The sequence below is a fragment of the Lutjanus erythropterus genome, chromosome 5 (genome assembly GCF_056507025.1).
Source record: "Lutjanus erythropterus isolate fLutEry1 chromosome 5, fLutEry1.hap2, whole genome shotgun sequence".
In the NCBI taxonomy this organism is placed as follows: domain Eukaryota; kingdom Metazoa; phylum Chordata; class Actinopteri; order Lutjaniformes; family Lutjanidae; genus Lutjanus; species Lutjanus erythropterus.
In genome coordinates this window covers 19,431,110-19,503,198 of record NC_139321.1, presented here as the reverse complement: position 1 = coordinate 19,503,198, position 72,089 = coordinate 19,431,110, and positions in this window count along the sequence as shown.

The window sequence follows — 72,089 nt, the reverse complement described above, 5'->3', positions numbered from 1 at the left end:
TGTCCCAAATTACCCTCTAGTAAAGTCTAATATTTAGACAGGTAGAAATATGTTTTTATTAGACCCTTATTAGGCTTAATTAGAGGGCAATTTCTGGCAAATTAGAACAGAACTGTACTGTAAACTTTAAGTGTATTGTTTCCACTGTTAGACCCTTATTAGAGGCTGATTGGGAGCATGTAACACAGAGCTATACTATAAACTAAGTGAAATCACATACCTGCTACTTCCCCATTTAAAGTTACAATATGCAAACCAGATCTACCGGCCAAAACTATGTTTTAGTGTTGTATCATAATGCAGTGATTTGTGCTTTATGCACTTTTGCACAACAATAGGAAACATCACACTTTAGTTTACAGTACAGTTCTGTTGTAATGTATCCCAAGTTACCATCTAATAAACTCCAACAAGGGTCTAACAGTGGGGAAACTATGCATTTTAGTTTACAGTGGGTACAGTTCTGTTCTGTTGTTTTTCATATTACCCTGTAATAAAGTCTAATAAGGGTCTAATACTGTCTAATAAACACATATTATTTATATTATTTCTAGTTTTTGTCTAATTCGATACAGCTTCTTTTATTCTCTTTTCTTATTAGTGTACTGACAGATTTATATTGTCTGATCAGGGCATAATTACTGTCTAACAAAGAACATATTATTTCTAGTTTTTGTCTAATTTGAGAAAATATGGCTTGTTATGTCTTATTAGAGTACCGTAAAGGTCCAACTAATAATATGATGTGGGTGATGACTCAGTAGCACTTTTATGATAATCTCGCTGCAAGGGGCTGATTTTAATTCATTTGTCCATTTAATAGTTTATAGATTTTTTTTTTTCTTTTGTCTCTGTCCTTCTTGAAGGTTGAGTAATTACAAGTGTGGAGCTATTAAACAACATAAACATCCAACAAGGAATATGCATGTTTCAATGCATTTCAATGAGTCCTCAGTCTCTAGGGGAGAGGCATGACACGACTGGGCCCTTTGATCAACACCAACACCATCAGGTTCATGTCTCCAAGATATCCAGTCTTGAAAGGGACACACTGGGTTTATACACTATGTACATTAGCAATTTAGATCCAACATGAAGAATATTGTTTGAGCATTTGCATCTCAAAGGCACAATTTTAATTTTTGAAGTTGGTCTGGAGCTGAGGTGGGTTGAATTTTTTTTCTTTCCCTTTTGTACCTTCTATTACTTTAATGTTACGGGGAACTGAGAGACCACATATTTTTACAATTGGAAATTAAATAAAGGAAAAAGTTGAAAATACAGTGATGTATCACCGAATGTGCTGCACCTTTTGGTATAATTTATTAAAAAGGTTACGCTGACATTCCTATTGATGTAAAACAAAAGGATGGTAATGCAATTTTCATTTCATTGATGCTGCTGCCATTTGAATATAAATATATTGTCTATTGTTTGTGGAGCATATGAATAACTAAATAATACAACTTTATGGCAAACACAAAGGGAGTTCGACTTTGTCATCTCAGTGCGTATGCATGCGATGTCCTTCATCCACAGTAATATGTATGTAAATCCAGGTAATGCACGCTTGATTAAGAAGCATGACAAGTCTATGTGAGGATCACATTCCCTCCAAAAGCCCACAAATCACAATGATCTTTACAGCATTTGTTAATGAATGACACCTCAGGCATCAGGCAAGTTTCTCTATCAGCTGGAAAATGTCTCTCGTAAAATGTGCAACTTATATTGATTGTTCTAAATGTTAATGTCTTTTGAGCTTGGACATCTGATATTTCACCATTAAAGCAACGATAAAGCATGTAATATTGTAATGATATTTACCAACAGCTGTTCCTCGGCTGCTCCCAGGGGGTTAGGGAGGAGGTTTAATGCTGCCCGGGTAGTTTTCTTTATTGATCTATGGAGGGAAAAAAAACAACAACAACCGAAATGTCAAAAGATATTGTCCTTAGCAATATTTCTGCACCTTTAAAGGCTACAGCAATTCTACAAATTGTCACTAGCTGCGAAAGTTGTGACTAACAGAAGATACAATCTATAACAATAAAATGTGTGTATTCCTATTTTTTATACCTGTCTAAAAATGTCTAAATGAAGGCATTCCAGAAAAAAAAGTCTCTGCCTCTCAATTTCAGAAAAGCTGAGATTAGTGGTAAATATCGGTATTATTTATGAAACATTCATTATTAACTTACTTTATTCTGTAAGAAATTGAGAATTAGGCCATATTCAAATGATGCAAGGTCTCGGGAGCCAAAACAAACCTTTGATTAAAGAAATACTCTGGATTTTCTGTCATTGCTTAAGACATGAAAAGCTTGATAACTTGCACCAAAAGTAGTGGATTCATCAAGGAAGGAGCTAGTGGGGAATGGAAGCTGTGGTGCAATGTAGTAGAAGCTGTTCCCATAATTGCTTCGTTAAAAACCAGTTGCTTTGTGTGTCCTAGAGTAATTAAGCAGTTGGAATTTTACATTACACTAGTGAAAATTAACAAAGAGCACATCTGGGTGTCCCATAGGTTTAGTCATTAAAAAGCCCATTATTTTTCAAATTACTTTTTCAATCTTTCAGCCCCCCTAATCCGGAGGTATTTCCCAATAGACAAGTTCCCGTTCTTGTTTTGAATGACTCCTTTAGGAAAGTTAAACATTTAGCGGATGGTGTGGCCTGCAATGGCTGCTCCTTGCTGCTGAACTCTATTTCCAAGGCAAGCGTGGTTGGGGAGCAGGAAGACACCGCAAAGATACTGGAGCCTAATCTGTTTAAGCCATGTAGCCCAGTCTTTAACGACATCAGACTGAGAAAAAAAGAAAAGAAAAGAAGAATAGAAAAAAAAAATGGTGTCAAAAAAAAAACATGACAATGATGCACAAATGTATTGAATCACTGGATATTTTTTGACTGTATGTAGTTTCTAAATCCTCCCTTATTGACTGCAGTCTCCAGTGAAAAGCACTGCAATTATTGAAAAGCAATACAGTGCAGCACTATTCTTAATCATAATTGAAAATGGTCTTGTGGGGAAAGCTGACATCAAAAAGTGTCACTGACACCATCATATAATCATTAAGAAATGTGATGTTTTGATTTTCTCCGTGGAAAATTTTGTCTATTCCCCTAAGAATATTTATTTTACTTAAAGTGAAAAGAGTGGAAGGCTGAGGAATACTACAAATCCTGCACCCCTGTCACCTAGAAATTATGTTTTTATATTACTAAAGTGTTTTCAAAATTATATTGTGTTCATAGATGTTTTTTGAAACATTACTTTATGTAATGTGGAGGTGGTTGAGGTGGACTTTAACATCATAGTCCAGGGATCTTTGGTTGAGGCAAGGCAATATCATGATTTTGATAAGGTTTAGGCAATAAAAACTCTTAAGGTTAGGGTTTGGCAAGTTAGGGCTAGGGAAATATTGGCTAGGTTAAAGTATCATTTCAGTTATATATTAATTTAAAAAATCTCATGTATCAAGTCACTGCTTGCCTTTGAATAATGCTGTAATCAGTGACTGAATACTGCATTGCAAGATTGGCAGAAAAAAACGCAATACATCGGCAGTCAACATTTTTGCAACTTGCCAGGTATGTTAACAACATTTCCTCATGTGACCACAAATGTATTTGAGTTGCTATTATATTTGCCATTAAATTAGTTTCATGTAAACATAATTTCAAGGAGATGAGGTGAATGTATTTTGGCCTAGCAAAAGCATTTGGACACCTTTATCTACTTATCCCATAGGAAGGATGTAAATATGTTTGAGGAATGGGTACATTAGCAAGTCATTTTCAGCATACTGTAAAATGACAGTTCATATATAGTATTGAGATGACATAGATGGTCCTTGTATGAAGGGCACTAAACGTAGCCTTAGCCTAATCGTTGTAGCTCAGTTGCACCACTGCCCTCCATTACCGTGTGGTGAAAAATATGTGTAAATGGGGATGGTTGTTCCTGGTCAAGCTCATAAATAATTTCAACATGTGGTCTAACCTAAACCATGTGCACAGGAAGTATCTCAGTGCCTGAGAGGATTTGACCTTAGCAGAAAAAATCTACACCCTGACCTTAACTGTTACCACCAATTTGTTGATTTGAAACACTTAGCCTTTTAAGGTTTCCTCTTTTCAACCTTTGAAAACCTCAAACTGAGGGAAACCTTCACTTATAATTGAAGAAAAACACTTCTTACTCAGGGTTTGTTGTTGGAATTCAAGTCAATAGAGGAAACACAAAGAAGAAAATTACTGTATAAATCAAAGAAAATATATATACATGTACATGCTCCTGGGCTGAGTATATTAGTTTTACATCAAATCGTCCTGGATATACCAGCCTGCCTGGTTTATTCTTCCTGTGCTTGAAATTATAGCAAACCTGATGATTGCTGTTAGCATTTCTCTCCAAAGCAGCTTTCACAAAATTCTAGAGTACACATGACCGTCCATGAAAAGGCTTCATACTGAGGAAAAAAAAAAAAAAAAACAGAAATCCATGGCTGGCATATCAACAATGTTTTTCTCTTCAGGGGCCACTGGTGTTCCAACATCACAGGATTCCTTTGGTAGAGACAAATACATATACATGACCTGCTGTATACATTTAAAGTTTGTTTGCAGCACCGCCGTGTTACTGGCATAGATGTCCTGCTATTAAATTAAATTGAACTGTCATATACAATTCTATAGGTCATGAAAAAAATCTGATCATAATGAATCTTACAGCATTTATCTCAGAAAACTCAAAATATGATCTGCAATAACTTTTGATAATTAGTAAAAGAATTTAATTAATTTATGTTCCTTTCCCATGATTTTCTTTTTCACGTTATGGCGCTAAATATGTATGTCACATATTCAAATTCTGCATTCACACACTGGAATAGAGTTAAATAATGCAGTCTCAATTTGAGGATCCTCAATATCACTAGCAGAACGTTTGTATCATAGCAAGGGCTTCCATTTAAATATGTATAGCTGATATAAATAAAGCACTGCAGACTGTAGTGAATAAAAACAGTATCTCTTTCAATATGGTCCTCATTTCTTCTCAAGCTGTGGCTACCTTTATATGTGCCACCCTTTTTTTTTCTTTTAGTCAGAGTCTCCCAGTGTAGGGAGCTTGGCATAATGTACTTGCACCTCCTCAAAAATTCTCAAAGGGTACAAAATATAGGGGATGAATTATTTACCGACGTCAGAATATTTCTGGAGGTTTGCAACACTGGTGGAGAGTGGCCAAGTCTTTCATCCATGTGAGACTCTTGACAGTGGTTGCGGCTGTAAAAGGCAGAGCCCGAGATAAGAGAACGCTTTGACCAGCCTTGCCTCCCCATGATAAATCTTTATCATTTTAGGTGATGGCCTGACCTCTAAGACGGGTGCCGGCCAAGGGGGTCCTCATTAATACAACTTGAAATCCTCTTGGCTCATTCCGTCTATTTTCTTGATGCCTGTGACCTTTCCAGGATTGCCGCTATCAAACGAAACCCTTTTTGAGGCCAAAGAATTGGAGAGGAGTTTGAAGAGCAGATTGCATGATTCTGTTTGGTCATAGAAGGGAAAAAACAGCGAAAAAGGAAGAAAGCAAAATGTATCCTTGTGTATTCTTGAGTGCCTGGGACTGAACTGTTGTTTGGGAATGTCTTGTGCCACAATGAGCTTGAATTCATTACCTGTATTTGTCTGTTCTTTCAGTCAGTGTGTGAAATGATACGACTACAGCAGACCAGAGCACAGACCGTATGCTAGCTGCAACTTTCAGTAGTTCTCTACAAAAAAAGCTTCTTATCACGACTTCAGAATCACAGAGCAGGTGGTGGAAGGAAGTGGGTTAAGTTATGCATGGAAACAAAAAAAAAAAAGGTTTTGTGGTGCTGTTATAAATAATTGCTAAATACACTGATATAACAACATGAAATACATGCTTTCATTTGAAAATTTGGGTTGTTGACTTTCTCTTTCCTGCACCATTTGAAAGTCCACCTATTATACTGTTGAAAACCTCCTATACCTACAGGGCCATTTTTCCCATTCATGCTCCTTTTCTTCTGGTAGCTTTTGTCCTTCAGAGACTCACACAAGGGAAGAAATTAGATCAGGGCACATTCTGTATCCAGGCAACCAATGCAGTGCAACAAACTACATACAGTATGTTATGCATACAGAGCCATATATGCATAAATTAGTATTAAAAGGATGAAAATGACCAGTGTCTCGCACCCCTTCCAGTTTTAAAGAGAACATTTTCACTTTTTCCTGCTATAAACTGACAGTGCTGTTATTAATTCCTTTAGGAAATAGAGGTTTTGTGTCACAATTAAGCCATTGACTCTAATTATAGTATGATTAATGGTATGGTAATTGCGACCCCTTCGCGAAACACATTAACTCGGTCAAAATAAATCATATTGAATAAAAACTCTCAAATCCCGATGATAGACCCACCCATTGTCAAGGGTTATAGAACAAATGACGACTGAAAGCTACCATTCATATACTCTGGTCTGTGTATGAACGGTCAGACAGGTTTAAAAACAAGATTACACACATAGAATAAAGGTGCAAACCAGAACCAAAAATGGTTCTTTGGAGTGATGCAATAGAAGAACCATTTTTTGTTCTGTAAAGAACCTTTCACCAAGAGGTCCTTTAAAGATAAACTGTCAGATGATTGTTCTTTGAGAGACAATAAATGATGCCCAAAAGACCTTAAGCAAAAACAAGGAACCATTTTTATGGAAGTTCTTTGTGGACTTTAACTTTGGAACCTTTGGAAATGGTTCTTTTGATTTTTTTCTAAAAAAAAACAGTCTTTAAATGAAATTATGGGTAGGTTGACAGACACATACATAAACGTAGCTGTTGCCTATTTACTGAAATTCCTTTTTAAAAGTAAATGTCAACTTTATTGTGATGTATGCAATTAGACAGACTACAATTATACAGTTAATTTCAGTCTTTGTATTTAAAATTTATAAAGAAGCACGCACATCCAAAGATGATGATGCATGGTACAGTTTCATTTCACTGTAAAGCTGTTAAAGAATATATAGTGATGTTATCCTTTCATTTTCTTAATACAGTATCCTTAAACATAACATGTTTAAATAAATGAAAGTTTGTCAGTGATGCTGTTCTCTTTATGGCTCATGTGTGTATAAGACATTCGGGAGGCCCTGATGAAATACGTTGTAAAAATAAAATTAAACAACACATTTTTACAGTCTGGCGTCTGTATGTTTAAAAGATATTGGCAAACTGAGTTTTTAGAAGAGCCTTAGAAGCTGGAATGCTTTGCTTTAATTCATGCACACATTTTTAGTTGGTCTGAGGGGGGAAGAGCCAAGACAAATTGATCTTAAAAGACACAAACTAGTGTAGACTGCCCCTAAGACATTTGTTTAGTTGTAGTGTTTATCCCATCACACAGCACCTGTAATTTCTCCCATATGGTGCATAACTGATATGGATTAAACAATTAAGACTATTTTCTCTGCATGACTTCTGGCTCCTCTCTCTGCCTTGAAGAACTGCGTTTCAAATTAAATTGCCCCAAAAGATGAGTCTGCTTTACTTCCCCCAAACAATTAAATATGGCAGGTCCTATTATGTATAATTCAAGAAAAAGGGAGTGGTGTGGTGACTCGAACTTTAATTCAGACTTTTGTTTTTTACTGAAAAGATAGCTTTTCTTTTTGTCTGGTTTTGTTTGGTTTTGTGTATTTGCCGTGCTCCCTCATGAATCTTGCGACCCTCACTTGCAAATGAATTGTTGAAAACATGCAGGTCAGAGTAAAGGATGCTTAACTGTCTGTCTCATCGTGAAATTATTTCATTATTACATTTCAGAGATGGAGTAGGGGTTTCTGGCACAGTCTACTTCCAACGGTTATGGTTAGAGCTAAAAAGGTCAAAACCCCAGCAATACTTGTGGTATATAGAACAGCTTTATTATTAGACCAAAACATTTTGGTTTGTGGCTGTCATCAGGGTTATGGTTAGTGGTATAACTTAATTGGATAATTGGAACTAATATAATTGGATGCAATTATTAATATCCTTGCCAGGTATAAACCTGTAGGGGATCATGCAATTGCGTCTGTGTGTGTGTATGTGTGTGAGTGAGCAAGGGAGTGTGTGCATGCCTCATCAGTGGACCTGTATCTTGTCTGCAGCTAGTCTCGAATGCTCCTGGACATTCATGGCCGTATGCTGTAGCACCTCTGTGATTCAGAAGTTTTGAACAAACTTAAAACGACATATTTTATTTTTCTACACCCACAACAGCTGTTGCCACAGGCATTATGTTTTCAGGTCATCCCATTCTTGTGAACGCAATTTCTTAAAAAGGACTTGAGGGAAATTCTTCAAACTTGATATAAATGTCCACTTGGACTCGAGGGTGAACTGATTAGATTTTGGTGGTCAAAGGTCAAAGTCACATTTTTGGCTGTAACTCAAAAATTTATATGCTAATTGTGACAAAATTACGCACACATATCTAATTGGATAAAATGATGAGGTGATAACATTTTATATCAAAAGGTCAAAGATCATCTGTGATGTTATAATGTTCAGCTCTCAATCAGTCCTCTGTAAAAAATGAGTTACTGGAATCACACATATATACTGAGAACTTCCATTTTGCTAAAAAAAACAAAACAAAAAACACTTTAATTCCTTCAAAGTTACACGTCAATATAGTGGTAAGTTCCATATTAAATTCCATCAAAGTGTTCACTATATACATTATTTGAGTCTGGAGAGTCATGGATACAAACTTGTTGGCGGAGTCATACAACTGCGAGGCAGTAATTCTATTTTTTGACTGCTCTGTTTTATATACGACCATCGACGGCTGACTTCTCACTATTCTGAGCTGACCGCTAGGGGCCACAAGTTATCAGCAACTGCTGCAATTTGTTTCAGCTAGCGACAACATGTGTGGAGGGCATGTTAATGTTGGCAGAACTTTGCAATCTGCGCTGTTTGCATTTGTCAGTTGTGGTGCGATCGCAGTAGGTGTTTCATCATCTCTTGTTTGGTGGGAATCTGCAACTCTTCTTGTTATACATAAAGTAATTGCATTTTCACTGCTAAGGGTATACAGTGTAAAACTTACTCCATAAATATGCACAGCAGAATAAAAAAAGCAATCTCAAACATAGATCATAGCACTGTGACACGTGTTGCTGCTACACATGAACAGTCACATTTGATATGTGCGTTGCTGTTACCCGTGAACAGTCACATCTGATAACTGTGCGAGATAAAGCAACAGAACATAGTCTTATTGTATGCCACCAACAACACTGACAAAGTGGTTTAATTGAAAATGACTACAAAGGCAAATTAAACAGAAAATCTCACATGACAAATTTGAATCAACAACACTGATCATCAGCCGTCTTATTTTAATTGTCAGATTAATGCATTTCACATCACAATCCCCTCTCCCTTGTTATCACATATATGTTAACACGTGCATTTTCACAGCATCTCTGTGGGAACATAGAAGTGGGAAAAAGCAGGCTTTTGATTGAAGAAGAGCTCAACCCAATTAAGCTTTATAAAGACAGTGAGGACAGGTGTACTAGTTCTGTGGTGACTTAAAGATTTGTGACAATACCCCAAAGCAAAGGCTTCAACTGCAGAAAGGACACCCAAGTGTGTTAGGGTTAATTGGATGACCCAATCCATCTCAATTAAAGATTTTAAGGCACACATCCCCCTGTGTGTGTGTGGAAATTGAAATCAGCTACAGATGGCTCTTCCTGTGGGGTTGCTCCAAATAATTGCTGGCAGATACCACCGGTGGTGGCGGTGGTGGTGGTGGTGGGGGGGGTGTTGGTGGATGGGTGCGTTTGTTCATAGAGTCATAAAATACTTTTAAGTATTTGGGTCAATTCAGTGTTGACTAGCACCATGTGCGTATGATAGTGCTAGTAGAACTGTAACTTAGCCTTTCACAAACACCATGGTGAAGCATGTGCTGCTACAAGCAAGACTTAATGAGGCAATTTTTCAAAAAAGAACTTCACGGGGCAAAAGTCCACGGGTGGGTGGGAGTTGGGGTGGTTATAAGTGTCTGTTTATTTCTTTCCTAATCACAACATAGGGCTGGTACTCAAGCTGAAGGAAGAGTAAAATGAGTAGAGGATAGAGTGATCGGACATATCAAACACTGGCAAAAGAGTACAGAGTTCCACATAACGATGAAGTTTTTGATTAAGCCAGGCTCAGACTACATGAGTTTTGGGATGATTTACCTCATATTCATCTCTCCCGATAGTCAGAGGAGAAATCTGGTCTGGGACTTTGGTCAGTACTGATGTTCAGCCAGTAATATGAGGGGTTTACAGATCCTATCTATATACTCCCAAGGGCTTTAAATGCAGGCAATGCAGGCAGTACAGTTGCACCGGGGCCACAGAGAGAGTGGGCCCTCCAACAATGTGTTGGGCAGAAAGCGGGAACCTTGCAAGTGAGCCCTTGAAGCTAAACTCTAGCTAGCATACTACTGTTGACAGATGACAAAAATGACAGTCTCTCTCCAGTTTTTGCTGGAAAATGGACAAACCATGCTGACCACATCCATCTCCCCAGACTTTCTCATCCAAATTTTGTTTATTCATCTGCTTTTGTTTGTTCTCACTGCAAAGCATTACCACAGCAAGGTGTAGTTGTCAGTCTTCATTTTATTTATATCTGCTCCCTCATGAGATCACATTTTCCCTGAGATCACATGAGATTGTGCTCCCTCTGGCACTTAATAATATCCTGTAGAGTGTGAAGCACCATTATTTTAAAATCTTGTAGTGTTGCATGTTTTAGATTACAACAACATGTATGATGGTTTTCTTCATGACTTATGCAATCTTGTTTCAAAACTGGAAAAGAATTTTAAAACCTCTGTAGTGTGAGCCGAGTTTTAGACGGAGCATACTTATATGCACAGCACCTGCAAGTGCAAGACTAATGCACTGATGTAACTTAATTAATTAACATACTCTTGTGCCAAATAAAGTGTAAAAATAAAAGCTCTTGTGGAACAAACCCATTGTCCAAAACAACTGTGCATTCATGCATTCTGAGTGTACAGAACAGTCATTTCGCCTGCATTTTTTTTACTCTTTTTTGAAGGATTTTGTCAAATTTCATCCTGGATTCATCTTTCACAGATACGTTTCACACTGTTAGAATAGAATTTCTGAGAAACATACTTACATTGTACTTCTACACTGATGCACTGATTTACAAACATCTTCTCAGACTGAAAGGACACTACTGATTGCTGCTAAAAAAAAATAAGTCTTAGGTCACAAAGACATCATCTCATTGTTAAAAGGGCCTAAGAAAATTTGCTTGGCACTGTATTTATTAAAGTGGTCATGTTATGCTGATTTTCAACCTCATACTTTTATATTGTGTATCTGTTAGAATAGGTTTACATGCTTTGATGTTCAAAAAACATTATTTTCTTGTGGTGGCCATAGCTGCAGCGCCTCTATTCATGTTCTGTCTGAAACAATTTACTTTTGTCTCTTTAAGGCCTCCAAACCAATCCAAATTCCATTTAAGGCTAGCGGCATATTAAGGCCCAGTCACGCATATGTGAATTAAGCAGAGTGCCATATATTTGTCTTCTGTCATTGCATCATGTTCAACTTTGGTGAACTTTGAAAGGGGGAAGTCACAGCCGAAACCAATAGTAAAGACATCCACTCCCCTCATATGCACATGTGTCCTTATGCAAATGTTACATAGTGATGTCACCACGTAACAGAGCAAATGCTGGAATATAAACAAGCTGTTTCAGACAGTTGTTGTTTCCTGTGGAAGTGAGTGACTCACTTTGACATGAACTTCGTCTTTGTAACTTCTGTCTTTGTGTTACATGCACTAAAAGATAAAACACACTAAAGAAAAGGGGGAATCTCAAAAAGCATAATATAGCTGCTTTACCAAACAGCAGTAAATAGTTGGGGGCTGCTTTAAGAGGCAGATCAGGTGAACTACAGAGTATTTATTATATTGGATCAACTCAAAATCAACCACAGTGCCCATGTTCATGGCAATGACTTTGTGCAACCAAGAGCAGCAATGTGGCTCATTGATGCATTTCTAGTTTTGGGACAAGAATGGTAGATGGGACTGAGGAGTTGATGACAATAAGAAAAATATGAAATATCACTTGACTGATCGTTTAAAATCTTCATTATGCAAGGTTTCTGCTCCAATTACCTGCTTATATCATGTTAACTATCGAGACAAATTTCATTACACTTATTATGGATGCATTTCATTAAAAAAGCAGATATTAATATCTCAGCACTTCACGATATTTCAGGTTTATTTGAACCTATTCATGTGCCCAAAGATGTCTACCATAAGGACTCAATGGGAAGCCATCAAAAGCCATTGAAATGCGATTAGTATAGACTGAGGTATTCAATTAATTCATCCAAATGAACACTTTCTCTTGCTGGAAGAGATTACAGCTGTAGGAACATCTGCCATCGATGTCTTAGTTGTATTTTTGAGTGTGTTTTGTGCTTTTCATCGAAGCGGTTCATGAAATTATGATTCATTGCTTCAATTCATTTATGCTACTTTGGTTAATTATCATCATTATCACAGTGAGAAGATAAAAAGCCATTCTTTACTTTGAGATGTGTAATCAATGGAAGCAAGACACCCATCCACGAGCAAATACATGTGTCAAATGTGACTGATATCGAAGGTCTTATGGATAAAGACATTTTTACATCATTAGGTCCAAATGTGCAGATTGTAGGCTACTGATTAAACACATTACCCACATTTAGTAATAATTACAGTTCAAAGACAGAGCACATGCCAAGCCAAGTTGGTCACATTTCAGTTTTCCTGTGGTTATGTGCTGAAACTCTAGTCTTTCCTGCGCTCACATTTTACTCAGTTCTGTATATTTAGATTTCATTAAAACTATATTTAATGTAAAATAATAATATCCTCAAGTATAACTTAAGTATTAAATGTACTCATACTCTCAGAAAATATGCGTACTTAAAGCTGCTACATGCAGCTCTGGAGAAAGATAGCAGACAGTTTAATTTTATGACCACAGAGCTGTTTAAATATCATGGTACCCATCAATGAATAGAACTTAGCACTGAACTATTTTGGTATTGAAATCCAAAATACACAAAAGCATAATGTTAATTTTCTATTGTATATGTACATTTGTGAGTGTTTAAGTTTCTTAGTACACATTTTGAAATGATATGTATTTGGTTCAGTTTATTTATTTATTTTCTGTCAGTCTAGAAACATGCAGCCATACTTTTCCTTCAAATAGTTTAAATTTGATTTTATTTTATACAACTATGTTAAACAATTAAAAAGTCACTCCTACTCACTTCTGTTTAGAGCTGGTGTTAAGGATAAATCTGACCCCATGGCAGAATTAAATACCCTAAAGCTTGTCTTTTAAAAATGTTCATGTAAACCAGAATAATTCAGCCTCACAATGAACTACTGTGAAAGTTATTTGATGCTTTGTGTGAGGCGTCTGAAGTGTGCATTTATTTAAAGCTACAGTAGGCGGTTTTATTTCATTATAATTTTGGTTGAAATAAAAAGTTTTGACCTTTGCATGTCACTACATATATTTTATTGAAGGGTTCCATTAGAAATATTTCTGTGAGCATCAGCACCTTTTGTATTTAGTTTCTTTGGTAACACTTTATTAGAAAATTGATAAGACCGTCATAACACTGTCATGACACCTGTCATGAACATGGAGTCTTGACGAAGGTTTATGAAAGTTAACATTTTTTTGAGATGTCTTTGTTGTTTTTTAGCTGTGGAACTAGCTGCCTAATTACCTGACTGAGCCAGGAGTATTCACTGATGTCAGACCGTCAGTCTCTGCGCTGTGTTCAGTCCCAGTCTTCAGTTCAGCCAGACCCAGCTAGCTGCTGAATATGTTAAAATGTGTTCATGACAGGTCTAATGATATGGTTATGACAGTGTAATGACAGTCTTGTGCAACATCCCTTCAAATTAAGTGTTACCGTTCTTTACCTGGACCTGGTCTGAAACAAACAACCAATCAGGGTTAGCTGGCACATACAAAACGAGCCAGTCACAGTAACTGTGTACAGACAATGGTCGTCCAGACTCTTTGTGTTCCTGTTGATTCCAACCTCTGAATCAGACATAACTAGCTGAGTAGCAGAGACATGTGTTTGCTAGTTCAAACAAGGGTTGGCAACCTTGACTTTACCACTGGAACCCAGCAATAGGCAGCAAAATGGGGTTTAGTGAAGTGATACGAAGCAGCAAAGAGAGAAGCAGGATGTTTTGCATCGTGTCTATTCAAACAGCCATACTGCAGCTTTAATCTGACAGATTTCCACCGATCATTCCACACAAATACCCCAGTTATTCACATGCATGGTTGGTAAAAAATTATGAATACAGAAACATGCAAAGAAACACATGTTAAAAATCCAGATAGCACACATGCACGCACACGTAGCCATTTCCACCCAGGCCCTCTCCCACCTCACAATGGCCATCTCAATTGTCTGTGTTGACACCTATGGAATTGATTTCCCATGGCAGCACGGTCCATCTACTGCCACAAACATTGGGCTGCAGTCACATCATGTTGACACAGAGCACAATCACTTCTGCTTGTCTGCATTGTTGCCGTGGCACAACAAAAAAAAGACAAGGACTCCAAGATGTCCGGTGGGATGCAACGCGTCTTCTCTGAGATTCAGTGTTAACCTCATTTTGTCATTAGTACTGAGACGCTTTCGTCTGCACAACAGATGGGGTAAAAAGCAGTTCTGTAATCAAACGCTTTTGCTCCCCCTAATTCACATCTATAAATATACACCTATATCGACACACTCTGGCATCTATAAGATAAAGACTGAAGAAGAGTTGGGGGTACATCTCAATTCCAGTGGGGAAGCTTTAAAGACTTAAGTTGTGGTTGTTGTTAAACCTATGACAAAACCCAAACAGCACCACGTGAGTGACATATAGTGCACAACAACTGACAAACTAAGCTCACCCACTCCTATTTCAATATTATCATTTAATTTATTACCACAATCTATTATTAGCCGGTGACAAGGTGAAACATATTTACATCCAAAACAGTAGGCGACAAGACAAATGCCTCATCGATGATGCTGTGACACGAAATCAATTGAACTCACTGGTAGGTGAGAAATTAATTCCGAAGAGGGAAATGTATTAATGATGGTCAAGCTTGTCCAAATCTAATGGTCTGTCTGTGCAAATATAGGATGCATACATGCATTTAGTGACCCTTTAACACCTGAACACCCGTGTTGATTTTGTAATTACAAGACATTCAATCAGATTTTAATCACTGCCCACACAGGCGTGTTTACACACTTCTTTGTCTTTGCTTCAACACTGCTCATATTTGTACAGACGTCATTGCTTTGCTTTGGAGGAATTTGAAGGATCTTGGCATTTTTAGTTCTTGGAGAAACATGTCGGCTTTTTGTCTTGAGCAAAGCATAGCTGCTGTGTCAAATTGTGAGAAAATAAATATTGCCAGCATGAAACATTCAGCAGAAACCTTTCCATTTTTTTTTTTTCATCTAGCTGTGTACGCCGTGGCCATGATCTTCAATAGCACCATAATCCTTTGTCTGTCCAGCATTGATATTTGCCAACCAATTGAATTTCACAGTCTAGACTTATTCTGTGCATTATCATTCAGGTTACCACATGGCAATGCCACTGAACAATTTGTCATCCCAATTGTGTACAGTACAGTTAAGTTGGGTGAAAGAGTTGAATTGATTCTGTTAAATTTATGTGTGTATCTGTGTGTGCATGCGTTGTTTCTTAATTCTGTGTGGAGTGATTTAATTGTTTTTTCCAAATTCAGTTAAGGCGTGAACTATTGATATTTTGTTACAACAAAAGATGCAGCAATTATTAATGAAGACATGTCCCGCAGGTAATTACAACACTAATTTGGTTATGGTAGACTGGTCAAGTATCTGATTTTTCCATTGAACCGATTTGTTTGACCAAACGTAGGCCTAATTACCCCTATGGATAGGGAGTGACTCTGCTAACAGTTTCAGATCATGAGGTCCCTACCACACGCTCTGTAATCAGTGCACTGGCATGAGCATTAAACATTGTCTGGTGAAAAGGTTTGACTGTGGGGCTGGATGCAAGGTTTCCATGGATGTGTAGATTGATTCAGTGGTTAATGACAGTAGTCAGAGATGAAATGTGTATCCTGTGCGCTGTATGTTTCAGGTAAACGTGCAGTAATAAACAGAGATGTTTGGAAAAACTGCATGAGCTGTGGGCAAAATGAGCTACAGCCATTTACTCGTCTGCTGCTCATGTTAATTTGGATAAATGACAAAGCAACTTAGTTTTCCTGCACACAATTGTCTGGGAGTCATAAGGCTAATCAACTATTGTCTGCCAAAGCCAGACAAGACTGTAATTGCCTTTGAGTTTTTATCCCATTTCCAGCATCAGGCTACATATCTAGTGAAACCAGTTTTGCATTCACATTTCACTTACACTTCTTTATGCACTGAATCAATATTCTCTTATTGATTATGTTGTTTATTTAATCCAGTGCTTAGAGCAGCATAATACATTGTTCTTAATTTAAATTCAGTGTTATAAGAAGCACAAATTCAGAAATGAAAATTAACTTGAATGTAATATTAAATGTCTTTTGTGCCGTGAGATTCTTCTTTTGTATACAGATAAATCTGTGAGCCGGGACGTGCGCACACATTTAAAGGGGCAGTTCCAGTCGCTGTGCGGTACCAACATGTGACAGTCTGCTACTCAACTTTTGCAATAAGGCGGTCAATTAAAGCTGTCAGCGCCTTGCTCACCTTTTTGCTTCATGCAAGCTCTAACCACCACAATATTCAATGGTAATATTTATAGCGTGTTTATCAGCTGAAACTTGAGGCCTACATGCTGTGCACACAGGAAATTATGTCTAACAGATGTGAGTGAGATTCAGGTCATTTTCATTTTGTATGCCTGGCGTCACTACCATAAACAATTTGTTTTGTTTGTTTATTTGTTCTTTTTTTCTTTCCAGGAGAATAAACAGACAAGCAAAAGATGAACTAAACATGGTTGTAATTTTGGAGAATTCTATAATATCCATTAAATTAAAATGACAAAAATATCACAAAGAATGTGTCCACTGTGGTGCGGGTTCACCTGTGACACTCCCCCGACGGCGCCGCCTCTCCACCACAGCACTCAGCGAGACACTGAAATACATGTACAGGGAAGGAAAATAGAGCTGTCAATCTTCATCTGTAGCTGCTATGAGATCAGATTTTCACTACACGATTATTGTGGCCAAAAGAATTCGTGATAACAATATTATGATATCTATCATGGTATCTACAGATTTATAGAAACCTCCGTACTCCAACATTGTCTACTCTGACACACAGTATTGTCACTGAAGATTCATCATATTGTGTCAAAGGGACAATAACCTGAAGAAGCTGTGGAGGATATGAAATGTGCCCTTAAATTGGCACGATCACATTAGCTATGACCTTTACGGGCCTTCATTAGCAGCTTGTAGGATTTGCAATAATAGTGGAACTTGTCTACAGGAAACCCCCTCCCCAGTCTCTCATAACACTGACCTTAACTATAAAATTATATTTTTTACAATAAAGGCAAGCTAGCTAATTAGATTTGAGATGCCAGAAAGTTGTGTAATGCAGAAGTTATAATAGTAGAATAATTGTAAAACTGTATCGTCTTCTTTTTCTTTGTTTTGGGCATAAAATATCCTCTGATGCCAGCCACCAGGTCACCCCAACAACTTCAATTGCTGAGCAGTTGGAAAGACGAGTGGATAGGGGGAAGATTGAAACTGAGATGAAATTTTATAGTATTGGGAGCCAAGTTTTTGTTCCAAAACATCATAGAGGCAACACTTTCCAGAGCCTGAAATACCACCTTATAGTGATATAATCATTAGGTCTGTGGCACCGATCAACAACCTGGTGAACCCCTGCAGACGTGCGGCGGTCACAGGGCAGGAAAAATTTTACTTATCACACTTGGCCAGTGGTTAGCCAAGGTGAAGCCTGTCCTGACGGTTTTGACAGCAAGATAACACTCTGGAACGTTTGAGTAATAAGCCTCACCAGTTTAGGCGGAGGACAGCGCTGTTCTGTCTTTCTTCCCTGCTCAGACACACACACACACACACACGCACACACACACACAAACTTCAACATGCCAGTTTCTCTATGCCTACCACCTAATTAAGGCCAGTCCTTGCAGTTTCAGCTCCAGAGAGAACTGCATTCCCCGTCTCCTTCAAGGCAGTCCAATACGTTAGTTGTATTTTCAAGGCACGCTGTTAGCTGCGGTGCCATATTTTTAGGGGTGAACACCTGCGTGTTTGACATCTTGTACTGTTTGATACCACTTCTCTAAAATGGCTGAAGAAGTCTGGTAGTTTATAAAAAAAGATGTAACATGGCACCAAATCAAACCCAGTGCAGAATGCTGTTCAAACAGTTTGTAGTTACAGATGCCTCCTACATACATGCTTATTATTTTAAAACTGTAGCCTAGTTTTATGGTCAGCCACCAATCAGACTGCATAATTGTAATAACCAGGGTGGAAGTAACTAATTACAGCTGCTCAAATTAATGTGAGTAAGTCATTTTTTCAATTCTGTAATTTTACTTGTATTTAAGAATGAATTAAGCTGTAATCTCTAGTACTTTAAAATAATAATTTAGCACTGTGAGGTCCTACAATTTGAATTAATATCATCATCTGCATTTCTGTAGCCAATAAGGCTAAATGGATCAATGAAAACTGTGACATATGGAGAAGGAAGATTTGGAGAAAGGAAAAAAAAAACACTTTATTTTACAGCACACTAATTAGACAACAACCTGTATCACCGTAAACAAAAACTTTAAATAATATGTCCGTTATTAGACAGTATTCAACCCTTACAAAAGATAACAGTAGCACAAACTCAGAAGCACTATTGTCCACAATTCAACCCTTAGACTTTATAAGGGTGTATATATATATATATATGTATATATATATATATGTATATATATATATGTATATATATATATATATATATGTATATATATATATATATATATATATATATATATATATATATATATATATATATATATATATATATATATACATATATATATATATATATATATATATATACATATATATATATACATATATATATATATATATATATATATATATAGGATAGTATAGAAGTATAATCACATATCCACTACTTCCTCATTTAAAAACAATACGCGAACCAATAAAGGCTAAAGTTGTAGAGTTACTGTAGATGATGCTGACTCATTTCATGAAAACTGGTCCAACCTTCTAAGATGAGTTTGCAAAATTAGGACTTTGATAAACTTTAGAAATAGTCGCAAAAGTTGACATGTCTAAAACAGAAGACTAATTGAAAAGGATGAATTAATAGAATGAAATGATGAAAGAATTTTGAGTCTCTCTTTTTCAAAATAATCGCAAAAATATAAACTTGTTTGTTATAGCACCACCTTGAGGTTATTGAGTGTGATTTTTCTTGAGTAGTGGGGGGAATTTGCAACCCACCTGCCAATTTTGGTAAAAATTTGTCTCAGTTTTTGCTGCATGAACACTTTAAGGGGAGAAACATTGGAAAGAAAGAAAGAAAGAAAGGAAGGAAGCACGCGATGCTGCTTGGACCCCTAATGATAACTTAATTTTACTCATAGCCGAGTAATATTTCAGTCATTTCATGTACAGTACTTCTACTTGAGTACACATTTTCAGTACTCCTTCCTCTACAGGTAATAAACTTATAAAAACACACATTCTTGCTTAGCTGACACAGATCACATAATGTCGATTATTTTCCACTGGACCATGAACATTTGATATGCACATCTTCTTCAATGCAAGTACTCTGGCTCCACTGATCGGCCTAATTAACATATTAATTGTTTACTTGTGTCCTCACTCTGGTTTCCAGGGTGTTGCCTAAGATATGAAGCATGTTTCGGAGCACACATACACGGCTTTGCGTGTTTGTGTGTGTGAGCGCACATAATGCTTATGCACTCTGTTGTTGCTGTCAGCACTCGCCGGTACATGTGCATGTGCATGAGGGTGTGTAATCAGAGCCGCTTTGGAACTTTACAAGAAGTCATTAACAGTCAAGACTATTGTGCAGACACCATGATTTCAAAGGTGCTCCACAACAGCTTGTGCGGCAAGGGCTGATTGAACCAGAGCACTTGAAAGGGGGAGAGAGACGTCAGGTTCGCAGCATCCTGTCGCGGCCCATCTGCCTCTCTCTCTGCTCCTGCCGTCAGTCTCCTTTGTGAGGAGGAAGGGGTTTGAACATCAAAGAGCAGCCATGCTACCTTGGAGACAGAAACAATTAGTAAGGGATCTCGTGAAAGGTGGCATAGAGGAGAACCCCGTTCCATGATATTCAAAAAATACATCCCGGCATTGCTGGGAAGTCAGGGCAGCACTGTATTCCAAAGACTGTATTCCACAGAGAGGTGTTGTACATGAATTAGACATTTTACACAGCCAAAATATTTTAAGCTACACTCTTAGAAATAATGGTTCAAAAAGGGTTCTTTATGAAAGGGCGACACTCTTACCCAGAACCACTTGCTGTAGAAGAACCTTCTTTTAAATTTAAGGTTAGTTCCTTGTAAGACTAGGGGTTCAGCACGTTGTTAATGTATGTATATGAAAGTAGCTGTTTTGATTTTCCTTCTTTTGATTATTTTTCCATATCTCCTTTATTTACTTTTTTATTTATCATACTGCTTATGTTTGTTGTTGCTGGTTGTTGTTTTTTCATCCAAAGAACCCTTTTTGGAAAAAAAAAAAAAAAAAAAAAGAGTTCTTTAAGGATTGTTTAAATCCTTGAAGAATGTTTTTGTCAAGACTTCTTTGTACCATAATATAAAAGGGCTTTGTTGGTGTCTAGATGATTCCCTTGAACATAAAAAATGTTCTCAGTAGAACTCCCTGAGTGGGTTCTTGTCAACACCAGTAGAAGTTGGACAGAGTCCGTATAGAACCCTCAGAGAGGGTTCATTCCTGCATAGAAAGGTTCTCCATTAGAACCTCTCATAAGGAGTCTTGGGTGAAACCTGTCACAGATGGCAAAAAGGATCCTTCTTTGAGGAAAGCTGAATAACCCTTAAAGAAGCGATTCACCACAAAATCAAAAATATATATTTTGAACCTGGTCTATATGCTTTTTATCCTTCTGGATTGTTTTGATGTGAGCTGCAGAGTTTTTGAGATATCGGCCATAGACATGTCTGCCATCTCTCCAGTATAACAGAACCAAACAGCACTCAGCTTGTGGTGCTCAAAGTGCCAAAACAAAGAAATACAATTGAATAATTCAGCACAGGTGTCTCTTTACAGAATTCATGACCAGGTTGCTCAAGATAATTGGACCAACCTTCTTTCTACTAGAAAGAAATGTATTCTGATTTTGGGTGAACTGCCCCTTTAATGGTTCCAGTTACCGCCTTTGTTTCTAAGAGTGTACGAACAGTAACCGGCACTAAATGCTCCTCTATTATTGTGTGACGTAACTTTTTAATGTGCATCTTCATCTCACACTACATTACAATACAAACTGCTGCATATAGAACAAGCCCAGATGAGACAACGACAGATAACACCTCTGGCTGTGATAAGTATATTCTCATTAACACTCGTATCCCGCAATATCTCTCCAGCAGCCCGGCTTGAGTCCAGAGCAAATCTCAGGGGGACGGTGCCTCATATAGAATACCCTTGAGCTGTTTCACAGCTATCTAAAATCTCCTAGATGTCTTTGCTGGCTCGCTAAGCAACTCCACCTACTTTCACCCCGGCTTGCATTTCATTATGAACATGTGAGTTTGAGTTGGCTAAGTTGCTGTTTAATAATGCATTTGTCATCCGTGACCAGGCCAGCTGAAGGGGTTAGACCAAACAAACAAAAAATGAGGTCAATATCACCTGGTCCTCTATATCGAGGCCGAGCACTAACACATGAAAAGAAGAGTTAAAGAGAACACTTGGTGGTGTGTGCCGTGAGTACAAATTACATTTTCACCTTTCACTAACAAGTACAATTGACAGCACTTATATACAATATAGCAGAGTAGACAGTTAACACATCTGAAGGTGTTTTATTCTTGTCATTTATATGTACAGTAGGTTTGACATTTGACATTTGCATTGCATGTCTAAGCACTTATATGTATTTTACACTAAACATGTTTAAAAAAGAGATGCACTTAAATGAGTGAGTCTACAATGCCGATAGATATGGGCATGCTAAAAGAAGACAAGAGAAGATTGGTATACATAATCAATTTGCCAGGAAATGAGGAAAACATATTAAAAAGACAGACCCTGAATAATTAAATTCAATTATCAGCCAAGGCACAAAAAAAGAAAGAAAAGTAATAATAGACCGGAGAGCAATAATTGCAGTGTTCTTCATGTTCTTCATTGTGCATTTTCTTCACATGATAATTTATTGTCGCATATTTTTTTAACAGTTCCAGCCACTGTTTGACAGAGACGAGCTCCATGTGTGTACCCAAAGATTTAAGTGTGACAGTATAAATAGAGGCATTAGATGTGATTGGATATATCAGTCGTGCAGCTGACTGCCACTTAATCTCCAGAGTCGAGGACAGTGTGCCACATGACGGACTGGTGCTGAGTGTAGGGGAAACCAGGGAGTGTTGTCACGCCAGGTTAGTTGGAACACCGTTAGTTTGACCAATCAGAAAAGTGCTATGGTTACGTCTTTGATGTTGAACACTTTCTTTTAGAACTCAGAAGTGGCACATCTCTAAAAAAAAAATAAAAAATAAGATTTTCAAGCAAAAAAGTAAAATTTGGTATCATGATTATTTTATTACCTAAATGTTCACTGTGCTGTAGATAAAATGGTTTGATTTACATGATATAAAGTAGCAGTTTCACCAGATCATTTGATGCTTTGCATTAATGCTTAAACAGTTAGATAAGTAATGGCTGCTTGGAGCGGGGATAGCTGTAACAGTTCATATAAATTAGGGGTGCCACAGTTTCAGTATTAAATCAACAATTGGATGATATGAGCAAAATTAAATTAAAAAATCAAAGGCAGAATCACAATTGTCACTGTATTTTTTTCTCTCCACCTGTGCCTATTTTTTCATCCCATGCGCACAACACCACACAAGAAAGAAGAATTTGAAAATTTAAATGTCAGTTGTCATGGCATAAAACTGATTATCTGTTGATTTTATGAATCAGTACTCGATAGTTTAATAACAACATAGGCGTCAGTGCTAAAAAATGTTTAAATCAAAAAATTGAATTGCATCATGACCTTAAAATTGGAAGTTAAATTGAATCATGGATGTGGACAATTGTGACACTCACACACACTTTGCAAGGCAAACAATAAGTGGGAGTCAAGTGTGTACGTTGCCAATTCTGGGCCCATAAAACCGGCACCCCAGGGGCCGCCATTTGTCACAACTGTGCAAGTGATTGAACGTTTATGTGACACATGCACATTTCAGAATACAGTCCACACATACACAGAGTTTTTTGTCATTTTAAATTGGTCAGTTTACTCAAAACTGTTTATTCTTTATTCTTCAAAAAGTTCTTCCATAAATTGGATAGTGTGAATCTTAATTCAGCAAATTACCTCTCCTTGTTACGTCCATTCCCAGTTAACTCAAATAATCTGTTATTATTTAGTAGATGTCCAAGTGAGTTTTATTTGTAGTAGACACATTTGGGCACAATGTGTCAAAGTTTGAGAGACATGAAGAACCACTGAGTTCCTGATTCTCACACAAAAATTTATCTCCCCTATGCATGACGCACAGATGAACACACACTTAACTGTAGCTCAAGTGACAACCAGTTCTTGAGAAAACATTTTTTCACTTTCTATCTGTCGTATTTATAACGTGCCCTCATCTTACCCGAAAGTGATTTAACAAACTTAATTTCTTTTCTACAGTCGATGTGATTCATTTGCAGGATGTATAATCTCATCATTTCACTTCTCTTCATGAAGTGAAAATGAGCGCTTTTATCTGCGGGGATGTGGGTGGACAGCAGCTGGACGTTTTCTCGTGACATTTTGTGGAGTTTGAGGAGTTCTTTCCCTCTAGTTCTAGCTTAAGCATAGTATGAAGTGTGGAAGCTCTTTTTTTTTTCAAGGTTATTGCAGTTATAATTCCACCCATTTTCAGCGCTGGAGAGAAGACAGACAGACAATCAGACAGACACCAGCTGACCGCCGAGCTCTGAAGACCTGTAGGCATGTGAACAGCAGAGGCGGTATCAATCCCTGGAATGAGGCCGATGACCGATTCCAATTCAGGGCCACATCAAAGAGTGTGAATGCAGCAGCACTAACAGGGATGCTGGGGGTCAGGGACACTGGCTGAGGGATTTAGTCATTTCAGGGCTTATGTGAAGCACCATGGAGAGCAGCCATAAAAGCACAATGTCACTTTGTGACCTGCAGTTGGAGGGATACAAACCTGGAGCGATGTGAGCTGGATGGGAGGGTTGCACTGTTTTGACACACTCAAACATGCACAGGGTTACTGAATTGCGCACAAACCCACACACACACACAAAAGGTCGAGCCTCAAAGAAAGAGAATACTCTGTTTCTCGTGTTGCTTCTCTCTCATTTAACTTCCATCCTTTTTCTTCTCATCCCTCTCTCACATCTCTTCTTTTTTTTCCTCTCTCACAGACACAGACACATGCAGACCAACACATATATCTGTCTGTGGGCATAAATCTAGAGCAGCCATTTCTAAGGATGATGATAGTAAATGACAATGGTAATTTTTGACAGTCAATTTGCCACTGATGTCCAGTAAATTCGCAGCGGTTTTTGCTTTAATGCAGCGCTGCATGACAGCCATATATCGTCTACTTGTGTGACATTTACTGGGTGCAACGACACTCTTAGGAGACATTTAGATCCGTCTCATCCGCATGCAGTGCTCCAAACATCCATCCGGGAATAGTCTTGCAGCTTTTAGGGGCGATAAAGCTCATCAGGCGCTGTTTCCTTGTCAGAGTAGACCTTGTCCTTCCATAGTATATATTTTTTTTCTGTATGGGTAATCAAGAAAAGCTTGTACGGCTATTGAATGAATTTATCAAAAGTTATGTTTGCTTAACAATGAGCTGGATGAACGGTATAGGTGCCACAGACGCCAGCGATGTTGTTTTATAAGATGAAGGAGGGGACTGGGGAAGGACATCACATCTATAAAAGCACTGTTGCTGTCTGAAATCTCTCACTTTCCCACAGTCCTGGGACACTTATTAAAGAATTACTTACAATACATAGTTATTATGCTCCGGCGCATCTCCCAGAGTCTATCATTAGCTTTATATCAAGAGGAGACCCGTCACAAATTTGAACCTATTGTCCCCTCTCCTTCCTCTTTGTAAGCACACTGTCCACATCAGCGTTAATGAGTGCCTGCTACTGTTGCTAGCAGCTCTCACATTCTCATCCACTTGTTATGCAGTAATGAATCAAACTCTCTTATGAGTGCACTGAAGCATGCTGAGGACAAACCAGGGAAGCTACTTAGAGGCACATCTCAGTTGGGGTGGATCACAACATCAGCTCAGTCTGTTACCAGACGCTTTTCTTTTCTCTTCCTCACGTCTGCACATCTGTAGTCTTTATGCATTGTGACTGATAGATTACTAATTTTGCCGGAGTTCTTATCCGACATGGCTAATTTAAGTCTTTATGCACTAAGTCAGACGCCCCAACATAGCAATGCTGCCCCCCAGTGCATGCAGCAGTTGACACCCAGCATCAAATAAATGGGTTTTGTGGTTTGTCCTTTAAAAATGAATCCACCCTCTTTTCAGTATGGCTTGCATTTGATTTCTAAACCAAGTGACATAATTTGTTTGTACCTTTTACATAATTCAACAGAGACATTCAAGTTCTGCTTGCTCTCTACAGTCAGGTCCGGGGAGAAAGAAATAGAGTAAGACGGTGTCATTGCCTGAGTCAGCGTGGCTGTGATTTTGCAGCTTTGGATGTGTAGCTGGCACCGCTCCAGGAGCATGCCATCCTTTCCATTCTTCAGAGTGCATTTATATTACTAGCACTCTTGGCAGGCAAGCCTCTCTGGCGGTTAAGGCTGAAGCGCCTCCCAGACTGACGATGATTACGATGGCTATAACATAAAAACTGTTATTGGCCTTGTTTGGTGATGGTTATTACAAGTGTATCAAAAACCCACACATACATCTCCCTCTACCACACTTCTTCAGGGCTGTGGCCGCGTATGGGCACTAATGAATAGGTGATTTCAGTGATTCGACATGTGTCATAAATATTAAATGGCTCACTGCCCTTGGTTACCTTTGCTGCCAGCCACAGCCTTTGTCATGTATACCGTAGCTGTTTAGCTTTTTACTTATCGACAGAGGTGACAGTAGGGGACATTTCAAAGAGAGACGCCTCTCAGGAGTTCAGATCTCCATGGTGAAATTCTCCTTTGAGGTTTTACTTGGGCTATGTATCCGTTCGAGGCTTAACCTTTGTAGTGCGGTTGTGATTGTTTTTATTGAGGTAGTGGATAACAGTAGCAATGCAGATGGAAGTGTTAAGGACAATAATAATGGCACCAGAAATTAAAACTGATTCAATAATAGATTTGTAAATTATAGGCAATTATTGTTTTTTTATGACTTAGTTGATAGTTAGTTGCATTTAATACTGTGTAATTAATTGCTTATAATATAGAGGCTCATATATAGCATCCATTATGGTTTAATTAAAGGTAAAATTTACATAACTTCTCCAGTGCCTGCATAATGATCTCCCTTGTGAGAGGATAACATGTCAAACGGAACATTTAGCATTGCATTTTCAGCAGCTTTGTTTCACCAGTACTGCAGCCAAAGCTGCAGGGAGTTCACTGTTATCTGCTGCGAGGGCCCTGCTGGCCTAAAGTGGCTAATAATAGTGTGGCACATTCTGGGTATGACAAGTGTGTTCCTCTTAAATCCTGAGATTATATGTAGACAGGGGTGGATTTAGTCATTTTGGGGCCGAAGGCAAACACAGGCTCGGGGCCCTCCACGTCTTTTGTTGATTGATGGTGGCAAGCGGAGGATGAATTGAGGAGTCTCACAGCCAGAGGGATGAAGTCTGTTGGTACGGTAGCAGATACTTCTGTATCTCTTGCCAGATGGCAACAGGCTGTGGCTGGGGTGGGGTCTTTTAGTATCCTCCAGCTTCCTCTTTTTTATGCTTCATTTTCCAAAAGTCTTTACACCACACTAAGCCATTTGTTTACACAAGTTGGTAACTGCCTTCTTAAACCATGCGCAGTAAGATCATGGACCAGTCTAAGTTAGTGGGGAGGTCCTGAGACACTCGTGAATTAAGCATTCCAATGCCATGTTAGTGTATTTATTTATTTATTTTTTTTTTAATTTGGGCAGTTTTTTGCACTCTATCCATTCAAGTTTGCTTGTAATTGTACGTTCCCCCTGTACGTATAAGACTGCAGGCAGCAGCACCACTTGTTTTTCTGTAATGAAAATGTTGAGCAGTTTTTAACTGGCAACAGCCTGCCTACCATGGAGGGCTGCTGTAAACCAGCAATACATATCTTCGAGGTTGCAAGTGGACAACTGTCTGCTTTCCCGAAGCTGATATGAGTCACTGTTAAGGTGGTTAACCCTCACCAGTGGAGATGTTCATTTACTTGGCAGCTAAAAGGTGTGAACATGAGCAACTAAATGAGTGTGAAGGAGGGTGTCGATGAAAAAAGAGCATATGTGTTCAGCAGATCTCCTCATAGAAAATAGAGCCTAAACTAACAGTAGTTCCACACAGTGGTTTGCTCTCATTGTAGCACCATTGGGCAAAGAGGACCACTTGAAATCTGTTGTTGCAGATTTTTCTTGTTTCACGAGCAGTCGAATGATTTTTACATAAAAGCCATTACTTATTCGTCCTTTTAATACACAAAACGCCCATACTTCTGAGCCAAGTACAAGGCTGAGAGATTAATTCAATTTATAACAAAATTGAATTGTTGCAGTGCAGTGCAACACACATCTCATTCGGCTGTGGGAAATGTGTTTCCTCATTAGATTCTGGCGTGGAGTCCCCATCCAACGGTTGAGAAGTGTGTCTCTGTCATACTAACGCCTCCCAAACCATACAGAGTGTTTGCTTTAGATCCCGAACAATAAGCAGCAGTATAAACACTCCCCCACATTTCTCACGGCTGGGAGGCCTGAGCTGTAAAATGCCCAGATTGATAGAGCAATGTTCAATTCCTCCCCTGAGTTAGAAGGGCAAACTCCTGTGGCGCTCCTGCATCAAGCGTGCCCTCCCTGTGAATCGGCACTGGAGATAAACTTTCCCAGACAACAATGCCTCATCAGTGGCAGCAGCGAAGGGGCCCTCTTTTATTGCCACAGCTCCAACGTTGAACAATTAACGGCTCACTGTGGTCCCTAGCACAAAATACTAGACTGGCCAGGTAAGCATGGGCTCTCTCTTTCACGTTCCCCTTCCCTGCCTAACACCCCCACCACCCCTCCTATCCCCAAACCTCAGGCCCCCAAGCCTCGCTGCAATGCATCTCTCATCGCACTCTGTTCTATAAATTGCCAACAGCGCGAGAAGGCAGATACAAATAAAGGTGATTTAGCCCAAAGAGATGCTGAGCGATTGCTCTCATTAGTCCAGAGTGGAGACCAAAGTCGAGATTTAACTGAGAGGGATTCCTGGCCATTAGTGCTATGGCAGTGGCTGTATTGATAGGTTTTTAATAAGACGCTACATTAATGGTTATCATGAGTGAGTGGGTTTATGGTAATGGGAAAAGGCAGAGGAGGGGAGAGGAGGTCTCCAATGTGTTTTCAGTCAAACTTGGGCTCAGCTTGGCTGCTGCTGCCAGCAGCTTGAGCATGCACCTTTTCAGGTTGACAATGTGTGTGACATAAACTCTCTCTGTGGTCCCTGCATATGGCGAATAGGGGAAAAGTGTCTTTTTTAGCTGTAAATTGAGTGACGCGAACGTGGAGAGGGTGGTGTCAGTGATGAACGACGCTGGAGGGATGTCTCCCGTGTGCGCAGAAGTCTTCATTTCCTCCTATTAATCAGTTGGACTAATTCTCCCCTTGTTCCATTTTTAACCCTACAGTGTCACTGCCTCCAGTTGCTCTAATTGAAATATTAGCAGCCGGTTAAGTAAATGAAGACAATTTAATCAGTCCCCTTCTCGTGCCTTCCTTGTCTTTCTCTCTCTCTTTTTTTTTTTTTGTCTTTTTCCCATGCGACGGTGTGATCTTTCTATTAAAGAGAGAAGTTGAGAGATCAATTTAGATTGTCTTTTTTTTTAACTAAGCTGACAACTCTATTGTCTCAGTTCCAAAAGAAGCTGAGATTAACCTTGTTCAAATGTGAACCTTGCCAAATGGAGTCCGATTCTGCCAACAACTTTTTTCCCTCCCTGTCCATTTCGCCAGTCACCAGTGCAGATCCAGCAGGATGAGCAGGCTCCAAGGCTCTGGCCGGCACCAAGGCGAGTCATTTCTTTCCAAAGCACAAAATGTGAGCTGAACTTTGTAAAGATTCCAACCTTACACTAGTTTGATGAATTCAAATTAGTCTCATAGGGGCTATTATATTACATTCTTGCCAAGACTTTCCTACTTTCTCATATGTACTTGCTACAAATAAGACTAATAACACCTATTCATGAATCAGACGAAATATTATTGTTTAAACTGATTTCTATGTGCTAAATGTCGATACAATAGTGTAAGTACAACTGTTTCAGTTCACTAAGTGGGTAGTTAGTGGGCTTGTCAGGATTACATTGATAGCAGTAATGACGCAGCTTATTTTGACTGATACTTGTCAATAGTCAAATCAATATTCCACTGGTATAATTGAGTGGGACTAAAACACACAGATCCGGTGTGATTGTTGACAATTGTCATTATTACATCTACCACTGATTCACATGTGATTTCAGAGATGACACAATTAGGCTGTAAGGATGGAAAGAGAAAGGTAGAAAAAAGAAAACAACAGCAACAACAGAAACAAACTAACTGTTTATTTAAAAAAAAAGGGATTGATACCATTTTGAAAAGTCAACTTTCACTGCTGGCATTAGTTAACACTAATTTGTAAATTAATATCTCTTGTTATTATCTCCGCCAGACGTAAGCCTGAAGGGGATCATGCAAATCGATTGCGTGTACATGCATGCATGTACAAAAGTGTGACTATTTGATCCTTTGTGCACAGCTGATCTTGCATGCTACCGTACCAATCAGCTCAAGATTTTGTGCACATTTATGACTGTATGCTCAAAGGCCTCTTGTGGTTGTGGTCATTTTGAAAAACACTGAAAATCTTTATACAACCTATATAAATGCTATACCTACTGTTGACTATTCACTGCTCTTACCTTCTGATAGGGGTGCAAGTCATCAACAATTCCAGGCTAAAAAAACAGCAGTGTTGAGGAGAAACTAATTACTGTACATGTAATGAAATTACTATATAAATTTAATTGAAAATTATTACAGTTTCTTGCCGAAAACTTATCAACTTACTAATCAAAATGTTCCAAGAATCTGAATATTCTTTTCAGGTTGACTTTTTCAGATCTCCACTCTACTGAGTTCACTCTTCTAGTTGTTTTAGATTTGTTTCCCCAAAGTTCAACAATGGAACATGTTCATTTTGTTCAGACACATTATCTTAACTTCCATGCTACCTTGCCTGGATGACGGTGAGCCAGTGTATTAAATCCAGCATACAGAAAGCTTGTTCAAGCAGTCAGAAACATTACGCTCCTTATGGCTCCATTACACATCTTTATTTGTAGTGAAATTAGCTATCTACCTGTCTGCCTCAGTTTAAGTGTACTATGCTCATGGTTTGGTCTGTTAGACAGCAGTTTAGAGAGAGCTTTGCAGTTCATGTAGAAACCAGGTTGGATGGGAAAAAAAATCAAAATACTTTGTCAGATCACGTGGGAAAACCCATGCACATGGTCTATAGTTTGATTGCAGTTGTAATTACATTCACAGGCTTCTTTTGACACATTAGTTTTCTTGAAAAATTACTACATAGATTTTATGATTACATTTTTCATCATTTTCTTTCTTAATTTTTTTCCCCCACCACCTCTGCATTCTCTGCCTTGGTGCTTGGTGTCATAAGAAATAATACTTTTCATTTTGCCATTATAATCCTGATAGGAAAGGCAGGTTCTGAAGGCTAATCACTTGATGCAGTTGACAGGTAGAGGATTTGTTGAAATAATGTCTGAGAAAATGTTAACTGTATTTTGACACTGTGACATGAGAAAGTGGGGTTTGCCTGATATCCTAATAGCGAGTCTCACAGCTGCAGATGCAGCTAAAATATGATTATTTCAGTGCATAAGCATAACCCTAAGCTACTACCAGACAGTGAGGTGGCCCTGAAAGCTCAACATAGTGCAGCTGAAGGAAACACAGGCACATAGATGAAACACAAGCAGTGGAGTAAACACCTCCACCACGCACATTATTTAGAAAAACTAGAATTACAGCCTTGTGATTGTATGCCTCCGATCAAGTTGCAATTCACAACCATATCAGTCCAAACTCATATAATATATGTAATGAAAAATTTGAAGGAATGAATAAAAAGTATATTTTTGGCGATCTGGAAGTCATCACTATGTTGATATGCATAATTCCAGTGAGAAATGCTGTCTTTACTTAGAGACTATTTTTTTACGGAGGAGAGCAGATGACTAATGCAGAGCGTTTTTTTTTGTTTTTTTTTTTTTTTGTTTTTTTTTTTTTTCAGAACATTAGGATGTCACAGGGAAGTTGATCTTTGACTCTGGCAAAAAAAAAAATGACATCACTTCATCATTTTATCCTGTTGAACATTTGTGTGGAATTTTGTCATAATTAGTGTATGAATTCTTGAGTTATGGCCAATAATCAAGCGGCAGCCTCTGAGGCTGAAAAGTTCTGAAAACCACAGCTCCTTGATTGGCCACTTGAGACTCCAAAAGTTAGTCAAGCTCCCTCAGAAAACCATATTAAAATGCAGAAAAATTAAAGCAGAAATATTCATATTTACATCCTGGTACAAATAAGAGTTTTGGTCTCTACAGATTTCCATTGTTCATCACAAGTGTACGCAGCATGAATTTTTGTATAACTCACCTACTTAAATTATAGTAAGGATTAAAGTTATGTATGATTAAGGGCATGTCCACTTTGACTGACAGGTGGGTACACTTCTAGATAGCAAGCTGCTAGGTAGCCACTTCATTCGGCCCCCTCAGCTTCACCGATGCACCTCCTCTTTTGGACTGGCTGGGAGTTGGCTGAGTCAAGCCCGCCAAGACGCCGACAGCCAGAGCCGCCGCACTGCGAGCTTCACAATGCTTCTTCAGAAACCAATAGGTGACGTCACAGATTGTCTGTCCACTACGTATCTGTCTATGCCAAAAATATGTTATGTGAGGTCACAGTAATGTTTGGCCACCAAATTCCAGCCAGTTCATCCATGAGTCCAAGTGGACATTTATACCAAATTTGAAAAAAAAAAGAAAATCATGTATTCTTCTAAATGATGAATTTGATGAGTTTATTTGCTTGTGTTTTGTCTCTTGGGGTGTTTTCTGAAGTTACAGTGTGTTGAACTCTCACGGCCACCATGAGAAAGACAAATATACAGTCAGCTCTAAATACAGGCCTCTTAATATGGCCAGGCCATTGTTTCCAAATTTAGCTAAATAAATCTCAACTTATAACTGATTTGTATTCAGGTTGGCGCAGAACTTCTCCCTTAGTTTTATGTTAATCTCGAATCACTGTGCCAGGTTTTTCTGGGTAACAGGTCTCTAACATTAAAGTAGAGACAATGGGATGACTGTAGCTTTTGCCTTTTATCATATTTTGCTATCAGCACCAAAATGTTAACATATGATTAATATTTAAATCATGTGTTAATCATTTCAGCAGCAGTGCTAATTCAGCAGCAATGTATAATTGTGTGTAGACTTTTCATCAAATTGCCCCATTCCCTCTCCAAAATGAATCATTTCGCCTCCCCTCCTTCTGCACTCTATTCATACTGATTAGTTCTCAAAAAATCCTTCCGTTTCTCTTTCTTGCATTCATGTGAAGACGTGGTGTCTTTATTTTCATGGCAACATCATTATGACCCTTCTACTGCTTACTTGTAAAAGCAGGAATTCAGCTTCCTTTTAGTCATGCACTCACTGTGAGTTCTGGATAAGAGTATTGTCTCTGTGCCTTATACTCTATGTAAAAAGTCAATCTGAAAGTGCAAGTTACTTAAAACACCATGAAATAGGCTTTGTCAACTTCACACTGCGATCGTACCGTGTAATTTAATTAACACGTCTATCTATGTTTTGCAATTACAGTACATGGAATATTGATGAGCCACATCAATAAGTATTTTAGATAGTACCGTCCATTTATGCGACCAAATAATTGGGCACATTTTTTATTTACTTTCAAAAAGTATGTGCCTTTTACAGTAAAGCACATGAAGAAAGTCGAACAAAAATTGAGGCGAAGCAATCAGCTGATAAATCTTCCTTTTTTCTTTTTTTTTTTTCAGTTTCCCTATCAGACGTGAAAGCCTGATAACCACTGCCACCCCACCACACCCCCCCCCCCTTCTCTTGCCCTTCACATCTGTGTGTCTGCACAGCCGCGATAAGCAAATCAATATCCTGTCACTTCTCATTTTTACTAGCCCAATTCTGCTCTCTGCACCTTCCACAAGGTGACAAGCTCCTGCCTCACGGTCTGGACTGGACAATCTCAGTCTCCTCTTTGTAGAATATTGTCTCTCAAGCGACTCTGAAAGACACTCTCTATCACTAGAATGATGCCAACATGTTGGCGCTAAGGTGGGTGCTCGGTGATGCTTAACTTTTTTTTTTTTTCCTTTGCTATTTTCAGTTCATCAAACGAAATGAGGCTGTGTGGAGTTCCCTTGTATTATAATTCATGCTGTGTATCAGTCTTTTCCTTTAGTGAGATTGCATTGAAGTCTCAGTACAAGTGAGGCCTCAGAGCTCTTATGCAGAGTTAGTGCCCTGCTGCATCATCATGCATGACCGCCGACTGAATCACAGCAGCGCTGGTCCAATTTATGAGTCAATACCAGCTGATTTTACCAGGATAATAGAAATAATGCTTACATTTCATATGATATTTTCTTTCTGATAAATAAGTCTTACAGAAGCATTTATGTAATTATCTTAAAAATGTACAAGTGGAAAATGTCACTGTAGTGACTTGCAGGTAGGTATGTTATTCATTTCTTTGGCATCGATTCATTTCAATCATCAGATTATATGTTGGTGCTGAAGACTTGGAGGAGATAAGGATTGAGTCCATACTTTACGTTGTGCATATTAAACTGAATGGCTGTGCCCTGAGCGATACAACCACAGCCGTGGAGGAGTTATGTGTCTGAAATCACTAAAAGCTTCAGTCGTTCCCAGTGCTTCATGATAGATGTTAAAATAATCTTACATTTATTGGCAACAAAAGCAATTCAAGGCAGTGGGGGAAGTTTTGGTGAATATGACTTGACAACTGAATTTAGTTGTCAGAGGTTACGTCTAAATCACTGGAGGTTTAAAAAAAAGTTTCAGGCTCCATCAGAGCTACAGCTTTTTTAAATGGACCCTGCCTCTGCCCAGCTTTCCAAGGTAAAGTACTGTGCCAGCTCAATATAACCTAACTATCCTCATACGTCTGCCACAGCAGTCACTTCGAATGGTGAAAAACACTCTTTGTTCATCCATCATGTCATAATTCTGGGTTTAAATCACTGTGGACAGGGTTATTGGTCCTAGCTCTTTACAAAAATGATGTGCTGATTTTTTTTTTTTTTTCTTAAAAGTAGAGATGATAGAAATATGACAAGCCAAGTTTCAGGATAAACAAATATAATGGAAAGAAAACTTTGGCCTGATCTTTTCTGAGGGCGGCTAACATTCAACAGGAGAAGATAAAATTAATTTAGTTGGAGCCACTCAAGCTTTTTGGGCAGCTGAGAGAAGATTTGTTTAAATATTCAGTGCCCAAGGCATTGTCAAATAACAGCACACCCTGATAAGATTTCCAAGGCTTGCCACTGAAATTAGTGCCTTAAACAATGATTTCTTGGAAATATTTCTTGGGGCTTTAGGTTAGAATTTAGAAAATGAACTGTGGAACAGAGGGATGATGTGTCACTCCATGGAATCTTTCATATCCCCAACTTGAAAATGCCAGTCATGGAGTGGGCATAATGAAATATAAATTGAGCCATGGACCATCACTAGCACAACAATGATTTCTGCCAAATGTGTACCCTCCAGATTACTCCTTATCACTACCAAGACACACACTGGTGTCCTGTATTGGGTAAATAAACACCAGCATCTGAACGGACAGGGCAAAATACAAACTTGAAGCCTTCATGTCCATTTTTGAAGTCTGGAACCGTAGGCTAAATGGAATTGACAGCCATGCATAATCACCTGCAGTTTTAGCTGGGGGTGCTTTGGCTCGGCTAAGAAACAGCCTTGTTGAGAGCAGATTCAGCCCCAAAAGCCCCATTAAACTCTAATCCTAAATGGGGTTCCATGCCCCGACAGTTTAGGAGAAACACAGTACAGTTAAACATTCCCTGCCAAATAGATTTGGAAACCACTCTGTTGTGATGCCCGTGCCTGTGATAGAAATATAATATGGGTTAGACAGTTGTTTTCCCTCACAGTCTGAATCCCATGAAAAAAAAATATTAAAGTAATAATAGGCATACTTATGTACTTAATGTACTTAGTGTCTCAGTCATCTGCCGTGTCACTATCACATATGTCTGGCTGAGAAATACAAGGATTCCCATTCTCATTTATTTTATCCTTGATACCACAGGGCCTGATACATAACTAATTGATTCAACCTTTCAAGAGACTTGAATAATGCAATTGTTCCTTTTGTTCACATAAATGTCCCCACGGGACCTGCTTGATCAATTAACGTCAGATGAACAGTCGCTTTCATTACTGTCTTGCTCAGCATACCTTACAGGGGAGTTAACGAAGAGAGTCAAGCAGATGTTTGGGAGCCTTCATTTGATGCTTGATTTCATTTGGTGTATGTATGTCTCAGGTTTGTATTGTTTGTTTTGTGTGTGTGTGTGTGTGTGTGTGTGTGTGCGCGCGTGTGTGCGCGTGCGTGCATGTGTATGTGTGTCTAGAGTTACTCTGTGATCCTCATGAGAACCCTAGTCATTTTTAGCTTTGTTAGATTTGGGTTTGCAGTTGATATTAATGTTGAAGATTAGGTCTTAGATTGCAAAACATGCTATGCTCTACAGATGACAATGTCTACTGGTCTGCCATTGTTCAGTCCACTTGAAATATCAAAGTACACCTCTATGATTTTTTTTTTTTTTTAATTCATGGGCCAAATAAGACATAAAAATAAAAAACAAAACTACTCATGAAATATTTATTAACAATATAAATAAATAATTTATTTGAAACTTTGTAAAGTCACATAAAAGCAGAAACACACCTATTTACACTAAACAGATAAAAGCCCTTTCAGACACGGTGTAATTTGAGCTGTGCTCATGACTTGGTTTTGCGCGTGCTGGGTTTAGTACGAGCTGTGGTCAGCATAGTGCGCACCACTTTAGTCAGCATAGCAACAAGTGGATTTAAAGCAGCCATTGAAAATAATGGGTTTAAGAGTGCAGCGGTGCCAACACTCTAATAATTCCCACCATCCAGCAAATGCAAAAGAGTACACAATTTGCAGATTGGGAAAGGAGTGTGTGCAAAGTATTGATTTAGTAAATTAAGAATTGATTAAGAACTTGACTGTAGAAACAAACTGTTACCTGGATTTGACCATTATTGGAAATGTTTGGGATACTGTAAGTACATAACTCAACAAATATATGGCAATGGTTTGCATGGGTTCTTCATACATTTTAAAGTGTAAATTTAATGTGTATATTATAGCCACATCGTCATTCTCAAAAATGTTAGTGTGCTGACAGTAGCAAGGAACTCAAAGCAACACTGTACCTACAAACAGAGTTACAGAACAGAGCCGCAAGCGTGGATGCAGACTCTTAGTATTTCTTCAGAATAACACCCACATCTGTAAAACTGTCCAAACTAATTCTGGGGCAGATTTGATGTGTTTTCAGAAATGTGAATTAAACTTTGAAGGAGGAATTGTTTATTTATTTATTTTTATTTTACCTTTATTTAACCAGGATATCATGTTTGGACTAATTTATATTCATACTTGCAAGTCGTCTTGCTCAAGACGTGATCATTTGGTTACTCATGGGAAAATGTTCTACTATTATCAGACTGTCAGTATGGCAGAGAAGGGAGAGATGAAACAAGTGGATGTAACCCTGACACATGCCCTGAAAATGTGTGACTAATCCCACACACACACATCCAGGTTTGCCTCTGGCCATGAAAATATCAAATATGACCGCGTTTTGATTCACAAAGATATTAAAGTGCTGAAGTAAAACACAAGTACTTGAGATAAGCAGGTAAAGGTATCCATGTCCTTGGAGTCATAGAGTTTAGTAAAAGGATAATGCCGGTGTATAAGACGAAGTTTACAGTTCGGGTTGGACAATTTGTACAGTAAGACTAATGTGTATTATTGCAGGCAGTAGTGAGTTTTCTAAAAGTGAAGTGTGAGTGGGTGGTTGTCATCAGAGCCACATGGAGGTCACATAAAGAAACTAGAACGTGTCTTTTGTGTACTGCAGAGACAGATCACCTACTTCTTTGGTTACATAATGCTCTCAACCACGCAGTGTCAAGACGGTCAAGTTACAGTCCAGTTGTGTCAACTGTAGCTACTACAGTCATGTCTGCTGTGGAAGAAATAGTCTCTTAAATGGATTTTAGTTGCAAAAAGTTGTGTTGTTCATACAGCGAAACTTTGCTGATAACTTACGAAAGACACTCATAAACTATTGAGTGTTTACAAAAGAATTCCACCATCGCCGTGGCCTTTGAGTTTATAATGATTTGAGATTAGCCTTGGACTGGACTTCACAAATGTAAAATGACATATTGATTTGTGAAATCCCAAACTCACCTATGCAATCCCTCACTCACAGAAACAGATTTTAGATTTTATGAGCTGATGCAAAAAGGTGAAATTTTCGACAAGATACAAATCCTTCGTTTTAGATCGGTCGTGAAGTCCTTAGTAAGTTCTTTTTAGGACACACGTGGAGAACGTCTGTTAAATGGATGACCAGCCGTTACAGCCTGCAGATGAACGAAAGCAGTGAAGTCGTCATGTGCCTCGGAGAGATGTGACCTTGTGAAGTCCATGCAATATGCACAACACACAAGTTCACACGTGACCGCAAACACAAATACTGCGCACACTCACACACACTTGAACAAACACACAGATGCACCTGGACGCAGAGGCAGGTCCACACACAGATTCACTTACACACCTATTTACGCCCCCACATATTCAAGTTTCCAGCACCCACACCCACACATTAGCACCCCACACAACTGCACCAGCTAGCTCTCACTTTATTTCATAGAGCAGTTGGCTGAACATCTATAAATAGGCTGTAGGGCACTGCACAACCTCAATTTGCCACCCCCGTACACTCCTATAGCAATTATCCCAAGGTTTATTTCGGTTAAGCAGTCAAGCACGGGGAATAAACGACTCAGCCCATTCAGCAGTGGTTAATAGGAATGAGGATACTTAATAGCAGCGAGCAATCAATCAGATCAAAAGGGAGTGAGTAAAATAAGCTAATTTGTTCATTGCACATGATCTGAGAATAGAGTATTTGTTGGATTGTGCCAAATTTAGCAAATCTGGTGTCAGTGTGCCTCTTTGGGGATATTTGGTGTTGCAGATTTTCAGGTTTGCCCTTGCATCACCCACCCACTCAGACCAAGACAAAAGTCCACAGCACAGTCAAGTTCCAGGCTGTATTTGACCAAGTAACACTAAGTTTATCTTACATGTCTATCAGTAATATTTCCATGAAAGTAAAATAAGATGCATTTGCACATGTTGTTATGAATCAAATGATTGTGACACAAAACTGATTTTTCAATCAAGCTGGCAGATATTAGAAAGCTCAAATTTGCCAAACTACAGGTGGAATTCGGATTATATCATTTTTTAAAATACAGCATGACATGTACAAATTCTTTTGCATTTTCTTTGCATTGTTGTCTTTGCTTTCTGTCACTGGCAGCATAGTCTTCCCTCTTTGCCACCAGTGAAGAGAACCCACGCTTAGAACAAACTACAGTAAACACTGTCCTCTGGCAGCAGAACACCTTTATGGTGTGTACTTTATCGAGAGCCGTACTCCTCCTAAATATAATCAGTTGCAGCAATATATTCCTTTCCCTTTAAAGGATAGGTTCACAATTTTTCAATAAAAACAATAGTCACATGCCTGAAACAGATTCTGCTGTAATTGTTCCTCCTGTTCTTACTGGCCATTAAGAGATCTATTCATAACACACGCACAATGGAAGTGATGGGGGTCACAGTTTCTGTTTTGTGCAAAAATGTATTCCAAAGTTTACCTGAAGCAAATAAAAAGTTTCATTAGTCTTAGTCAAGGTGCTGGCAGACAGCCAGTAGTTGCTGCTGCCCGGCAACATTGGTGTTTCTTTATTCTGAATCGCCAATGCCACCACAGGGGCTCCCAGCTACCTTTAATCCTACCTGCCTGCACACAGCAGGCTGGAGCTATCCACTGTCTACATACTATAATCTTATCACTCACGTTTTAGCTTAAAATTGATGGAACGATTAGGAATGTGACATAATTAACACAGCACATTTTGCTAACTAGTATCATAAACATTGTTAATTGTCTCAGACCAGATAATCAGACTGCGATGCTGATGTTGCTCCAATGCCTTTCCTCTTCATTGATCTGTCTGTTCTGTGCTGATGAAGAGGAGCATCATTCAAATAAGTCAGATATCAGTAAAAAACAGAGTCTTTATCATTTTCCTCACTGTAGTTTCTGTGGTTGCCATGGTCACACAGTGAGCAGCAGCAGCAAGTTGAAAAAGTTGAGCCTTCATGAAATGTAACACAGCGACAAAGAGCCGTTCACGAGAGCGACAGGCTCCCTCCTTCTTCTCGCTGCTCGCTGTCCTTTCTATAGGCAGTGTTTCAGTGCTGAGCTGCAGTGGAGGGACTGGAACAAAAAAGACGTAATTTTGCACTGAAAAGGCTGTAACTCTGAAATATATCCATTTTTTTGTTTTATGATTTGCTTAACTTGATTGCCTTTGATTAGTTTCAGATAAACTTACATTGTAATTGCATTAGGAAGGGATGTTGTGAACAGGAAGAATGATTACAGCAAACAAAACTGACTACTGTTGAAAAACTGGGAACCCATCCCTTTAGCCCTCCATTATACACTGATTGGTGATGTATGGCAGGGATTGGGTGATGAATGGCCCCCTCCTGCAGCCGTCGCCTGTGCGGTCCGATGGTGATTCGGTTTGGCTCTTTGCCCAGTGTCATTGAGCTATTTCTTCCATTGGGCAACAGTTCTCCCAGGACGGGAGCAACATATGTTTTCTGCTCCCATGCCAATTTAATTTAAGGTGCTGTTTATTTGCTTGTGGCGATTACGAACCTTTCGCACAAGGACATCAGTTTCCTCTTGGGGAATTCATTTATTATGGATCTGGAGTTTTCTACCGTATTACCAAATTTTACGAGGGACTATCATTAATGGTGCCAGGCTACATGCATTACCTATTTTATTTATTACATGTTCCTTAAATATCTTGACAAAACAAAAGAAAGCTTGACCAGTAATTGTTTACTTGCACAGCAAAGATTTATAACAAGAAAGTAGCTTTTGTAGTAACATAACGAAATATAACATAGAACCACTCTTATTGGTAAATTCTGACTGCTTTAATCCAAAGGCCTATATGTGTGTCACCTGGTAGACTGTTTATTGTGTTGAGGGGTATAACAATCTCACAAAGTTAGAACATTAGTTGTTGAGCTGTAGCAGGTTTTTGCAAATTTACAAGACAGGTGTGCATGTGCATGGTTGCCGATGCATGAACAGTAGTCCAATCTTAGCCAACCATGTGCCTGAATGTGAATTTGTCATGATTTTGTGAAATCTTGTGACAGGCTGACTGCTCACCAGTCAAATCCCCGAAACTGCTGGGAAGAAAGTGCCCTTCAAAGCCTCAAAAACTACTTTCCCAGAGCAAGCCACTAAATCCAAACTGTTGCGGTCGATACGCTCAGTGGCCAAAAGTACAAATACATGGCTGTGAAGGCAGCTGCCAGGTGTGTATATGAGTGGAACCCACTCTTTCCCTGCCACCACTGCCCCAGGTCATTGTGTTAAATGAAAAGAAACACTTAGTGAACTTGGATGGTTACAAAAGTCTCAAAGTATTACTATGCAACAGTGACAGAGCATTAACTTAACTTAAAAGGGATACTTTAGATTATTTAATATGGGGTTGTATCAGGTACAACTGGCATGACCCCAGTTAGGAGAAGCAGATAGGGGCACAGCACTGAAGCTGAACAGTAAATTGCTGTGGACAGGCTCAGCAACACAGGGTGTTTTAGCCACTTAAAAAAAGGTACGTCTAAAAAAAAAAAAAGTCTGTATGAAGGGAACTCAGAGTTTTTCTTCTACACACATTATGCATGTGGCAAATAGTTGAAAGGCTGAGAACTACATTGTAGGGAACTGTGGAGTTAGACTGTTGTTCACGATTTCTGTGTTCAGGATTTTTTGGCAGACCAGAAATCTGGCTTGGTGATGTGCCAGAGTCGTGGTCCACCAATACTATGTGAGCCTTGTGAACCAACTCATGAACGACTTACTTGTATTCATGTCCATGTGTCACACAATATAGCAATCAAACTAAGAGATCAAGGCAGTGATAGACCAACAACCCCTGGGTAAAATGACTGGTTTTGCCATTGAAGTGTAGTTGGCTTATTTAAAGACAGTTTCCAGTCAGTAAAGGCTGTCTGATGGCAAAGTAAATCACTGAAAATATTCTAAATATAGCATGCACTTAAACAAATATAAATGTTTTTAAGTGGACCTTCTTTAATTGGCTAAACTACCTTTTGCTGCTGACCCTGTCCACAGCAGTACTAAGACTCAGTGCTGGTACTGACTATTGATAGCCCCACTTCAAATCATCTGAACTTATCCCTATTTAATTTAAATATTTAAACAAAATCCATTTACCGCCTGCAGTATTCTAACAAAATAGCATGTATTTGTATTTCACTGTATTTTTTTTAGTTTGAATGATGCACATTTCCTTGGCTAACTGCATGGCAGTGTACGCACCATTACAAATTACATACCTCCTTTTCTTTTCATCATTGCTTTGCTGTGCATCTATAAGAACAATGTTTAGCAGTGATCATAGGGAATGATCATGCTACAGTCCCTTGCTGGTGATATCAATGCCAGTTAAACATACGACTTTACCGCACAGATGATGTTTGCTGTATAGACAAGGCTTTGCAGATGTGCAGCCTGCATGGGACTCATTGAATGTGAAGATCTGGAGTCAGCACTTCAACCGACTGTGCCACAGGGAAAAGAAAGTGACTTGTATCGAGGCTATGTTGAATCAGAAATGCACACAAAGAGGAAGGAAGAGCTAAAAAAGATAGCGAGGGGGAAGTTGGCGGGCACACCGAGAGCGAGAAAGAGACGGAGAAGAGAGAGAAAAGGGGGGGGAGGAGGATGGCGAGGTCAGAGAGAAAGCCTTGGTATAAAGAAGTCGAAGGAGAGAGAGAGAGACTTTGCTGAAAGGGAACATAAAGTGACAGAGAGGTCTAACAGACACAGTGGCTTTGATATCCCCTCAGCTTCAGACTGACCTTCACCTGCTCCACATGAACCAAACAGCGGAGAGACAAGGTGGATGGACTGTTCCCTGAGCTGTCCTTTAGCTCGCGCTCTAGTAACTGTAATAAAACAGCGCTGTCTGGATGGCAAAGAGTGACAGGGGGAAAAGCTCCTGTGACCTGCACATGCAACCTGTTTAATGACCATAAAGAGATGCTGGGGTGAATCATATATATAACCATAAAATTATATTGAGGTACAGCAGTATGTGTTCAGAGATGCTGGGCTTGTGTCGTATCTGATATATTATTATAGAGAAATATGTAAAGGATTAATTATATATCATTATTGCTGTAATCACTTTGGATCAGCCTTCTTCTCTTTAACCACGCACCCGTTCAGTGCTGTGCGCCGTCAACAATAGCTACATTATATTGTAAAGAGAATTTGTAATGATTAACGCCCGATCTATAATTTTCTGAAATCTTGAATAATTTATGAATGAAAAAAAAAATCACTTTGATAGCTATTTCAAAGGAGTTTTGAAGCATGACACAATGAAGATTTGTGTTTGAGAAATGTGGGTCACTTTTAGTGAATTTGTGTGTATGGCCAGTACAAACCATATTCAGTCACACTTAATTTTACAACACACTAACAGGATGAAAGAAGCCGTATCAAATTAGACAAAAACTAGAAATGATATGTTTATTAGTAGACAGTATTACACCCTTTATTAAAAGGTAAATAGAGACACATTGCAACCCAACTGTATTGTAAACTAAAGTGTATTGTTTTGCACTTTGCATTGGTCTTGGCTGCTCTTGCCACTTGTATGAGACCAGCCAAAAAAGATGTGTTTGCTGTTTAGCAGCAGATATTTGATTTCACCTCAGTTTCCAGTGCAGGTCTGTTGTAATATGTCCCAAATTACCCTCTAATAATGTCTAATAAGGGTCTAACAGTGGAAACACAGTTCTGTTGTAATGTGTCCCTTTTAATAAGTGTAATACTGTCTACTAAAAAAAAACATAATTTCTAGTTTTTGTCTAGTTTGATACGGCTTGTTGTGGAAAATAATACACTTTAGTTTACAGTACAGTTTTGTTGTTATGTGTCCTTAATTTTAAAGTCTTAAGAGGATCTAATAACAGCTTGGTACATCTTATTAGTATACTGTAAAATAAAATAAAGATAAAATCCCCCTGTGTTAAGTGTTCATGAGAGTTTTTTCCCTCCATCCCTGTAACGTGAACTTGATGTTGCCTAAGTCATACAGAGCGGCTTTACAGCTTCCCTTATATCCACTGATTTCTCTTCCTGAAATATTTATCATCTGGGTGAGAAGGGGTTAGGGTTGTGCCGCAGGGATCTGATCCACCTGTGGGGGAAGAGGATTGTGCTGAAATAGCCAGACTGCAGACTGCCTTTATCTTGGGACCCAAATCCATGAAGTGTGCGATCCGCTTCACCTTCAGTCGGAGAAATGAGAAAGTGGCCTCTGGGAGACACTTTTCGGATGTACAAAAGATTCTTCAAACAAAAGTCAAAAAGGGACAGTTCTGAGAGTGGTCATTAATACTCTATATTACTAAGATTAAAACATTTATAGTTGCTTTTTACGGCTAACTGCAGACTCCATTTGATCATACTCAGCACTGCGTACCCCTGAGCCACATAACCAGTGTGCTAGTCTTCTGAGCCTTGGCAAAAAAAAAAAAATGCAATTTAACCCAGCTGTTTACATTTACACGGTCTGCGTCGATTACTACCCAACACAAGATAACTCACATTAAAGTTAGTTAGCTAATGGACATTTGCATCTGAGTCGCTGACGTCCACCGTACCAACTGACAAACTGTTGCTTGGGTGGAGTTTGCTTTCAGTGAAACCCTATCCAGACAGCCCTCAGTTTTAGTTTTGTTTCTTCATTTGACATTTTGTGAATATTTGTTGGCTTTACTGCCAAGAGTAAGATGAGGAAGACTGCTTCACTCTCAGTCTGTCCTATATGTAACTGTAGCCAGCAGCTCATTAGCTTTGCTTTGCTTTCCAAAGGTAACAAAATCCACCTACAGCACCAAAAGCCTTGTTTGATTAATCTGTACAAAAGTGTGCCTGTGACTAGTAACCCCTTGAAGACTGTCATTTACACTTTGGTTTTAGGTTAGTGTTAAAGACTTGCTTAAACAAACAAATTATATTGTGTTCATTTGTGAGGTTTGGAATTGCTGTGAAGAGGGTTTTGTTGTTTTTGTCTGCTTGCTCCTGCTTCATATTTAGCCTACTGTACAGAAAGTGTTATCAGTCTTACCTAACTCTTGTGAAATGGAACAAATCACGCAAAAGAGAAGGAGACAAGAAAAGTGGCGCAGAACAAGGAAACCATAAAGGTCTTGTGTGATTGTGAGATTTACGGGGTTTTATTGGCAGAATATGACAGAAATTGAATATAATTTTCATATGTTTTCCTTAGTGTAAGAATCGAGACCTTAGAATAAGGTCTTTATATGTACAGAAGGGTTGGGTTGTCATGGTGCACTGCCATGTTTCTACAGTAACCCAGAATGGACAAACCAAACACTGGCTCTACATACAGTATGCAATCTGGAAGCCCACTGCTAGATGCCATTAAATCCTACATACTGGTCCTTTAACACATCATGAGCACAACACAACACAGCTTTGTTACTTTTACTATAGCACCACAGTTTTCATGTAGAATGTAAATTTATATTGATAATTTTACAGAATGTAGCTTTAGAGTTAGAATTTCTGTTTGATTAATTTTAGGATTACATTCTACATTTACATTTCATCTTCAGATTCAATTTTTCAGAATTTAGATTTAGATTCAACTTTTCAGTTTCTAGTTAACATGAAAATACTCACCTAAAAAATGACATTGGCCGCTCCTTTTAAGTGATTTGAAGGAACAGAGGTTTTAATTTGAGCATGCACCACTTTAAATTTGCAATCAGTACTTTTAAGCCCATGAAAACATGGAAGTGGTGGATGAATAAAACACACTGGCTTTATTGTCGGAGAGAAGCAACCCTGATAGCCAGTCACGGACCACAGTGTGAAGTTTTAATGAGCACAGTACGGTCACAGGTTTCCTGGGCTCGCGTTGGGCCATGCCATAAAGATAATGGGTGGGTGTGTGCAGGTGTTAAATTAAAGCGAACACAGACATAGGAGGAGGAAAATTTTGTTAAAGTCAGTTCTACAGACGGTCTGGGAAAGTTAGGCTTTAAATGGTCCGTCTCAAGTAGATGCATTGAACAGAGAGTGGCTTGTTTTCTTTTGCATTGGCTAATTAAGACCTGGAATTGGGGGGAGAGAGGAAGAGAAAGAGCGTGAAAGAGGGAGACTGAGAGAGAGAGAGAGTTATGTCTGTTTCCATTTCGAATTTATCTGCAGGAGAGAAATTACAGTTGACTCCTCCACTCTAGTGGGAAAGCAAACCGATATGAAGGAGAGAAAAAACAACAGCAGCAAAGCTTTGAAACTCTGATGCAGTTCTCTTCATTAATAGCACACAACACACATTGGCTGTGCATTCCCTTTGAACTCTCACCCCTTTGAGCTTTGCCTGATTAACTTTGTTTCTCAGACAGATGGTTGATCAGATCTGACACTTAGAATCATGACCCTCCATTATATGTCCACTGTTAACAGATCTTGTTACACGTTTGTGTCTTGCTCGTGTCTTTTCTTTTGTGTTTACCTTCTTAACACACCAATGACAATCCTTGACGCTGTACAGGGCTCTGTGTACAGGGCTGCACAACATTCTTGCCTCCTGCTCATCAGTATGAGCGAATAGCTGCTCGAATGGCGTTTTTCTTTCCTCAGCACCTACTTATCCATCTCCGAGGAAGAAAATTTCACCATCCTGTTGAACTGACTGAACAAATTAAAAGCTGTGACATTTTCACACACTACTTTTTCCAACCTGACTTCCGAGATCTGTGTCCAGTGTGAGTCACAGTCATTTAAAAAGTAGTTAATACACTGTATAATGTTTGTTCATTTACAGTAATGTACTAGTAGCAACTTTTCTGTAGTTCAGTATTTCATTCCACTGTAAAATTATTGTAGAACTAACTAGAGTAGTTTTTAACATACTGTAAAATGAACCATTATGAAAATGTTTATTTTACAGTACTAATGTATAACCTACAGAAGACTACATACTACAGCATTTATCACAATAAAATATTGTTATTTAAATGTTCATGTAAAATAATAAAATGGACAATTGTAGATTTAAAAGCAGAGCAATTATTGTGCAATTGGAGCAATACAGTGATGATAATACCAAACAATAATAAAAAAAATATCAGCAGATCTGCTTTAAAAAGTATCTTCAATCCGATAAATTACTCACCCTCACAATCTGACATATCCTCCACCTGAAAAAACACGGGTGAAAGTGCAGGGTCTCTTGCTCATGAAGTTATAAAATGATCCAGTGTGGCTCACAAAAGTGTCTTTACACTTGGGATAATAATACAGCCAATTGTTCAATATGTTTGAATAATACGTAGCTAACTAGTTCACTGTTATGGACACGTGGCACAGTGATGTAGTACTTAGCTTACATGATTGAAACAATAATTTGTAGTAACTCTGAGGAGTATATTAAGATTCATCAATCACCAATTGTTAATGACAGACAGACATGATGACACAACAGAACAGTCCATCTTCTAAACCTCCTTATGTCTGAAGTAAAAATGACAAATATTTATATATAAATTTACTGAGCTCTGATGTTAAAACTTAGAATAATAAAAAAAATGTTGCACTCAATTTAAGGACAATCTATCAATTTAAGATGGAGTTCTGTGTTTTTTTTTTCACGGTCAGTCAGTATTACCGTATTATTTGGTAATAATACTGTGAACAACAAAATTCAGTGTGAACAACAAAAAACAGTGTAGGAATCATACTGGAATATGTACAGGCAGGCCAAAAAATGCAAGAAAAGTCAATTATTCATCCCAACAAATGATTTTCTTGGCCTCTGAACTTGCGCTAAATAACATTACATCTTCCTTGAAATATAAATCATCTCAGTTATCTTTAATCTCCCTGGCGGATATTAGTTCGGAGAAGTCACTTTCTCATATTTGCATGTCTTCTTCTTAATAGCCTGTTAATGAAGATACATGCAGAATCCTTTTGGTTAATAAGACACATGTCAGGTTTTCCTCGCCTGCGGAAGGAGCACTAAAATTCAGGAGCAAGCTGGGGCTAAGTCTTAAAACTGTGACAAACCACACTAAAGGAGGGGGGTTGCCACAGGCAAAGGTAAAGCGGGAGCAAGATAAGAATGGAAGGAAAAGAGGGAAGGGAGACGTAGGGTGTCAAGACAGAATTACTCCTCATTACAGTGTGGTGAGAAGCCAGTAAATCAAATGCCACTGCAGCCTTTCTGCAACTTTCCCCCCCATCATCAGTCAAAAGCCCTCCCCGTAAAACATGCTCTGTGTTCTGGCGCATGACTGCCTCCAGACCTGTAATAATAGAAACATGTCCCAGTGCACTATGTTCGACAAGGTCGCCTCCTGTGTCTCCCATCTGAGTTGTGTTGTCCTGTGGGTGTGTGGCCAAACAACATGGGGAAGGGGAGGATTGGGGGGGGGGGGTATCTTTTCATGGTCAACAGAAGGTCGATTGATGATATTGATGCCCGATTTTCCAAAGTCATCCAAGTGTTGTTTGGAGGTTTGATGCCTGGCTGGTCCACACGCGCCATCAGCTGAGCAGGTGATGTCCTGCCACCATCGTTTCACAAATGGCATGTTGCAGCACCTTGACATTGTCGTGGTCGTGGGGTGAAAAACGATGTCGCACTTCATTAGGTCCCTGCTGGTGGAGAGCTGCTCGTCCCATTAGACGCCGCGGCGTGTCGCACCATGTTACTGCAAGCCCCATTGCCATTTATTTCACAATCGGCCAGATGAAACGGCTGATATTAACAATCTGTTCCTTGATGTGTTTCTCTCTCTCACACACTCTGTCTCCCTCCTGGTCCCGCTCTCACACTTTTCTCTCCCCCGCTCTGGCTGCAGACTCCTGGCATTAGCCTCGACAAAATTTTAAAAATCATTTGTTATGTTGGGTCACGTTTCAGAACACAATTAATGGGGGGAATCGTGTGGACAGGTAATTTGAATCATCAGCTCCATTTGTTATTTACAATTGTCAATTAATGCTGCCCTCAACAGCCCTTGTGTCAGCTCTCTCCCTGCCAGTTGCCAATTACTCTTCAGCCCACCTTGCTGACCTCCTGGCAGGCAGAGAGGAGGGGGAATGAGACGAGCACGATCCCTCTGAGACGTGAAACATCCCAGCCATCTGCCGCCCGCATTCATGCCTCCCCAAGCAGGAGAGAAAGTGTGTGAGAGCAACAAAGGGAAAAAGTGAAAGAGGGGACAAAGAACAGAAGAGAGAAATTGGAAAAAAAAAGAAAAGAAATGAAAGCAGACCAGGGATAAAGCGATGAGAGAAAGGAGGACAAGCCAAATGACCTGATTTTTAGGGGACAGTTTTGACCTTTTGGCTGAATGACTCAGTATAGAGTTTCTGACCGGAGATTGTCTAAGTGATAATATCTCTTAGGCTTCATCTTTTACTCTATTTATGTCCCGCAAGAATGTGCCCATATGCATGCACACTAAGTACGCATGTTTTGAACGTCCGTATTTTCAGCCCTGATATGATGCGTAACCTGATCAGCAGGCTTTGAAGTAGCATCTTGTTGGTCACTAAATGCCAAAGTTGCATATTTTTTTCTTTAAACATATGAACAAAAGAAAGGAGAGCATTTCTTACAATATACCAAATCAACTGTGATTCTATATTCCATTTTGAGCCATAAAATGGACTATCACTGCATGCTATAATGATGGGTTTAATTCAGGCAGATTTCCTTCCTCAAATTATTTTGTCACAAACATACAAGGGACAATTTTATACAATAACGGAGGAGACGCAGACTATTTTGAGACACATTAATTGTTTAACTGGTACGTGTCTCCTGAAAACAAAATCTCAGAGTCAGATAAGCCAGTTTTTATTTACATGGTCCTCTAGCCAAGGAATAATGAGAACATTGACCCTCATTTCAGAGTTTCTCATATCATAAACATGATCAGAATGCATCTTTGACAAAGGGGCCTGAAAATATGACTTTGAAAAAAGTGCTCGATAATATTGTGCTAGTTAATCCGAGTCAGTGAGTAAGCTGAACCAAGTACCCTCTGACTTTTCATGTTTAAAGTTGACCATTCAAAAAATAATCTACCCCTTTAAAAATTAAAAGTAAAAGTTAAAAGTTTCTTACAGCAAACTTAAACAGTGTAAAATCAACCAAATCAATTTCTACAAATACAGTGTTTTACTTATGATAAACCAAACTAAAGCTGCAATGATGAATTGATTAATCAATTATTAATTGATTATTAAATTAATAAACAAGACATCTAAGGATATCATCTTAGGCTTTGGAAAATACCGATTGACATTTTCACCATTTCCTGACATGTTATAGATCAAACAATTATTGAGCAAAAAATAGAGTGAATAATCGACTTTGAAAATAATCCTCAGTTGCAGACTTAAACCTAACCAGCTGTGAAGTACTAAATTGAAATACCATCTTATTCTTCAGAGATTTGACTTAAGTTCAGTGCCTTATGGTAGGTTTTAACTTGGCTCAATTTACTCCCTTGGGGAAAAACACTGCCTTGCATAGAAACTCAGGCTGATCTCAAGTTAAATTTTACAAATTAAATACAGTTTTATAAATTAACAAATCATCAAAATGTATAATACATATATTTAGACCTGGATAAATTTGCTTTCCTATAACATTTATTACATCTGCAGAAAATTTACATTGACAAGCAAAAAAAAGATTTTTGTGTAAATAAATACTTACCACTTCTTCTTGTGCTTCTTTCATCAAAGCCAGATAGAAATGACAAATCATATACAAAAAACTGCTGGCTCACCTATATGTAAATACTATACAATATAATATATGTATATACTGTTATACTAACTATATCTTTATTGCAACAAGACAAATTCATTGTTAATATGTATTAGAAACCATGCTCAGATTTTCTTTTTTGTCATCTCTGCGCCCTGCTTTTTGGTCATTTGAATTTTTCCTTCCCGTGAAGTGTGTTGAGAGTCAAAACTAATAGTGGATCTTTGTGACTTAAACTTCCTGAGGGGATTAAGGCCCTCCTCTTACATTCTACCAGTCTGCCCTTATTGAGTGTCATTTTCCAGCCAAAGAAAGAGAAACAAGGAGGAAGTGCGAGGGCTGACCTTATGGGATGTGGAATTGCAATTTGCCACAGCGGGCACCTCGACACATACAAATGACGGAGGGAACTAAAATTCCAATCCCTTAGAGTCTGCTGGCTGGAGGTTATTGCTTTGTAAAAGGAACATGACATAACCAACCTTGCAAATGTGTCTGATGGCTTTGTTATGGAGGGAATAAGCAGGGAGCATGTGGAGGAGTTGTATTATTATTAGGCACACGGCTTTTCAGTCTTTGTCAGACCACTGGTGCTTTGGCACAAAAAAGACAAAATAAATAAATAAATAAATAAAATAAGTCAACCTCCAAGTCACTGGAGGCTTCTCAGGTTTAAATGTTTTATGATCGGATGTTGATTCAGATCTTCTTTCGCGACAACAAAGACAAATCAAAGCAGGTAACCAGACGTCTGTAGGCTATCAACTGTCAACAACGAGTTTAGCTACAGTGACAAGCTAATATATCACTGGAGGCTTTAAAAGTAGAAAAAGAGGAAAGAGGTGAAAAGCAGCACAGACTTTTGGAAAAATGACTCTTGCAAGTTGTTGATTCTTACGCATATGTTGCCTCCAAAATTGGGCGCTGCAATAATTACAGACAATTAAATTTCGCTTGTCAGTAGCAGATTCATTAAGTTGAAACTAATTTGAAACCAACATAAAAAATTAAATGCCTGAAAACAGCACTCACAAATATCACAAAGCAACAAAAAATTTTCACTCTATTTTTTGGGCATATCCGTATATCAAGTAAAAGTTGTTTCAGCTGCATCTGCTTCAAAAGAGTCTCCCTCTAGTAGCATGGAAAGACTGAGAACTGGAGCTACTGCGGTACGAGGACCGAGACCAACTTAAAGGACCAGTGTGTAGGATTAGCGTCATCTATCCGTCAGCTGGCACATTGCAAACATACGCTTCTAAGTGTGTAAGAGAGTCTAGCTATGGTTTCTGCTTCTCTTATCACTTGTACACTCGCACTTGTACTGACATCTGTCACCATCCTGCAGCGTCTCACACAGGCGCATAAGGTATCCTTTAGCGTCTGTATGAGGCACTGCCAGAAATCCTTTTCAACACGTGGGTCACGCTGTGAAACGGTTGCAGTTTAGGTAGTTGTTGGCACAAAACTACTTGGGTAGGTTTAGGATAAGACCATGTTTGAGGTTGTAATAAGTATGTCATATGATGTCACGTGATGCAAATCACATGGCACACGACCTCTCCCTCTTAATATCACAGAGAAAGTCCATCTGCAGATGTGTTTAAATTGAAGTCACTTGAAAGCCCAGTGCATCAATTTCAGCCAGTAACAGGTACCGTGCATGTCTGTATGAGTCGCTGAGTGGCGCCAACAAAACACGGATGAGTAAGGAATGAGAACGGACTAGTTTGTGTTACTGTTCCGGGTTACTGTAACATGGTGGCCTCAGAGGACCCACACACTCTGTAGATACATATGATATGGATTCACTCAAATCCACATATGTTATTCAGGAAAGGACAACTAATGCAAAGAAAACAGATATTTCTTCTATCAGCATTTGCTTGTTATTATTTGGATAAAACATATTTTTTAAACACAGTAATGTTCAGAATACTGCTTCATACTTTTATCTAAGTACACACTTGTGTTTTAGTACTGTGAACCACATTAAGAATCGTGACTTATAAAAAAATAATGCAGCATGATTACAATTTAAGAATTTACCATTCAAGTGAGGGATATTTTTTGTATGTTTACTGTAAAGAGTTCTTATTTCCAACACAAAACAAAATCTTTCAGTTTATAAAACTGATTGTTCAGGTCAAGGAGGGATGGCAGGGTTCAGTTCATGAAACATAAATTAATTAAGAATCTAAATAAAAACAGAGAGAGAGAGCTTAAGAGTACGGTATGAGGATGTGGAAATCATTTCATAATTAATTATATGCTTATAATAATTATATGGTCAACTTAAAGCCTTGAAGGCACAAAAATTGAATTGCCAGTTAATTTTGGGTTATAAAATACATTTGCCTGATTTAACATGACTTTGGGTATAAACCACACCCACGTCCAGTCTTCTGTGCAAATACAGATCATTTTTACAGACATAGATGATAGTGTCTCTTTGCACTTCCAATTAACAAATCAATTTTATTTTCATGTGATTAAACAATAATCAAAACACACATTCCACTTCTGCTAAATTCTGCCAATAGATCTCACAGACTGGATCTTTTTCAGCAAAGCGAGTGACCTCCAGCTTCTTTGCATGAAGAAAGTCAGAGTAATCAGACAAAATTTCATTGCGATCTGTTCAAAGCCACCCTGCGGGCTCTGGGATCAGAAGGTGAGGAGTCCCTGATAGTAAACCGTCTGACAAAACAGTAATTAGTGTTGGACGTCCACCTGAGACCTTGCACCTTTCTTCCTTTACATCCAGCATTCGATTAAAACTTTTTCGAGGGCCATGTTGAGTAAACTCTTCTCAAAGGTTATGTTGAGATACGCCTGCAAAACTTGATTGCACAAATGCTTAAAATGATATAGGTCACAGGTGTGATTTTGCCATCATATACGGCATTAGAGCCTATTTTTGTATGATCGATGAATGATATTTGTATTGATATTTCCAAGTTATTGTAGATGTCAGCAGGGGTGAGGTTGCCAGTGTGTGTCCACTTGGCTGAAGTGCTGAATAACAACCGCTGGACTTCCTTTGATTCCTTTGACTAGCCACCATGGCCAAACATTACAGTGTCTAACCTGTCAATGACATACCACGGATTGCTATTGATTGGCACTGTTATTGCTGCCGGCTAAATTCATTACAGGATCGACCAAGGTTGTCTGAGACGGACACAGAGGTTGAAGCTTCTCAAAGCACCTGAAAGGTTAAAAAAGAGGAGAGAAAAAATAAAAACACTTTCAAGGCTCGGAGTGATGAATATAAGGAACTATGATGGAAGGAAAGCATGATGATATTTTGCTAAATCATTTTTGCCTTCAAGTAAAAAAAACTGTTTCTTTTTCCGTGGGTCAAAGATGGAACTGAATTATTTGTTCACTTCTTCATTTAACTATGATTATATTTGCTATTGGCTCTTCTGCAGGCTTTATAAACTGATCCCTGCCAAGGTTGAATTGCATAAATGGTCAGAAAATAAGATAATTTATTTCTTCTTTAGAGAGAATTACAGTGCAGTCTTTCAAAGTGTGTTTTTTGGGTAATTATACACTATTGACTGTCGAACTGTACACTCACTGCTCAGCCTTGTTTTTTTGTTAAGCTGATGTGGGCGAGACACATGTTGTGTGGTGACAGGAAAATTAACTTAAACCCTGTTAATTACAAAAAAGTTTGGACTTGATATTTTATCTTTATTGGACTGATTGTACGGTTATTCCACAGTACTCCAAAAATAGGGGGAAAGGGGGAAAAGAACAGCACTTTATTCAACCTTTTATATGAGAAATCTGCGCTCAGGGAGACACTGAAGATACTAAATGATCCAAAAAATATTCTGAACCCCAAATTTCAGGTGTTTCCTTTTAGATTGACAGTTCAGAATCACAAATTGTACGTTAAATAAGTACAAAAAATTATTAATTCCAGCTTCCTTTTAAATATTAAGTAGCAACAAATAACCATTTCTCTCCAGGAAATTGCAATGTTGCAATCACAACAATTAATGCAAATTCAACAAATTCCCATGAACTCTGCACAGCCTTGCAATTTTATCCAATCACTGCAACTTTTCTGCAAAGAGTTCTGCCAGTCATAGCAGTCACCAGTGTAAACATCACAAATGTGCATCTGAATGAACCAACTCATTTTATTATTTATTTATTTATTTTATTTTTTATTTTGTCATGGATATTGAAAAGAACAAGACAAGTTGACATTGTTATTAGCATATGTCAATAATCCATACACTTTTATATTTCAGAATTTTGTGCTTTCCAAAAAGATTTTACTTCTTCGTGGAATAACCCCCAGGTGCACCTCTTCATTTACAAATAAACCACATTTTCTTAAACTTTTTTTGTAATCCTGAGCCATTTTGTTAAGGTTACTGAAAACACTCAGAACAGAGTGCACTGTTTTTTTTTTAATTTCACCAGAACAAGTTGCCTTTGATTTTTAATGAATTATACGAAAAACAAACAAACAGGACCAAAAAAACAAAACAAAACAAAACACAACTTGATTTTTGCAGTTCTCATTTGCACCTGCAATTTCATTTCAAAAAATACCAAAAGACATCAAAACATGTTTTGTTTTGTTTTTTAAGAAAAGCTGCTGTAAAATCAGGCTGCAACAGTCCTAAAAAGAAAGGGGTGTGGGGGGTGAGTGAGTAACAGTACATGACTTTGATTTAGAGACTAGGATATTGTAACCGGACTTTTTATTATCTGGCTTGTTTACACTTAGTTTTATTCTTCAAAACTAGTTGATTTTACATGTTTTGTTTTTTTAATTATTTGGAACTGCCTGAATTATTATTATCATCATCATTATTATTATTATTGTTATTATTAATAATAAATATAAGATGTTTAATTAATATGAAACCCCAACAAAAACATGCAATTATAGAAAATGCATCATTTAATAACTGTATGAAATATATTGCAGATAAATTTGATTCTCTATGTGAACTTTTTTTGCCTCTCTCCATGCAGAGCACCACTTCACCACATAGGGTGCACCTAATATACACCAAAGACGAAGAAGAAGCTTGCGTCTTGTATTTTTAGATGCAGAGCATGCCGGGCTCCCCCCTCTGCCCATTGATCCCATTCTAATTTCACCATGCTATGTTGATTTTGTCGATGGACTAATGTGGCCAAACAGTTTGACAAATGAAAACAGAGACACAGCCATTTCTATGCCTAATCTGCTACTTTATATTGATAGAAATAAACCCTCTCCTGGACTTCATTTGTTCTTCTACCCATTAATCCACAGCTAGGCATTCTCCATCCAGGGGCTTAGTAGCTCTCTATTCTTTCCTTCCTAGTTGGAGATTGGGAACACCATAGGGGGCCGGAAGATCCTGCAGAATACCAATTGGCCACACCGGGGGGGAGTGGGATGAGGGATCTCGATTATAGATTTCGCTTGAAACATGTTTTTTTCACCTTCTCTTCTCATCCAAAGACCCAGAGAGAGCCGAAGGAGAAAGGGGAGAAGTGGACCTTCAATATTGCAAGAAGCAACAGCGTCATCAGGACTGGTGTTTACTGGTCTTAAATAGCGGGCCCCGGGATGGGGGTCTGAAGTTTTTCTCTGTGGTTTACAAATTACGATCCTGACAACAAAAGTGCAGACACGGGAAGGAGTGAATTGCTTTTCTAAGATGATTTCACTGTGTGTTCTATACTATGATTGGCCGTGTAGGTACGAGGTATGTCAGCAGAGATGAGAGGGGAGAGAAAAGGAGGAGGCGAGGGGAGGGATTGGAATAGCTTCATTCATCATAAGGTTGCCTGCGATTTCTCCCGCCTCTGTGATTCCGCATGATCTGGGAGGATTTAGTTTGAGGTCTAAAGCCCTTCGAGACAAAACTGTACAAATTGAGTTTGATAGTTACCTACTCTTATATTCTGCCATAAATCTAGTCTTTGCAATTGACACTCGTACATCTGTATTGACTTTGGCTGTATTTGTGCTGTATATTTTTAAATCGGCAGCCTTGCGTCTTTCCTTCAACCTCCCTGTGCCCCTTTCTATTGCAGACAATGAAGATAAAAAAAGAGAATTAGCTTTTCACACCGTTTGAATGCAGATGTGACATAGTCTAACAGCATCACTGAACTTCCTAAATATAAGCCTAAGGTTTCACTTAAAATTGGACATCATAGAGTTATATGAATGTGTGATAAATCGCTCTAAAAACAGCAGCCTCTCTGTTTGTTGCTCAGCATTTGATATTCCCTTGTGAACAATATTCCCTCCGGTATAACTTAATCTGCATTTCATTAATATTTTCAACTTGACGAACTTCATTCAGCTGGAATGGTTTACAGTGCTCGGTTTTATTTTAAATGCACACCACATGCATACAGTAAAAGATATATTTAGAACCTTTATATATTTGCCAGCAGATTTGAAGCAACGCTGACTCCATCCCAGGCCTCCACTTCAAGGGAAAAAAAAGCTGTAAGTTGCTCGAATATTGTGTGATAGTTCAAAAACCAACACTTTGTATTGTATCAGATAAAATATTTGCCCAGAGATGCAATCATGCAGGCTGATAATCCAGCATCTGGCTGTGCCCTGGAGGCCGCTGGAGCAACCACCGGCCGAGGCTGGGGGTCTGTTTGGCGGCGGGATCGATGCTGATCGCTGTAGCTTCCTTCTGTCAGTCAGTGAGCGTGTTATCTGCTCTCGTCCTTCACTCAATCACCCATTCACTCATTCACCCACTCACTCATTCAGCTGCTCACACCCTCACTCACGCACTGCAGCAGCCAGGCAGGCCGACAGTCCCACCTCTCTTAGCAAAACAGCAACACTGCCCCCTTTTGGTCGGACCAATCCGTCACCTGGACAGGATGATGTCCCACTTGAAAAACGACTGCACCGAACAATTTCTGACACTCACCCTGTCTCATTGATTCATAAATCTTCTTTGGGAGAAAAGAAAGAGTTTTTTTATCGAGAAGCGGCGGATAAGGGTTGAAGGTTGATGTACTTTTGCTTGGCCTGACTTGGCTATATCTCTGACTGAATCACTGCCACTCAGAGCTTGTTACTGAGACACAGCCATTTCACAAGTGCCGGGGATTCACAGTGAAATAGTGCTTGTGGGAGAGATGGGGCCGGACTGGAGTCCCGGGGGGAGGGTAATTATCCGTTATGATCACTAGGAGACGACATGAGTCTGTGTGACAGCTTTTGTTATTTTGACCGCCTAGAAGAAGAGTAGAGGCGAGAAAGGATGATTAAAAGAGTGTCTGCCCTCCTTGTGTCTTTGGAGGAAGAAGTATGGTGACACCCGGGTGGTTTCTAAGGATGCGCCTTGACAGCAGAGTGGGAGAAAAGGGCTGGGAGAGGGATGGACATGAGAGAAAAGAGTGTCCTAAGGGGGTGACGGCGAGATGTTTGAGGCCCCTCCAGCTCCTCCTCCTCGCACTTTGTTGCTTGGAGACATTTGGAGAAAATGCAAATGAGCAGGAAACAGAGGGACTGCATGATTGTATAAACAGTTACACAAACACAGCTGCCACAACAGCCACACAGAGCAGTGTGGTTAAATGGTTGATTATGATAACAACTGATAATTTAATGGCTGCATTAATCTAATTTATGCACAGCATGCAATGACACATTTTATAATTTGAATAATTAAAGTTCAGAGAAAAATGTAACCATAGCCATAATATGAATCATAACCTATCAGAGGGGTCTCCACCTTCCTTGTTTTTTTTTTCTGCTATAGTTGACAGTTTCACTTGTCAAAGAGAAACGGACAAAGCTCAGAGGCTCGCCAGTTTATGTGGTCATGTCCCAGCAGCGGCATCCCATGCCAGTTGTTAATTATTGTTCACCAATTCATTGCTGGAAATTTTTAATTAGTCCACAAAATGTCAGCCTTTCCCCTACAAAGGCTTAATGGGATTTGGGTGTTTCAGGCTCCCAGTGAGTTCTTCTGACACTCCTGTAGTTCCGTGACAAGTCACGGATTAGATTTAGGATGGTTTATTCATTTTCAGTGCACTTTATGGTCAGTTGTTTTCATCTCAGCCCTTAAAGCCTTTCTCTTGTTTATGCCACCCTAAAAATAAACATGAAACATTGGTTTTGAAGCGTGAAGAAAAGGCTGAGATGCAATATAACTCAGGGAGAGGGAGAATGAGAAAAAACTATATCTACAGAGGGTTTTTTTTTTTCAATGTGATGAATTAGAAATGTGTGGGAGTCTCAATACACTGGTCTCACAATTCCCATGCTAATAGTCGAAGAGTGTAGAGAGAGCAGCTGAGTCCAGATTTCAGCATTTCATCTGCAGTGTTTGTTATCTTTGTTTTTATCTCTTGATTTCTATATAGGCCATAAACTTTAGTAATGAATATATGCTGTTGGAAAATTCTTATTCAAAAACTAACAAGAAAACAACAAGTGCAAAGATAAAAATCCAATTGTAGGAAATGGTGCGTGGGTTGGATTCACAGCGTGTATACAAGTGTCGGAGAGGCTTTTCATAAAAACAAGATTTATTGTAGTAACTATATGGTATGCTGATAAATATGACTGATATGAATTACATAAAAATAAGCCTGATATCAGCTCCATATACTTGTAAGCTGTAGTTTATTACCAGACTTTATAACAAAGAAGTTATATATAAGTATCAGTTCTGAAGACTTAATAAAGAATTCAGTCACGTACACAACAAATGTGGGTAAGGGATCATCATTTGAAGAAAATATGATGCAAAGACTTAACAAAAAGAATGAGTATTATAACTAGATTTTGCCGTGTTAAAGCTTTGCTTGGATAGGAAGAATTGTATACAGTGTCCACAAGTGAAATAAATATTAAATATCTCATTCAAGTATGCTTCTGTTGTTTTGTAGAAAAGAAACTGTTACTGCTGTAAAAGTAGACCTAGTAGTGCAGATGAAAGTAGCTCATTTAAAACTTGGGAAAACTAGCGTTTTTACAGACACTGAGCATTGGAAAAAAAAATAAATATGATTTAAACATTCATGTTACCATGGTTTCTAGCTCTTAATTAAATCCAGTAATAGTGTAGAGTTGAATGGACTGAAATGGCAATCAACTTTTGTAAACTGCCAGAGCAAACTAGAATGACTGGACTTTTTTTCTCTAGGTGAGGAAATAAAATATTCACAGTTCGTAGAATCCACGTTTTTCATGCCCTCATTCATTAAGCATATGCCCCCCGATCGGACAGAGTTCAGTTTTTTTGCAGAGGCATCTTTTGTGATGCAGACCTGAAAGGCTGAAAGACAGACAGTGCGCTCATATGGACTGACTGCCACGTAATAACCTCAATAATGATGGAAGTATTCATAAAGTCAGTCTAACATTTGATTATGTGTATCAGCTATGTATGTAAACCCACGACTGTATGAAGAGTGGTTAAATAACCTGAAATGAGCCACAATTTAAGTGTGTGCACGCATATAAGTGCATAAGGTACACTTAAACAAACACCACTACACTGCTAGGATTCATGTCATATTTGCATGTGTTCTAATTAATAGTTTTATATTAACAATTTGTCAGATGATGTATAATTTGAATTGTCTTATATGGATGAATCTACAGAGAATTATTATCCGATTTAACTATGAAGTTTTATAGCATCTTTTAGCTTATTGTTTTTATTTTATAGCCCATTGCCAGCATTTTGTCTCACAGTTCTTATCAGTATGTCTTCCTGACGCCAGCAGGTGTTTTCAGTAAAAAAAATAAAGGGCTCTAATAAATTAAATGTATGCTATATACTTAGAACCAAATAGCTGATAAGTTAGTAACTGGCTTCTGAACATAGTGGAGAATTTAGCAGCTTGAGTGGTTATTGTACTTATATTCATTAGGTCAACGGCAATTGTTTGCCAAAATGTTTTCCACATCAATTTAAAGGAAAAGCAGTGTTTACATCTTCTTGTGCCGCCCTCAACAATTTGATTATGCAGATTTAACTGATGAAACACTGCCACCTCCAATGCTGAGATCAGTGCAATAATGGTTTTCTGCCATAATCTCTTTAAATTGTCCTCTTTTTTTTGTAGCCTTAATGCTGCCAGGCTAGCAAGTTTCTATATATCCCTCTGCTAGACTTTGTCAGCCCCAAAACTATCCGGTAAAGCCTGTTTACCCTACAGAAGTTTTCTGCCAGGCCTATTTTATATTTCCGCTTCAACAGAAGAAGTAATGACATGGGTCAAGTAAACATCTATGCAGGTCTTTACTGCAGAAATGGAGCAGACAGACGATCTGTCAGTTGTCCAAGGACGTGTCACAGAATGTTGTGTTCAATGATGACTCATCCGAAGACGGTCTAAAAATGCTAACAGTCCAGAAAAATGTATGTGAGTGCATTAGTGAACAGAATTGAGGCAGTACTGCTCATATCAAATCATATCAAATAAAATATGAAACGTATTTGTACAAAAACATAGCAGTGATTTATGGTTTATTTGAAATATTTTCATTATGTTTAACTCTTAATCATATGATGTTCACAGTGTTTCTTATCTTCCAGAGTCTTTACATACAACTGCTGTTGCGTTTGTATTTTGCAAAGCATTGTGGGATTCATTTCTTGTCTTCTTAGCCAGGTCTCACCAACTGACAAATGAATTACATGACGTCTTAATTAATTTTGTGTTATCACAATGCCTGTTTAGCTTTTCGCGTGCCATTTCACACCATTTACTTTGTAGTTGTGCAAAAATGGCATGTCATTTTATGCACAAATGTCATAGAGAAACAAAAGTCAGGTGACGTAGTATAAGGAGCGACAAAGTCTGCAAATGGAATATGTTGAGTGTGGATTAAAAGCTCAAAAAAAGTTAATCTTCATTTATTTTAATGGGATTTAATTTATGTCACTTGTGTCCATTGGTGGCATTTGCACTGGAAACATGTCATACTTACATACATACTTAAAACAACAACAACAAAAAAATATATATCGTGCACCAAGACCACTTAATGAATTGTTTATTTCATACAACACAAAAATGTACTGTGAGTGATTGGCTCATGAACTCTTATGAACTCTTAACGTTAAAGCAGCATTAAAAAAAAGGCAGTTTAACTTAAGATCTAAAGGTAATCTGCTTTAGTGTATTATCTTTAGTTAACATTGTCAAAGATATTCCTGTGATGGATGACCTTTACTTGTATGGTCGATGTTGTTTCGTTTATTATGCATAGAATTTTCATATTGTCGACTCATATTCATATTGTAGCCCATGCTATGCTGCTCTGATGCGCTGTTATGTAATTTTTTTTCCCCTTGACCTGATACCAACCCCCCTATTACATTGCCATGAGCACTATGAAGGTCACCTGATGACGAAGGCCACCTGAACATTGTTACCATGGCACTGATAGTCACCTGATGAAGGTCACCTGACTTTGTCATTTCTCACATATCAAAAACTCATAAAATGCACCAGACTAAATGCTGAAAACACATAGACATGATATGTGAAATGTCCTTAAAATTGATGTCCTGTTTATACGCCATCCCATAAGATCATGTTGATCTTCTAAGCAGCCACTGGTTTTGTTCCACCTCAGAGTGAAATTCATATTGCATTTTCAAGTTGCTTCAGATTCAAATGGTAATCCATCTCACCTCACTAAACCTTTTTTTGGCTTTTATTTTACGTCAAACCAACATCATTGTTTAGTAAAGTGGATGAAAGAGGGAACTGCTTTCAAACCAGTTGAAGGGCAAAACTTGTAATGTAAGAAACGAACAAATCCACATGATCTTTTTCATGATGTTCATGTCTGCCTTCTCGGTTTGATTTTTTGACAACATAGCTTGTGAATGAAACACTTTTCAGCAGGCGAATCTAAAATGTGCCAATTCAAGCTCCCTGTGGTCCTCAGCAAATCTCCTACCAGTGATTCAGTAAAGAAGAGAATATGTGATACGCTTCACAGCCATGCAGCATGAAGTCCATGCATTTGATTTCGAAGCATATAAAAGACTTTAAAGCATATTCTGCCTTGCCAATGACTTCAATGGTACTTTTCTATTTGGCGTATTTGTTTTTGTAATGATTACTAATAAGTGACTGGGGATGAAAAAATGGTGGCTTCAAACGCAGCTGTGATGGTGAGAAGATGCTTTTGACTTCACTAGAGTTTGTTCTGAAATTGAACTCAAATTGCGCTGCAGTCCTCAGAAGAAACCTTTTCTGTGTTTTGCACTTCTTTCCCAGTTTGACTTTAGTGTGATCATTTATAACCATTTTCTTGTTCCTCCAACAAAATAAGCGCAGCAAACATATAACAGTACAACACTGTAATATATTCTTCAAATGGTTGTAAATGCACTGCAAAAAGTCATACAGGAATTTAGTTAATTTAAGTTAACATAAAGATACAAGTTGTCATGTCATCATCGCTTACTTTCACAATAGTGAAAACACTGTGAATTATGAGGAAAAAATTAGTCACTACCACCTTAAACTTGCACTTGTAGTAAATATTAAATTGTAGAAATCTTTGTCAGTAAAGATTTGTTGGTTCAACTTAATATCGTAATAGTTTACTGAACATGTTTCTCATGCTTAACTGAATTAATATCAGATTTATTTGGCTAGAAGTTTTTATCTGTTTTAAATCATTACAAAATTACCTCAACTTGTCTTTTCAAATTCAGTCAACTTAAGGCAGCCTGTTTTAAAATTAAAACAAAATTGATATGAATATTTTTGTGTAAAAGCAGCACATTTTTTTTTTATCAAATTAATGAACACTGGCATCATGTGCATTCACAAGCCCCAATAATATACATCAATCAGCGCGTCCATAGAAAATTCAGTCCTGATACTGTGAATAAGCATCTGATGCACTGAGAAGTATTGGCTGTCACTTAGTTGAGATCACGTTGTAAAACTGCTTTTCAGTAAGAAGTTGGCCAAGAGGTCCAGGAGGTCCTCTCACTGTTTGTATTTTGCCAAAAGCAGAGCCTCTCCAACACTAACATGTTTAGAGAGAAAACAGAAGTTAGCCTAGTTTACCTGCCTGCTGATCCTACAACTCTTTCATGCAGTCGTTATTTATGTATTTATTTATTTATTTGTTCTTGCTTTTCTTTTGTCCGGGGGGATAATGCCACTTTGATGCCATCCTTTCATGGCCTTTACAACATTTGCAGCGGCATTTTGACACGGGTGGGCGGGCCGGTGGTTGGGCCCTTGGGCAGTGCGGGGGCTCTACGCAACTTGGCTGAACAGTTGCCTTTGTGTGTGTGTGTGTGTGTGCGTGTGTCTGAGTGAGTGTGTGTCCCTAATTCAGCAGCAGAGCCTAGAAGGCAGAGAGAGGTAGAGGGAGAGAAACACCTTACTCTCCCATGGTTTGGCTTTAGCGTTGCAGTGTGAGGCTATTATCAGGCCATGGCAATAGAGGTGAGGAAGGGGCCTCTGTAATAGTTTTTATAGGTTCACCACTGCCCTGTCTCTGCACCTGGCATTTATCTCCCCCTGGAGGTGCAGCAAATGATTTTAAATTAATAAGCAGGTACAGGATGGGCTGCCTGTGATGGGGTATGATGCCCTGAACAGAGAGAGATGAATAACTAGCAGCACAGTGTACAGTGGGGCCTCCCATTCTGTTTGCTCTATTTTTATATATCCATATGGCTAAATCTTTTTCTCAGTGTGGCCATTTGTAGTCTTAGAAAAACATGAGCACAGTGTGACTAGAAAAAGTCCATAGAAAAACATAAACACAAACCTTTTGGCAAGCCTACATCTAAAGAGAAATTCTTAAACCCAAACCCTGTGCTCATCTTGGCCCATCGGCTTACACACAAGTAATCAGCAAGATGCTTGTGAAAAACAAAGACTTGATCACCATCTCAGTTGTCTGTTCCACACAGCTTCTGCCTGGACCCCTGTGTCTCTCTCTTCTTTTTTTTTGAAAGCTGTGCTTTGCCTGGCAGCAGCTGCGACTTGGTGCTGTTTCTTTGCTTATATTTGGAATTAAACTTTAATATGTGCACGGTCCACCATCTTGCACGGTCTCTTCTTCCTCTGTGTTCAAGTCTGTTATTCATGTCAGCGTACCGCCGTCAGGACGTCTTCATATTTAAAATGGTCATTTGGATTTTCCTTTTTATTTTAAGTTTATGAATTGTCTTGGTCACACTTTATTTTATTGTAGACTAATAGGATATTACAAAGCATACTAGACATGTTGTTTATTAGACAGTATTGACACTTTATTAGACCCTTATTAGACTTCATTAGAGTGTAATTAGGGACATGTTGCAACAGAACTGTACCATAAATTAAAGTTTTTTGTTTCCCACTGATCAACCCTTATTAGACTTTCTGAGAGTGTTATTTGGGACACATTACAAGAAAACTGTACTGTAAACTAAAGTGAAATGTGTCCCTAATTCACCAAATGATCTAATAAATGGTCTAATACTGGCTAATGAAGAACATATTATTTCTACTTTTTGTCTAATTTGATACAAAGTACTTATTAGTGTACTGTAAAATAAAGTGTGACTGTTATCTTCATACAGAAAAGAATTTAGAAAACCAGGAGCACCTCTTTGAACATTTTAACAAAACATGTCATGTGAACATATCAGATTATCACCTCGCTTCTGCCATGAGCTGTTTCTTCTTTCAAATCATGTGGAAGTATGTGCTGAAGTGTCGTACCGCTGTGCAAGTGTTGTTTTATTAGTCAATGTTAATTGGGCAGAACTCGGGCAAACTCAGCACGTAGCCGTTTTCCATTATAGCCTTTTGGCAGCATTTGGCGTCTGACAACACTGCTGGTTTCTGTCTTCCAATGACTGCTGCCCACACCCATGACCAGGCCATTTCACTCCAGATTCCAGGTGTTTGGATGTGGGAAGTCAGAGGAGAAGCAGGGTGGGAGGCTGAAGTAAACAGCATGTGTGCATGCATTTTCATACAACGCCCTCAGCCCTCCTGGATTCTGGTTGGCAAGATGCCTTTATACCAGAAGAAATACAATTCTTGCATTTTACAATTCCACCTACTCACAGGGGTTGCACACAAATGAAGGCCCATGAACTCAAAAGAAGGAATACAAAAGCAACACAATTGTCCATGATGGCTCAAAAGAACATATTTGCATGCGGCCTTATTGGCATACAGAGACAGAAAATTATACGTAATAACTCTCATATAGGTTCTACAGTCCACAACAAACACAAACAAGCACATGTCCATGCATTAACAACACACAAAGCTTTTTTTTGCTCATCTGTTCATGCGGCGAGGCTTCAGGGTTTTACTATAAGCGTGCCAGAAGACAAGAACAGTCTCATTAGATTGTTCATTGTGTTTTCCTGCTTCAGTATGATATAAGTTGGAGAAGTTAATTCCCTAAAAATTAATTAGTTTCCCAAACTTTGATGGAGTCTCACCCATTTCCATATTTTAATCCATGTCAGAAAAGGGAAATGTCTACTGTAGTAAACCGCACTGCAAGTTGTATTGGTGATGTTCACTAGTAGGGGAAGGATTTTGCTCTTTGTTTTCCCTGATTGCATATATGTAGTTTAAAATTTAACTCCATCCAATATAAATTTAAATAAATATTAAATGTGGACAGAGATTTTGGGGCTGAAATGTGAAGCCAATGTAGAAGTACTGTGAAACTACACTCTCTCTGATGACCAGCAAAAGTCTGATTGCACATAATAGCAATAATAATATTATTATCAATAATAACAGTAGTATTTATTTGTTATAGCACTTCATAGTTATACAGTGTGCTTGTACAGATAAAATACATGGTGACAAACAACACAAAAAAAGCAAAAAAAAAAAGCAATGGTATCAAAACTAAGCTACAAACAAAACAAAAATAGGTCCCCAGAGGACAGAATAGGGTGTACAAAAGGTGCATCAAGCTGTTGCCTTATGGGGTTATAAAAGAAGAAAAAAAAATCTAAAAATGGGTTTTCAAAAGAGATTTAAAAGTGGTTATTGAGCTAACTAACCTGAGGTCCACAGGCAGGTCATTCCAGACTCTGGGGGCATTGATGGCAAAGGCCCTGTTTCCCATAGTGCGAGGCTAAACCTGGGTACAACCAGCACAGCCGTGTCAGAAGACCTCGGGTCACAAGGTGGCACATAAGGAATGAATTTCTCAGTGAGGCAGCCTGGTGCCAAACCATGCAGAGCTTTAAAAGTTAACAATAAAACTTCAGATCAATTCTGTATTTGACAGGTAGCCAGTGAAGTGCAACTAAAACCGGAGTGATTATGCTCAAATCACCTCATACCAGTGATCAGCCGTGTTTCGCACAAAAGCAGGCAGCGCAGCGAGTTTCGTCTGAGACCAGAATAAAGGGCGTTGCAGTAATCTAAGCGAGAGGAGACGAGGGTGTTGACAACTCTGTTGAGGGCTTGAGTGGATAAAGATGGTCTTATTTTAGAAATATTTCTCACGTGCAGGAAGCAAGATTGCAACACCCTTTTTATTTGAGCTTCAGTTTCAAAGAAAACACCCAGGTGTCTTGCAACTGATTTAACGTTAACTGAGAGAGAGAGAGAGAGAGAGAGGAGACTTGTAAATTGGAACTGGAACTGAGGGGGCCGAACAAGATAACTTTGGATTTGTCAGGGTTAAATTGGAGGAAGTTCTGGGACATCCAGCAGTGAATATAAGCTAGGTGTGCCTTGAGGGGAATGCAAGGGTATGTAAGTTCATGAGAAAATGATCCTACTTCTCACTTATTACCTTTATGGTCTCAATCACTAGTTTCAAATATTCTTCAAAGCAGCATCGTCCCTTTAGAGTGAAATAAAAAAAATAAAGGGTATGTTTTGTGCTGATTCTCAGTCAGATCCAATCAGGATAGAGGTGCAGTATGGTACATTCTGTCTCCAAAACAACACGATGGCAACAGCCTCAATGCTACACTAAAGGAGTCAAAAGTGTAGTTACGTACCAATACCAATGGATTTAAACTCGGCCTGGGTCAAAGTGGTGGACCGACTGAGCGACTTTGCCGTCCCTCGAGCCACACAAATGCTTCAGACAACTGAGTGTTGATCTTATAGAGAAACAGCTGTGATTTTCACGAAGTTGAACCATGGTTAGCATTGGCACAAACAAACTGTCCTGATGTTATTACAGACATATCAGAGCTAACCAGAGCCCCTCAGCTCAAGCCGTGATGCCTGGCTCGTGAAGGTCTAGAGGTGGTAATGGTGTTTGTCAGAATTCTAATATTAAATAAACATGTTTTGGAAAGTTTTTTTAGAAAACTATGAACTTTATCTAAACACATGGACCTAGACTGTTGAGAAAGGCTCTGTTCCAAGGTTGGACTTTTATTTATTAGGGTAGAAACAAATGTCAGTAGGATTTTTCCTCTCGAAAAGAACTCAGAAATTTAGATCCCTTCTTTCTATATGCATCAGTTCTGTATGCACATGCTCACTCTAAAGAGAATGGCTATAACTTAAGTTACTCAAGCGTAAATGTTGTGTATAACACACACAAATGATATGAGTTGTGTTGACTGTTGGGACTGATTAATCAAGACTTTATAGATTTGAGCAGTGCATTCACCTGTTCTTGCTCTGGACTTTTAATTATTTTTTGGTTAGAAATGTTGGACGTCCCTTGTGCTCGTTACTCAGTAACAGCTGTAAAAAGCAGTGAAATAAAGCGGCGTCTCATTCCTTTCTGTAACAGTTTATTATCTTATTGCCTCTCAAAGGCATAATTAGTTGCAATCATGTTGCTGGCTTCTCCCAATTTTCTTAAAAAATAAGCGTTTTAGATATTTTGATAAAAGTCTGTGTTGTACTCATTCAGAGTCCATTCATAGTGAGATTCATAACAGAAAACAGCCATAACAAGGATTGTTGTTTGTTTTTTCTCTCGGCAGTAGGAACTTGCCTGTTATTGGCTTGTTTTGTTGTGACTGTACATGATGTTCAGAAGAATTCATTGACTGCATTTCATACACACGAGTGAAACAACAACAAAAGTGGAAAACTATGCTATTAAAACTTATTTACAGACACAAAATGCGTGTGTGTAACTTTGAACAATCAAATGAATATCACTCTAAAACACTTTTTTGTTTTGATGTGTCTTTGGACAGAAAAGTTTCTGCAAACATATAAGCATCGAGCCTTGAATTCATAGTGTAATCAGAAGAACCTGTTTGGAATATGTCGATTATTCTCGAACTAGTGGCATTATGGGATTGTCTACATTTTGTTTGAGAAGTGAATGTTGTTTGAATAAATTTCCACAAGCGCTGACACTATCATACCTTACCTGAAAATCACTAAATGAGTGTAAATCAGTGCAATTACTCTGGCAGATTAGACTTCTGCTCGGGTAAAGTTGGGTGGAGAGTGCTAAGCTAAGTGCTAATAAAATGCTAAAGCAATCATTCATCGAAAAGACCTGTAACAAGTAAAGGTATTCATTTATTTATTTCCTTGCTGTATCAGGTACAACAGTGCGATCACATGAGTGTGATCAGCTGGAGTCTACTCAAGTGAAAACATCAGTGTGGAGAACTTTTAAGCACTGTTAAAATAAACAAAAGTCCTTTATTCTGGTCCTTAGAAACCACAGCACCCCTGGACCTGTTAAAAACATCCAGTTCATTTACCACTTTAAATAACTATATCTAGCCATGATAGATGTAGATAGTTTGCCATTTTGGGGTTTAAACTGAACAAATCGTAATAAATATATATGACACTGAAAAGATGTTGAATTCAATTTTAACTGTATTGCTTCAGGTCTTTTTAGTGACAATAACCATCATTTTTGATTGGGCCTTCCTCATTGCCATAAGAATACTACAGATATTACTATGTTCTGAATCATTTTCATCACTGAGCATGAGCCTACGATGGGCTGAGGGCTGGGCCTCACTTATTAATTCACTGTACAAATACACAACTTTTTGACTATAGCCACTCTTCTGGGTGAAACTGGATCTTATTTTATGAGAAGAAAATGCTCTCTGATTTTCACCCAGATGTCCTCCGGCTGCTCAAGCTTCAACCCAAGGCCAGAGTGTCTGCTAACTTAGCCGCTGTTAGCAGGCAACCAAACCAGGGTCAGCAACCTCCCAGGACCTCCTTGACCGACAGGGAATAAATTACAGAGGTCATTTATAGACTTTCCTGATGTTTGCCTTAGCGTCCTGAGAGCTTAACTTGTTGTCTGAGTAGCGAACCACTAACTGCCTTTAGCTCAGTCATCCAGACAGCTAAGTTAGCTGACTCAGTCCTCTGGACCAGGAGCTAAACCCAACAAGTAAACCATCTTTGTTCTATATTCCCTGTTGTCAAACCTCAATCGGTCTCAGAGACTGTGTTCGGTCCCAGTCTCACCTCGTTCACTGGGGACTCTCGTTCCAGGAAGAGCCAGCTACACTGCTGCTTTAATGCTCCTGTAGTACTGTTAGCTACTGAAACAAGTCCCTCCCCAGCTGCCTATCTTTACAGAAAACATGTAGCACACATTTAGCACTCAGACTTCCATTTCTTGTGATCTTTACAAAGCAGCTGAAGACTCACTATTTTGAACTGGCCTTTTTTTCGGCTCATGCTGTCTTGTGTTTGTGCTTTTGTGTGATTTTACGGTCTGCTGTTGCTTATATTTTATTTTTTTTCCTTTCTTTTCACTATTTTTATGGTCTCATTTTTTTTTTTTAACAATTTTACTTGTGTGAAGCAATTTATGACCGCGTTCTGTGAAGGGTACCACACTAAATTAACTTTACTTAATTACCAACTTAGTGACTGACTTAGTTATTTACCTAACATTTCATTTTTACACAGTCGATTCGTCATTTTTTATAGTGTAGTCCAACTACAAAGGAGTCTCTTCAATAAACAATATGGACAGGAGGAATCATTACAAGATACGCTTGAAAAAATCAGAGTCTATCCTTTAGGCAACCTTATTTTATCTCATTATTAAGAACACAATGCTGACAAACACTTAATAAAAAGTTTGCATATAAAATAAACACAGACATGAGTTTATGTGTAGTTTATTTACATGATGTGTTAAACTTGATAGATTTTACGTTGTGCCAGTACAAGTGGGTGCGTTGGTAGCATTACAGTACATCATTTCCTCTTTGACCTGCAGGGACCCGCTGCAGCTGTGTTGTGACATTTCCACTGTAGTGGTGCTAAGTCATTACAAAAGGCCAGTTTAGTGCAAAGTCAAACAATGTCAAATTTGACTCAAAGTGAGATATTGCACTAAGTCCAACCATAAATAAACCTCCACGGATGTAAAGCATTTCTTCCACATGAAACAGGCCAGAGCAAACAGAAATCCATTTCCAGGTTCTGTCATATCCCTCTGTTTGTTATGTAGTCTTTCACTGAGCCACAGCACAACAGATTAAGGGGGCCTGGCGGGTACATCTCATCCCATGCACCAGTGACATGAGGCAAGCACACACACCTGCACGGCAGACAGATATTATGCAGCATAACGCTCACTTGCACATCTGTTGAGGAAGAGACTGGATGATTTATTTATTAGCACCCAATTAAAACTTCAGGAACAAGAACACTTCAATGGGAATATAAATATCAAATAGAGTAAGCTCTACACGACTATTTAGTCATGCAATCTGGCTTCTGCACCATGGCACGCCAGAGAGAAAGAGAAGCTGAAGATCAGGAAATGGAAGTGGAAACACTCAGATCTTTTGTGCAGCAAAAGAATCCTTTATTTCACTCTCATCATTTTCACCACCTCCTCTACCCTTTCTTCTTCCAGTGCTGTAAATGTGATTTCTTTTTCATGTTCTCTTTTTTTTTTTTGGAAAGGGAAACAGGGTCGGTATTTCGTTTTGACGGAGGCTCTGACCACGGTATAGGCCAATCGATTAGCCTCGCTTGGTTTAG